Source organism: Triticum aestivum, chromosome 5D (genome assembly GCF_018294505.1).
Source record: "Triticum aestivum cultivar Chinese Spring chromosome 5D, IWGSC CS RefSeq v2.1, whole genome shotgun sequence".
In the NCBI taxonomy this organism is placed as follows: domain Eukaryota; kingdom Viridiplantae; phylum Streptophyta; class Magnoliopsida; order Poales; family Poaceae; genus Triticum; species Triticum aestivum.
This window is the reverse complement of record NC_057808.1, coordinates 107,038,793-107,110,881: the sequence shown is the minus strand read 5'-3', so window position 1 is coordinate 107,110,881 and position 72,089 is coordinate 107,038,793. Positions and strand designations below refer to the sequence as shown.

Sequence of the window (72,089 nt, the reverse complement as noted above, 5' to 3'; positions counted from 1 at the left end):
TAGGCCTACCCCCCAGGGGTACAATGGTAATCCGGCTGGGCGGCGGTGCCAGCCATCAGTGTCTATGCTTGCCGGCTTCTCCGCCGGTCATTGGGGCCCGCCGACTGGTGGGTCCCGCCGGCTGCCGGCATCTTGGCCGGCACGCCGGCCCCACCGCATGGGGGCTTTGCCGGCGGCTGGTTACTGTTGCCTCGCCTCTGATGACGAGGGCTTTGTCGAGGTAAGCATGGCTACAGTGTCGCTGCCTTGCGAGCTCTCACTGTAGCCTTACCTCGTCTTGTCTCCTTAATAGGGCGCATGCTACGAGGGAGGGAGGTAGCCGGCTGTTGGGAGCCGGCCACATCCCTGGCCGACTAGAGGAGGCCGGGCCGTCTCCAGATGTCTCCCTGGCAAAGGGGCCCGCCGCCCGCGGGCCGTTCTGGCACCTGTCGTGGGTGACGTCGGGGCCAACATGGCTACAGTGCCGCGTCGGACGGGGGATGGGTGGCCCGTACGGCGCCCTGTGGCCATGCCTGTTCCGGGATTCGGGGGTAGTGGGCTGTACTGCGGCCACGCCCCATCCTATCACCATTATGTGGGTACAGTCTTAGTGGGTGCAGTCTTGGCCGGCTTCTGGGAGTTGGCTTTCTTCATGGCCGGCTTCTGGGAGTCGGTCCTCTTGGGGCCGGCTTCCTGGAGTCGGCTATCTGGTATCTTTCTTGGGGGAGGTTTTCTGAGACTGGGTCGCCTTCTGGGAGTCGGCCCTGGGGATAGCCGGCCGGGGAAGGCGGCCCTATGCTTTGTATGCTTGAAGGCTCGAATGGCCTGATAATTTTCCGAAGAGCCAGGGGGAGTCGGTTAGGCTACCCGTGGCCATTTACTCCGACAGCGCGGATGCCGCTCTCATCGAGGCCCTCCTGCAGGCGGAACCAGACATCCTGGACTTGAACCGGGCGGCGGAGGCTCGACTCGACGCGGAGCGCGCGGATGCCGCTGCCATCGAGGCCCTCCTCCAGGTGGAACCGGACGTCCTCGACTTGAACCGGGCGGTGCTCTCGTCCATGCAGAGCGCCCGCACGCTCCGCATGAACGAGTAGCTGGAGGCCGAGGACAACCACGGTGCAGAGACACACGTCGACAGCTACGGTTGGTTCGCGCCGGCAGCCAAAGACGACGAGGCCGTCTCGTTCCGCGAGCAGTGATAGTTTTTCTTTATGTTGTTTTTATGGATCTTTTGCTATGTAAAAACATATATTGTTATGCAAGTCGCCTGACTTGGGTCAGTCTACCATTTCAGGCGGTTGGATGAATATCCTACGTCTCCTAACCCTTCTTCCTCACCTCTTCTTCTTCCTCAACAGACCACCGCACGGGCCGTACGGATACTCCCCAACATGCGGTTGGATAAACATACTCTATGAACGAAAATTATGTGTCAGCGGTAGGATGGCTGAGTTTGGTTTGTTCACATGTGACAGCACGTGTCAGTGAGGGTGCGTTCCCTTGGTTGGGTTTGTGGCGTGCAGGAGCGACTGTGCATGTGAGGGTGCGGTGCGTCCGCGGCATGCAGGAGCGACCGTGTGAGGGTGCGGTGCGACCGTGACAGCCGTGCGCAAGTGTACCTCCTTTTCATTTTGAAAACTTTAGGCAAGATTGGCAAAAATGTGTGGCGAAGTATGGCAATGCAAGGACTAGACCCAAACAGGATAAGTACGTAGTACTACGTACTAGGAGTAGTAGTGTTAAAAAAGAAAGGCAGGGTTTTCCTTCGTGGGATTAATCGATACAAATCCTCGTTTCACGTGTCAATTAATGCGTATTTTTTTCTCCAAAGCCCAAAGAGCTAACCATCTCACTCCTCATCGCTTGATTAATGCAGCGCCATGCAAACCAACCTTCTCACTTCCGCATGCATGCAGGGGATATTAATGTCCTTGGTTGCTAGTACGAGGCAAACCCCATCAATTTTGTCTCGATTAGTGTTAGTGGCCTTTTGCAAATTGTAATTTTGATATACTGGCCTTGTGTACAAAAAAATGGAGGTAGTAACTATATTTGACTTCCTTCCCCATTGCACTGACGTCGACGATATCTCAAACGTTGTGGTTTGGCGAAGTGCGTTCGACGGAGAACACCATTGAGGGAGACCACGGTAAGTCGTTCGCAAGTGCCGCCTGCAAGCCGAGACAACCGCCTTATTTGCATCCAGGAAGTCTGTTGAACCAAAGGACGCGTAAATGTACTAGTACTACTCGTACACAATAGCGTCGTCCGTCCAGCTTAGTGCGGTGAGATGGTTTCTCGAAGAAGACGATGGAGAAGCGGAGTCGGCGAAGAGTGAAATGATGGTTGCTTCGTCCGTGCTTTGTGATTTGACGCCTCACTGCTTTGTGATTGGTGATAGAAGGGACAGGGGAGTAGACTCTGTCCTCTATACTGTACATGCGTCCAAGCACGGGAGAAAGAGGAGAGACGTTGCATTTTTCTATTCCTTCAATCAATCAATCAGGGAGCTTCGTTTCCATCCTTTTGGCTTTGGCAACACCGTCCACAATGGTTCCCACGATGCCAAAAGCTATTTTCACATTTGGCTACACACTGTGGATGCCCTTAACCGTACCACTTGGTCTTGCTCCTGTGTGCTATCTATACAAATCTCAATTATATTAATCTAAAAAATTATAGAATCAAGATTAGTAAAAAGGAGGTGATTTTGCCGCACGGATGGCGGGGGAGGTTTCTTATTTTTAGAGGACGTTGTCCTGGCGGTTTGCTAACATGCGGTCCCATGTGTCAGTGCTTTACCAAGCGGATCCGCTTCCCACATGAGGAAGAACAACGGCAGAAGCAACACGTGGTTAACTTGAAGAAGATGAGGGAGAAGCGGATTCAGCAATGAGTGAAATGATGCCCGGTCAAAAAAAATGAGTGAAATGATGGTTGCTTCGTCCCTCCAACTTCTTTTTTTAGCATCATTACTTCGTCCCTCCAACTTAACTGCGGGAAGCTTTGTGATTTGACGCCTCATTGCTCATTACTACGCCGGCGCCATGACTGGGCGCTTCACCCCGGCTGCTTTGCACTGTATTCCGGTATGGCACGTGGACCGGTAGCTTGATGCCCCACATGTCGGCGAAAGGGACTAGAAGATTTATGAAAGCGAGCGCTCCACTCTTACGACGGAGGAGTACACAACACGACGGCCCAATGAACTGTCACTTGTACTGTATATAGTACTATAGTTTTGCTGTTTCGTATGATCCATCGATACAAACCCGATTAAACAGGAAAGGGCGGGATTTTTCCCGTGCGGTATATGATACTGCCATACATTTCAAAGGCAATTTTAATGTATGCAAACTGAAAAATTAAGTAACAATATGATATCTAGTAAAACTAAAAACACATATGATTTATTGTGTTAGAGTGTAGTAGTAGTGCTGTATTGCATAGTTGTTAGATGTAACATGCGAGAACGTGTAGAGATGTGGTTTTGGAGGGCCTACAGAGAAAAAAGCGTAATACATTCACCGAACTTCAGAGTAAGCTGATTACGGTCACTATATACGTTTTGCGGTGATTATACGGTCACTTGCTCACGGTTCAGCATCGGATTGCACTCTGTTGACCGGTCAAATAGTCTGCGTGGCACCATGTTGACTAGTTAAATTGACCACGTTCCTTGTGGGTCCCACCTGTCAGTTCGCATAGGGAAAGGGTCAGATAAACACAAATTTACGCAGGTGCGACAAGACTCCACCCCGTGCGCGGGAATCACCTGGTTGTGTATGTGTCTGTCAGGGCCTGATGTGTGCGCATGCACGTGTAGGTTGAGCACTTGAGCGTGAGAGTGTGTGTTGGTCGTGTGGTGTACTGGTGTGTGCATGCATGCGTGCGTGTGTGCGTGTGAGTGTTGCGTGCGTGCGTGGCTGCGTGTGTACGTGTGAGTGTTGCGTGCGTGCGTGGGTGCATGTGTTCGTGTGAGTGTTGCGCGCATGCAGTTTGTGTGCATGTGTATAATCACCACACCAGCTCCTGTGTGTTAAAACAAATGACTCAGCATACCAATACAAGGCCACCTTGTCCGCTGTGCCCGCGGTCATGACTTCGAACCACCGTCCAATATTTTTTTGTCGTTTGTTTTTGTTCTTACTAGCAAGATGCCCGTGCGTTGCACGTAACATCAAGATGCATTTGTATGACTAGTTTATCTTGTGAGAGAAAAGGATGAACGAGGGAAGGCCTTATTTGCAAATGTGGAGAGGTGTGTGGGTACATCTTAGGCAAAATTGTCATAGTTTCTTTCCTATCCGTCAGATATAAATCGGACGACCTATATTGCAGGATGGCAGGCACACCATCATCACCAACTCTATTTTTTATAAGAGTGTATTTTATCCCTACTCTTATAAAAATCATAGTCGGTGATGATCGTGTGCCTGTCATCCTACAATATAGGTCGTCCGATCTATATCTGACGGATAGGAAGGAAACTATGGCAATTTTGCAAAAAGATACCCACACCCCTCTCCACACTTGCAAATAAGGCCTTCCCTTGTTCATCCTTTTCTCCCACAAGATAAAGTACTCATACAAATGCATCTTGATGTTCCGTGCAAAGCATGGGCATCTTGCTAGTAGTTTATAAGAGTGTAGATGTAGAGTAGATACAAGCCGACAGGTGGGCCTGATGGTAGTGAGATAATGTGATGCAACACTAGAGGTGCCACGTGGAGCGTTTAACTGGTCAACTAGTCGTGTCTTGAGCAAATACAGAGTTGTACAGTGAGCCCGTGACTGTATAATAACCACAAAACATAAATGGTGACCGTAATGAGTGGATTTTGAAGTCCAATGTACGTATCGTGCTTTCGCTTCAAATACAATGATCGTCACTATATATATCGCGAGAGAAAGATGAAACATGAGTGAATGTGCTGGGGGCTTACTTTTAGAGGACCTGGAGATAGTTTGTGTGCGTACGTGAAAGGGGCGTAGAGGGGGGTATGCGATGGAGAGAGAGATGCTCTTCGTTTCTCTTTATTATGACTAACTTTATATATAGTATAAAAATATACAAATTCACAGTGCGGAATAAATATCATTGTGGGCACCATGCAATGCAAACATTCATACTCCTCCATATAACTTTGTAATGTTGTATATATGTAGAAATTCTAAAATATTTTTTTGGCCACACTTTATTCAAAAGGAATTTTGTATGCGAAATAAACGTGAAGAGAGGGCTTTTTAGATCTGTGTGAATGTGTAGTTGATGCATTTGGCAGGGCCTAGAGAGGTATGTGTGTGTATTACGTATTCGAGAGAGGCATGGATAGAGGGGCCGACAGGGGGCGTGGGAGAGATATCACGAGAAATGAGAGTGGTCTAGAGAGAGAGACGAATATGACGTCACGGCGAGAGATTCCCTTGAGTGTGTATATGCAATGGGGGAGTGGATAGAAGCACAAGGAGAATATATTTTTTGTGTGTGGTGTCTGTGTTGGTATGTGTGGGTGTGAGAAGATAACGAGACATGGGGGTAGAGGGTGTGTCACCGCGTGAGGTCCGGTGGGTCGAGGTGAGGCCCTTCGTTCGGTTCCGTCCTGCGCCACATTGATCGGCCCATGACGCATTTAGGGAGACCCATGGATGACTAGTCGTACAAGACAAGGATAGCATAATTGTGAAGGACTCTATGTCCACTGACAAAGTCGGCTAGGATTTGTAACCCTAGGTTCTCGGACTAAGGTAGCCCCTTTATCTCTGATATTACTATTCATCCAACCTAACTTTAAGGGGCATCCTATAGAATGCTCTGCTAGAATCATACTTGTTGATTAGGAAGAGAGGTGTGAGACAATGCGTGAGAGACATGCCTAAAGATAATGTGCGTACAGGAGACACGTAGGTAGGTCTATGTATATAGAAAGGGTCGATGGGGACTGTGCGTGTGTATGCTTGCGAGAGGAAGAGTGCTTGTGATAAAGGTTAGTGAAAACAGTCGTAAATGGTTACGAGAGGGAGGGAGGGTTATATCGAGAGCATGTGTGCGAGAAAGACACCTCAGGAGAGAGTGTGTGAGCATGTGTGAGAGACCACCGATGAAGACTGAAACTACACGTACAAGAATGTTGTACACATTGATTAAAGATATAAATTGTATCCAAATATTAGGATGGGATCATGATATTTGCAATTCGCGTAAGGAACGGTCATTGATCCATCAGACATCTAGATTCTATCGAATTTGAGCATGTCTATGTTATTATTCGACACAATTGATCCACATAGTTAGTATTTTGAACTCCAGACAATGCATCGCTTTAGCAATCGAATATAAACGTGAGTATAGTTCATGTTGTGTGTGTAAAGCACATTATACATACGAAAGTTACACAATGAACATTATAAATAGCTACCTATGAACTAGCATACATTTGAATTCAACTTAAGGTGGTTTTAAAAAATTGAATTCAACATGAAGTCCATTCAATTATTTGAATTTGATATCATGGCATTTGTAAATCATACCTAAATTATGGGGGCACCAATCTTTGCTCTGATTTTGTACATAATAGCATATGTAGTCATGTACAAAATAGATTCTAATTTAGCTCCTCCATTCCAAAATAGTCGTAGTTATAGGATTTTCAAGTGTCAAAATTTCAAAAAGAAGCGGATAATTTAATGAGGTTTTCAAACATACAAGGTCAAATTTAACGTTGTCTATTTAGGTCAATCCTCAAAGTTCAAGAGTACTCTAAACGTGAATGCTTGTGTTTCAAAATTTCGAATGAAGCGCCAAAAGAGCCTCTAATCACCCGAAACCGCGTGAGACCAATGTTTGGTAGTACAAGAAAATTACTTTTCTAATAACTCTGACCCGTGAAACCTACCGGCCCGACGTCCAAAGGTCTAAACCGGGGTAGGTTTGTAGCTTCATCTAGACGCCACGCAACCGCCTCCGGAAAACATTCATACACAATGGCCGCCTAAGCACACATGCGCGCGGCCGAAATCGCTCCCGCCCACTATTTGGGACACCTGGGATTACCATCCTACCCCCGACCCGCAGTAGGTCCGAAATTTAAGAGGGAGCAAAGTTTGTACTTTCCCCAAATTTCAAACAAGCGCGTCCCATCTTTTGTTCAAAAAAGCCAAAAACAAGCGCGTCCCAGACCGAAACATGGTTCTCCCCTCCCCCCCCCCCCCGCCAACCCGTCCGATTCCCCATTCGAACTCCGTGGGCGCAAAAACTACCTCGCCACCAGCCGCGAAACCCCGGCGTCCTCCGTCCGCCACCCCATTCCACCCATCGACCACCGCCCTCCTCCATCACGCCGGAGCCGATACCCCGACGTCATCGTCCACCGCAACCTCAACCGCAACGCCCTCCACGGCTAGTAGTTGAAGCCGAGGCCGAGCCGTCCGTACCCGAGCCAGTTCAACCACGCCATCCTGCGCCTCACCGCTGCCGCTCCAACTTCGCCACCCTCCACCGCACCGGAGCTGTTCCTGCTACGCCGTCCTTCGCCGCCTCGGATCTGCTTCCCCTCCACCGACATACGGCCACGGCAACACAGTCAACAATTTGGCCATGGGTTCGTCCAAGCCTGCACCCTCCAGAACATCGGTTTCCCCGGGAAAAAGAAGAAGATCGGCGCAACATGTGAAGGTGACCACACCGGTAACCGAAAATGGTACTCCTCTTCCCTTATTCGTGCAAATCTTACGTGTCTGCTTGCACGGTATTCATCCCACAGAACACACTAGTTGACCGCTTCTTCTTGATACTAGATGTTCCTAGTAACTCGCGATGCACAATGTTTCTCCTCATATACTATTTCACCTTAGCTAGAGGTCCGTCGCCCCCCTAAATTTCAATTCCTGGTTAGTTGATTCCCAATTAATGGAAGCATTCCCCGGCGTAACAGGCGCTAGTCCGCCTATTACGCCGGGGAAGCAGCGCCTCGGTGTTTATCTTAGGGGCGTGTGGGGCCTAGAGCTACTGGCGCCCGATCTGGAGGTTGGCCGGGATTAAAGGGATGGCCTGGGGGCGCTGCCAAGCACGGCGATGGTGTGAGGTCGAAGGGAGGGCAGGGCAGCGGAGGCAGGGGTCTGGGCCAGTGGTCGCTGGCGATTCAAGAAAGATCGTCAACAGTGACTGGCGGGAGGTAGACGAAGGCCATCTGCCCGTTCCTTATAGATCGGACGGTTCATTAAAAAAATCGACTGACCTATTTATTTTCAGTCGACTGTTATCTTGACACGACCACGTGTGGTGGTGTGCTGGAGGAGTACCTGCATTTCCTGTGCTCATATATTAGAAAATCATACGGAGTAGAATCTAATTTTGTTTGCCATGCAATGTTGTAGAGCTATCATATGTCTCCTGTCATTTATTTTTCAGCCACCTGCTATCTGCTACTTTTACAGTGCACTAGTTCTGCACACACTTCACCCATACTCTCACTATTGTGTTTTTATGCAAGGGTATTTCAGACCCTGCCTTGACAGAAGCAGAAAAGATAATAGAGAAGTCGCTCCATCGTGGTACGCGGCTAAGCCAGACACGTTTCAAGACTTTAAAGGGTGTAGTGTTAGCTGATGGAGACGGGGAACGTAGCTCTGGAGTTGATGATCTCGCTCGCCATGAACCACCATCCCATGTGCTTTTTTTAACTTCACGGTGTCATATGTGGTTGCATGTTCCATATGGTGTCTAGCTTGTATTCGAAAGGCCGAAGTCGGTCTTTATTAAGATAAGGAAAGATATTTTTTACATGAACCACCATCCCATGAGCACCAGAAGACAAATAGCTAGTCAGGGCACTGGCCGAGCCAGTGACAAGCCCAGCAAAGAGAGGCATCACCTGGAAGCCAACTAAAAAGCTGCGATGGTGGCGAAGCAGCCCGCCTCCCACTAGGCTCTCAGGTCCTAGATGTTCATGCTCACCACTCCAGCCGGATGTCTAGTTTGTATTGCTTCTAATTTGGTTAAATTGCATCTGCTTAGCTTACACATTATACCTTTGAATATGACATGCCTTTCTGTTTTTGGTACATACTAGTACATCTATGTATTAACCATGTTCCTACATCAAACTAATGTTCTTGTGTATCCCTCATCAATCACTTATGATGAGGCAGTCAGGCAAGCGGAATACTCCTCATTTAAAGAATGCAGCGTCAGCCTCCCGACATGATTCTCAAGAAACAGCAAGGCTAGATGAAGATAGTGAACGTAGCTCTGTAGTTGATTACCGCATTTCCCCTACACTAGCATCGCAGGTGCTTGCTCTAACTTGGCAGCGTGATATATGGTTGCATGTTGCATATGGTGTCTAGATTGTAATTCTTCCAATCTGGTTAAACTGCATGTGCTATTCTGCTTAGCTTATACATTATACCTATTAATGTGACATGCCTTCTTGTATTTAGTACATAGTACATCTGTCTATTAAGCATGTCCTCACATAAAACTATTGTTTTTTGTATCCCGCATAAATCAATATGACGAGACACCTTCAGTATATGCAGTGTGATATTAGTTGCATCTTTGATATGATTTATAGCATGCGCTGCTTCTAATTTGTTGAAATGCCATTTATGATGGGACACTTTTAACTTGGCAGAGTCATATTGGTTGCATCTTTCACGTGGTGTCTAGCTTGCATTGCTTCTTATTTTGGTTTCTGCTTAGTTTACACAAACAGTTGTGAATATGCCATGCCGTCCTGTTTTTCGTATTATTCCATCCTGGAATCATGTGTTTGCCTTACATCAAAGTAGTGATTGTCAGTATCATGCACGAATGAGTTCTGAAGAGTGAATTTTATTGCTTTTTCTTATCGGTTTTACTTGACAATTCAAAATCAATAAAGCGGAAGGAAGTTAGCAAGGCAGCGGATGAAGGTGCTCCTTCCAAATGGAGGGCCTCTACAGATTCTACTCCTCCATCCCCCCAAGATGATTTCCAAGACAACACATGCATAGACACTCAACGTAGCTGTGTTGGTGATGAGCACGTCTCCCCTAGTGCACCATCACAGGTGCTCCCTCTAACTTGGCACTGTTATATGTGGTTGCATGCTATGTATGATGTCTAGCTTGTATTGCTTCTAATTTTGTTGAATTGCATCTGCTTAATTTACACATTATACTTGTGACAGACACGTGTTCCTGTTTCTAGAACATACAATATCTGTCTATCACACCATGTTCTTACATCAAAGTACATTTGTTCTGAAGAACTAAATTGTTATTCGTTTTTCTTGTCGGCTTGACATAACATGGCACAGAGAAAGAGGAAGCAAGACAGAATGACAGGGAAAGGGAAGCGGAACAATCCTGCAGGTTCTGCTGGTACTGATGGTGCAATAAAAGGTCAAAGTTCAGCGGAAAATTGTACCGACAGGGTATCCCATGCTACACGAGCTGCAGAACAAGCCAAACAGAAACAAATAGCTGCCACCAAACAAGCAGAGACAACCCTAGTTGTTGCAACACCTTCCACAGTACCACCAGCTACACGCTTTACTCGTTGGTCAACTCAGCTAGCAGCACGTTCCCAAGCTCCCTTGCCACCTGACACTACTTCTGAAGCACTCTTGACACAAGATGAGTTGGCAAGATCAGATGAACTTTGTGAGCTTCAACAGCAAGAAGGTAGTTGCTGGAGTCAAGTTACAGTTGCATGCTTCTTTATATGTAGTCTCACAGTTTGATGTACACTAACACTTCCTATGTTTGTTGTTGGACTAGCACCTAGGCGCAAGAGGAAACAAACATCAGGGATAATGCTCGATAGGTTAACTAAATCTAGAGGAGGGAGAATGGAGATCCGTTTTGAGGCGGGTTTAAAAAGGCCACGTGATGCTACAGAGTCACCTGGGAACGCGAGGACCATCTCCGTTCCGAATATCCGGAGTTCTTTCGGTCCTAGATCTCGGGACGAGATCCTCTCGTAGTGGTGGAGTGTTGTAACACCCCGCATGTAACTTGCCATAATTGTAACTCCGACTCTTGCCATTTCCGGCTATGTGATATGTTTTTCCCTCCGTTGTCGGGTTTTGTTTTGCGTTTTGTATTTTGTCATGTCATGCATTTTCATATCATGTCATCATGTGCATTGCATTCGCATACGTGTCCGTCTCATGCATCCGAGCATTTTCCCCGTTGTCCGTTTTCGATTCCGGCGCTCGTATCTCCTCCGGTGCACCCCTCTAGTTTTCTTTCGTGTGCGTGTGTCAAACTTTCTCGGAATGGACCGAGGCTTGTCAAGTGGTCTTATTATACCACCCGGAGACTACCGGTCAAGTTTCGTTCCATTCGGAGGTCGTTTGGTACTCCAACGGTTAACCGGGCCTCCGCGATGTCCATTTGAGTGTCCAGCAAAAACCCCCTCCAAAACCAGCCCAAAACCCACCAAACTCTCTTCCATGCTCTAGGTCGTTCGATCACGATCGTGTGGGCGAAAACCGCACCTCATTTGGAGTCTCCTAGCTCCCTCTACCTATTTATAAGTGGGCATCCCAAAAACGGATTCGCAGACGAACCCTAGCGTTTTTCCCACCGCGCCGCCGGACGACGTCCAACCGCCGCCGCCGGCCCGTTCCCGGCCCCCGCGGCCCGAGCTGCGCCGCCGCCCGAGCCCGCGCCCGCACCGCGCCTCCGCCGCCTCTCCTGCCGCCAGCCGGCCCGCCGCCGCCGCCATCACCGCCGACCGCCGCCGCGGCGCCCGTCCCCGCCGCCGCGCGCCCGCCGCCGGCCATCGCCGCCTCCGGCCCCCTCCGCCTCCGTCGCCCCGCCGGTCCCCTCTCCTCCTCCGGCCCGAGCCGGCGAGCTCGAGCTCCTGTGCGATCCGATCTGGTAACTCCTCCCCGTTGACTTCCCTCGCTCCGTTTTTTTTCCAAGTCTGAGAATTCTATCCGCAAGTGCTCCTGTTCCCGATGTCGTAACTTTGTGCATGTAGCTCCGATTCGCGCGTGTAATATGTCAAATTGTTCGTCTCGTGATGCTCTTCATTTTGTTCAATTGCACCATGTTCATTAGAGGTCATCTTGATGCTCAAATCTTCGTTGGAAGAGGGCTAGTTGCTGTTAATCTCTGGTTCTTATCAGAACTTGGAGATTTGTCATTTTTGTATCATTTATTCTGTGCATCTTTTGAGCATGAGCTCTACATGTGTTTTGAAGTATGCCATGCCATCTTTCCAGTGGTGTAGTCCATGTATTTTTTGTGATCTTTGTGGTGACTAGCACAAGCATGCAAAGTAGGCCCCGTAATATTTCTGATTTCAGGGACTTAGTGATTTCTCAGTCCTCGTCTGCTGTAACTTTGTTGCCATGTAAACTTGATGCTACAGAGAGATCCATGCATATTTTGGAGATGTTCAGTAAGGATGTTTTGTAGCTATAGCTGTAATTGATTCATTCCTGCAATTGTTTGCAATTTTAGAGTACCATAGCATTACCCAATCTTGCTCTACTTTTGCTATAAAATATTTCTGGCAGATTCTTAACATGACATGCATTTTTGCCAAGCTTATTGTAGTTGGTCCATACATGCTATGCAATTGTTATTGCCATGGATAGCTTCATAAACATACCATCTTGCTGTAGGTATGCTTGGATTGTCATGCATTGCTCTGTAGTGAGTGCATCAAGCTCACAAAGAGGCCTACATATTAATATTTCTGCCATGCTCTGTTTTCTGCTAAGTCTGAAACCTGATAACGGAACTTGCTATGTTTACTTGCTTGCCATCATATCTTCTGGTCCTTTTTGGCTTATGGTCAGTAAGGGACTTTTGTTATGTGCATTTAGTAGAACACTGCCATGCCTTGTTTTGCTATGTTAAGTTCCTGTAGCATGTTGATTTCGTGCTCTGAACATGGCTACCTGATGCTGATTTCTGCCATGTCCAGTTTTTCACCAAGTCTGTGAACCTGTAATCTTTTGTACTTTTGCCATGCTTGTTTGAGCTTGATATGTTGTGAACTAGCTGTAGCTCAGTGTTCATCTTTTGTCAAGCATCTCCTGTAGATTACTGCCATGTGCTTTGTTGCTATGTTGGGGTGCTGTAGCACTGTTGCTTGTTGCATTTTAAGTGCTATCTTGCTGTTTATCGCAGATTAGTGTCATTCTTGTTTTGCTTGCCATTTGCAAACCGTGCATCCGATTCCGATGATCTTTATATCGATTTCGACCGAAATCATCTCATCTTTCCAGTGGCATGCTTGGTTTGCCAAGTTACTGCCATGTTCATCATTTTCCTTCCGGAGCACGCATATGCATCGCATATCATATCTTGCATATCATACATGTTTTGCATCATGTTGCTTGTGCATTTCTCGTTGTTGATTGTGGTTCCGTTTGTTTGTGTTCTTGTCTTGGGTAGAGCCGGGAGACGAGTTCGTGAACGAGGAACCTGTCGAGTACGCTTACGAGGATCAAGCTTTCGACAACTTTGAGAATCTTGCAGGCAAGATGACCACCCCTCGAAATCACTTCTATCTTTGCTATGCTAGTTGTTCGCTCTATTGCCATGCTCGCTACCTATCACCTGCTATATCATGTCTCCTAATTTTAGCCATGTCAGCCTCTAACCATCCTTTCCTAGCAAACCCTTGTTTGGCTAAGTTACCGCTGTTGCTCAGCCCCTCTTATAGCGTTGCTAGTTGCAGGTGAAGTTGAAGTTGTTCCATGTCGGAACATGGACATGTTGGGATATCACAATATCTCTGATTTAATTAATGCATCTATATATTTTGGTAAAGGGTGGAAGGCTCGGCCTTATGCCTGGTGTTTTGTTCCACTCTTGCCGCCCTAGTTACTGTTATACCGGGATTATGTTCCTTGAGTTTGCGTTCCTTACACGGTCGGGTGATTTATGGGACCCCCTTGACAGTTCGCCTTGAATAAAACTCCTCCAGCAAGGCCCAACCTTGGTTTTACCATTTGCGACCTATACCTTTTTTCCCCCGGGTTTTCTAGAGCCCGAGGGTCATCTTTATTTTAAACCCCCGGGCCAGTGCTCCTCTGAGTATTGGTCCAAACTGTCAGTCGCCGGTGACCACCAGGGGCAACTCTGGACTGGCCTATCGGAAGCTTGGACAATCCGGTGTGCCCTGAGAACGAGATATGTGCAGCTCCTATCGGGATTTGTCGGCACATCCGGGCGGCTTTGCTGGTCTTGTTTTACCATTGTCGAGATGTCTTGTAAACCGGGATTCCGAGACTGATCGGGTCTTTTCGGGAGAAGGTTTATCCTTCGTTGACCGTGAGAGCTTATGATGGGCTAAGTTGGGACACCCCTGCAGGGTATTATCTTTCGAAAGTCGTGCCCGCGGTTATGAGGCAGATGGGAATTTGTTAATGTCCGGTTGTAGATAACTTGTCACCTGACCCAATTAAAATACACCAAGTGCGTGTGTAGCGGTGATGGTCTCTTCTCGGCGGAGTCCGGGAAGTGAACACGGTCTGTGTTATGTTTGACGTAAGTAGGTGTTCAGGACCTCTTCTTGGTCATTGCTAGATGACGTCCGTTCCTTTGCTTCTCTTCTCGCTCTCATTTGCGCAAGTTAGCCACCATATATGTTTTGCCGCTGCAGCTCCACCTCACTACTCCTCTTTGTCCTACAAGCTTAAATAGTCTTGATCTCGCGGGTGTGAGATTGCTGAGTCCCCGTGACTCACATATACTTCCAAAACCAGTTGCAGGTGCCGACGATGCCAGTGCAGATGATGGCGTCGATCTCAAGTGGGAGTTCGACGAGGAACGTGGTCGTTACTATGTGTCTTTTCCTGATGATCAGTAGTGGAGCCCAGTTGGGACGATCGGGGATCTAGCATTTGGGGTTGTCTTATTTTCATCTAGATTTTGACCGTAGTCGGTCTATATGATTGTATTTTGGATGATGTATGAATGATATTCATGTATTGTGTGAAGTGGCGATTGTAAGCCAACTCTTTATCCCATTCTTGTTCATTACATGGGATTGTGTGAAGATGACCCTTCTTGCCACAAAACCACTATGCGGTTATGCCTCTAAGTCGTGCCTCGACACATGGGAGATATAGCCGCATCGTGGGCGTTACACTGGAGAGGCCTCGTTAAACACTGGTCCGATCCGAAGTATCAGGTACATTATATATATGTCATCAGATCACATGTTGAAGTCCTATTTACGCATGTGCCACACAAATATATCTTCTTGTAGGTGAACTGTTCAAAGAACAAGGCCAACCGTACGAAAGTGAAATTCCAACAGACGACAGGATCTCGTAGCTATATTGCACACTGTGAGGCTCTTGTAATTAGCTGTTGTTTCACTCTTTTCGTTACCATATTATCAGATTTATATTGACTTGTTCCAAATGCAGAGGAAAGCCCGCAAGGACCAAAAAGTATCTGAACCAAATGCTGTGGAAATCTTCAAGGACTGTCACACCAGCAAGAAGAAGGGCATGACTACACCAGTCAAAGCCGCTGTTGTAAGTCCTTAATCCTCATGCCTTTTAACTACTACTTACTCTGACGTGTGCCTTGAACTGCATGGTTTGCAGCCAATGTCTATTACTCTTTTCAATTTTATACACAATTTTCTTAGTGTATCATTGCACCTTACAAGGTTTAAAAGAGAGGAGTGATGTTCCTTTGATCTTGACCTGTAATCTAGTTCCGTGCTGGACTTGCCCACACAACGTTACAATTGCCTGTTTGTCTGTTCTCAGTTGTTTTGTGATATGAATGATGTAATACTATGCTTACCGTATTATAAACTTCGTCTCTTTATCCTTAGCCCTCAATACAATGTGAAGAAATAGACAATACATTAGCGATGGTACATGGTCATATGTTTGGAACCTGGTTTTATTATGTACTTTGCAATGAAATACAACTATTATTTTACATGGGTTCACCAGAATAAGTTATGTATATAGACCAAAGCTATTTTGTTTGGTTTTGTTGCCTCCTTAATATCTTCTGTTCGGGTACTACTAATGTAAAACCACAACTTTTCAGCGAGCTATGGAAAAAATGGTGGAACTGCCACCTTCTGAAGGTGGCGAGACAACTATAACCGCAATGTCAGCTCTTGCTGCAGTGGGTCAGTACCTGTCCACTAACAGTGCCAAAAGCACGTTCCTTCGTAATACTGGGTTGGTTGTTAAGGCAATCTCGTCCAAACTGCCTCATGATCAAGATATGCAAGCTCAAAACAATGTTGTATCTGCGCTCCAGACACAAGTCCATTCCCTAACAGGGACCCTTTGTGAAAGGAGAGACATTGTTCGATGTTGTCAAGATATGCATGGTTTTGAAACCAGACTATCAGACATTTGCAATGTTGTTCAGGAGCCTAGGAGAACTGAAGGCGAAGGTTATGGTGCTCCATCGGACAATACATCATGAAAATGTAACAGTCAGGTCAAATGAACTGAGCTTCTGAACTTCTGGTGGTGCATTTATCTGCTAGACTGTTAACTTTTATGCCAACCTTCCTTTTGTTTTATAGTTGTAATTTGTTTTGGTGCGATACAAAATTTGTTCTTAACGTGCAGCCACCGGCTGAAGAAAACAGCAAGCCATTTTTGTATGGTGTAGGGTGTTCCCTATATTTACACTGGTGGCGAACTTTGATGCCCACCGACTGTAGTTTACATGGGCCTCCTACGGGCTGTAGAAACAATGGGCCTTCTAAGGGCCGTAGGGCATTCTACGTGGCGTAGAAACAATGGGCCTTATACGGGCCATAGACACAATGGGCCTTCTATGGGCCATATCATCAATGGGCCTTCTACGGGCTTCTGATCGGTTGGCCAAACATGGGCCAATAACAGACCACATTATGGCCGTAAATGGGCTAGAGTTGAAATCGTCCGTTCATGGGCCGACCATAACGGGCCATCATTAATCGGCCGTATTTTGATGACGCTATGAAAACGGCCCAACGTATTAACGGACCACAAACGGGCCGACTGTAACCACGGGCTGAATTTGGCCCACAAGCAGAAAATGACAGTAACTGGCCGTAAGTAAATGAATATGGAAATGAGCCCAAGAATAAATGGGCCCCGAGAAGGACGAAAGATAACATGGGCTGGAAACGGCCCAGCGGAATAATGGGCCGTTAATGGGTATAAAGTGATACACTGTTCATTACGGGCCAGTTTCACCACGGGCCGTTAATGGGTATAAAGTGATACACTGTTCATTACGGGCCAGTTTTACCACGGGCCGTTAGTGGGCCGAGAGTAATAAGGGCCTCATATGGGCCGAAAGACGTCATGGGCCATACATGGGGCGGAAGTTAAAACGGGCTGGGATTATATTGGACGGCCCAGATGACGCTACTGGCCCTAATTGGGTTAGGCCGTAAACAGGCCCTGGGTTAGCGGGCTGTAAATGGGCTATATGCGAATAGGTCGTTAACAGGCTTGCCGTGGGCTGGCCCGCCACCTTTTGACCAAGTCAAACGGGCCGGCCTTTTCACAGGAATGGGCCTCTGTTGGGTCGTGCCACGTGTCGACGTATCATAGGCGCTTTGTGTCCAATGAGTGGATGACATCTGCCCCAACGGTGAGCCGACATGTGTTTCCTCCAGCCAATGATGATTTTACACGTGGAAAATCCCCATTGGTCGGGGCTGTTAACGGGTTATCGGATCCAAAACCGGACCCGATAGCTTAACGGCGTTCCGTTACGATGGATGCCACGTGTCGGTCACCCTTGACGAAAGCACTTTTGTGACGCGCGATTTATCGTCATGGAAGTGGACACTTCCGTGATGATAATTTTGGTAATGTCATGGAACACTTCTACAACAGCACAGGTATGACTATCTTGATTCTGTAATAAATTTGTCATGGATGTACATGCATGACAGAAAACGTGACCTACTGTGACAAATACGTATCATCACGGAAGTGTATTTTTTTGTAGTGCCGAGGACCCCTTAGTCTGGGACACCCTTAGTGGGTGGTGGTGCAACGATGACGACATGGTTGTCTAGTGGTTGGAGAGGGTGGTGGCGTGATGGTTGGCAGTGGTGGCGGCACGGGAACAGTGTGCGTGCGGCCGCGCCATGGAAGTGGTCGGTTGTGGCAAAAGAGGCATCACGTGAGAGTGTAGGTGGTTGACATATGAGCGAGAGAAATTGCTTTTCCTGTACGTCGAGTCCACCTACAATTGCTCCTAAGATCATCAAAAATCCCTATGTCTCCTTTTGCAAGGCTGCTGCTAAGGACTGCAGTAAGGACATGTTGCACTAGCCCAAGAAAAAGAAGGAAAGCAAGGCTACTGGAAAGGGAAACCTGAAGAAATCTAGAGGGACAGATGCCTAAGAGCTGCATCTCCAGTAGCTGCTTTACTACGTGTAGTTTGACACATATAGCTTCCTTTTGCATGGATCTTTTTAGGAATGGGTTTTTGTCAGTATGTCCTATGGAACTTGCAACTCTTCTAATGGGTTGATGTCAATTGGCCTGTACTTTTGCTTGTATGGCTCCTATCAGAACCTCTCAATATATCCGCTATTTCTGGGATCTTGGAGATGCTTGGCTTATGTGATGATGTTTTGTTGTCACTTTGATCATGATCTTGTTGTTCACTCTGTCGTGCTTGACTTGAATTGTAACTTAAGGCCCAACACGCCTTGCCAGTTACCCACAGTACACAGTTTCAAACCTTTGCCTTATAAATGAACAGGAACGGGAACGTTTTAAATTGGAACATTAGGGGAATCAATGACAGTACCAAATGGCTGGCTTTAGGAAATAAGATTGTTGAGATAAATGCTGACATTATTTGCTTACAGGAAACCAAAAAAGATTCCTTGGACTACAGATATCTCAAGAACTTTTGTCCCAGTAAAATTAACAAAATTGATTTTCTCCCTTCTATTGGTGCATCTGGTGGTCTACTTGTTGCCTAGAATGACTCTCTGTTTAAGGGGAAACTTTATTTCACAATGTTTTTTCACTATCCATCAAATTCACTTCTAAACTCTTAGGTGACTCCTGGATTCTTTCAAATATATATGGTCCTTGTCATGGAGAGGCCAAAAATAGATTCCTCAATTGGTTTAAAGATATTCAGATGCCTGAAGACACTAAATGGATAATAATGGGATACTTTAACTACATCAGATATCCACATAACAGAAGCAGGCCCAGAGGAAATTTCTCTGACATGATCAAATATAGTAATGCTATAAACTCCCTGGCATTAGTGCAAATTTCATTTAAAGGCAGGAGTTTCACTTGGAATAATATGCAACGTGCCCCCTTGCTTGAGAAGTTGGATTGGGTGTTCACATCAGAAGCTTGGGCTGCTCACTTCCCCAACACATTGGTTCTTCCCCTTGCTAAACCAGTTTCTGATCATGTTCCTTGCTTAATCCAGATAGGAACTCATATCCCAAAAGCAAAAATCTTCAGATTTGAGAATTACTGGCTGCAAATTCAGGGCTCCAAAGATATTGTCAAGTCCAATTGGGAACAGGATATTAATATCACAGATAGTGCTAAGAGAATCACTGCCAAGTTCAAAAGACTAAGGAAATGCTTAAAGTACTAGGCAAAATCAATCTCACAAATAAGAAACACAATCAAGGCCACCAATGAAGTGATCTTCTTCTTGGATACTATTGAGGAATTCAGGCCCTTGCAAGATGTTGAATGGAATGGCAGAGAATTTCTAAAACAACACATGTTGAACCTTCTGGAATTGCAGCAAAATTACTCGCAACAGAGGGCCACCATTAGGTGGGTAAAGTTTGGAGAGGCCAATTCTCAGTTTTTTCAGGCCAAAGCTACTCTCAAATACAGAGTTTATCACATTCACAGTTTGCAAGATGAAAATGATAACACGGTCAGAGGTCATTACTCCAAAGCAAACATTCTGCTGAAAGCCTTCAAGGATAGGCTTAACACATGAGTGCCCACTTTTAATTTGCTAAACCTAGAAGGGCTCATCAACAGACACCCAACCTCTCCAGATTAGAAATCCCTTTCTCCATAGAAGAAATTGATGTTGTTATTGAAGAGCTTCCCACTGAGAAGGCACCGGGGCCTAATGGTTTTAGCGCTAATTTTGTCAAGGCCCGCTGGGACATTATTGCACTTGATTCCTATGCATTGATTGATGATTTTTATCATCGGAAGATTAGCTTACAAAGTATTAATTCCTCCTTCATCACACTAATTCCCAAGATTGATGGCCCAGCTACTCCAAATGACTACAAGCCTATTTCTCTGCTCAATTGATCAATCAAAGTCATCACTAAGCTGCTCGCTAATAGGCTGCAGAAGTTTATTCTCAAACTGGTGCACACCAATCAATATGGCTTCATTAAGAACAGATCATCCAGGATTTCCTAGCTTGGGCTTATGAATACATTAATCAATGCAACTCCTCAGATAGAGAGATCTTGGTGTTAAAGCTTGATTTCCAAAAGGCTTTTGACCTCATAGAACATCAAACCATTAAATAGATTCTAATTGCTAGAGGATTTGGAGAAAGGTAGATTATGTGGATGGCTATGATTTTCAGCTCTGGATACTCATTTGTGCTCTTAAATGGGGTCCCTGGTAGACAATTCCTATGTAGAAGAGGGGTTAGACAAGGAGATCCCCTCTCCCCTTAGTTGTTTGTCTTAGCTGCTGATCTGCTGCAGTCAGTTATGAATGAAGCCATGAATAATAATCTTATTAGCAAACCCCAGGAATGGCATCCTTACCCTGACTTCCCAGTAATACAGTATGCATATGATACTATTCTCGTGATGCCAGCTTGCACCACTCAATTGGAACAACTCAAGAATTTGCTCATGCACTTCTTAGTCTATGCTGGCATAAGGATCAACTTTGAAAAATGTGCTATGATCCCAATCAACACTAGTCAGGCAAAAATGGAACTTCTGGCTCACAACTCGGGTTGCACCATTGGTGCCTTCCCTTTCACATACTTGGGATTGCCCCTCAGCTTGACCAAACCAAAATTAGAGGATTTGGTGCCCATAATTAAAAGGATTGACAGAAGACTCTCTAGCTATTCAACTTTTGTCATACAGAGACAAGCTCACTCTTATCAAATAAGTCTTCACAAGTCGCCCCACCTTTTTCATGATTACTTTGGAATAGGGCCGGACGAAAAGCTCGAAGCTCATGAGTATAATGAGCGCTCGATAGTTTGACTCGTTTCGGCTCATGCTCGTTAGTTAATGAACCAAGCCGAACAGTGTTTTTTCCCGTTAAGATTAACAAGCTTAATGAGCAAGCAAACGAGTTTCACGAGCTAACTCGTTTAGCTCGCTAATTTTCAAAAGTTTGACATGAGACCCCTAGTTCAAATCAGCCCACTAACAAAAGAGTTGCTAGTTAGCCCAGCCTAGGGGCCTAGCACCCCAGCCCACATCGGCACTTCTCCTGGACCTAGGAGCTCGTCGCCAAAAAACCCTAGAGTCAACTAGGAGACAGCCGCTAGGAACCAAACGTCCTTATTTAATTTATGCCATGGTGAATTTTTGATGGGATCATGGCATTCTTCTGTGTTGTTTCTTACCTTGACGTCCTTGTTTAATTTATTCTATTGTGAATTTTTTATGGGATCATGGGATTCTTCTGTGTTCTTTATTACCTTAACGAGCACTCATGAAGATTCGCGAGCATAATGAGCCAATAACGAACCGAGCTAAACAGAGGTTTTAGCTCGTTAATATGAACAAGCTTAATGATAATTCCTTAAAGATAATGAGCTTAATGATAACGAGCCACACGAACCAAGCAACTCGTTAATCCAGCCCTACTTTGGAACTCCTTGCTGGCATTGTTGAACAGATTAACAAGTACCTCAAGCACTGCTTTTGGAGAAAGTATGGTATGGAGGATAAAGGCACAACTCTTATCTCCTAGGACAAAATTTACACTCCCAAGGACCAGGGTGGATTGGGAGTTCTCCACATTGCAACTCATAACAAATGCCTTCTAGTGAAACATCTCCACAAATTCCTAAACCATCATGATCTGCCCTGGGTCCATCTGATTTGGGATTGTTAATATCCTCAAGGGGTACTCTCTGCAAGGCCTATGGGCTCTTTTTGGTGGAGGAATATTCCCAAGCTTCTTCCTCAATTCAAGCTTGTCACAAGAGGGGTGATTGGTCAGGGTTGCACCATTTCTTTCTGGGATGATTTGGGGATCTGGAACAATCAAACAGAAATTCCAAGAGTTTTTTTCTTATTATTCCAAGGACAAATTGACAATTCAGGAATATCTCCAAGCTGATAAGACGCTAGACAACTTTCATACTCCCCTTTCAACAGAGGCACACCAGCAATTTCTATAGCTAAAAGATATTACCCAAGCAATTCAAATTGGGAGCAGTTATGACAAGTGGATTTACCCATGGGGAGCTGATTTCTCCATCAAGAACTCAAGATGTACAAACTGCTCAAACATGGAGATTAGGCCCCGCCAATCTTTGCCAAATTTTGGAAGAATGCCACCATGCTCCGATATAAGATCTTCTTTTGGCTTCTGCTGCATGACAGAGTCAATACAAGGAACCTCCTCCATACAAAATCGTTCCACCTTGCATCTTATAATTGTGAACTTTGTCACTCCAATACTGAAGAAACCTCCCTAGTCTTGTTTTGCGACCGTGATTTTGCCTTTAGTTGATGGGAATCTCTACTTGGTCATCGACACAGAGGAATTTCTCTCTATGAGGAGGTTACACTTCTAGCCCAAGCTCTCCCCACACCAATTGCTATGGAAATCTTAATCATGTGGTGTTGAAACATTTGGATACAGAGGAACGGGAAAATCTTCAGATCACAGCCCTATTCTATTCAATCTTGGAGAGGATTATTGAAAAATGACCTCCAGCTTCTACGGCACAAAATCAAGTTCAAGTTTGAGGCCCAAGTTTCCAGCTGGATTGATCAGTTTTTAAGTTAATCTTTTGAAAATGATGGGTTTTGATAGAGCATGGATTTGTTAATTTTTGCTTTCTTTTGCTTGTAACAGTATGTAAATATTTTCTTTAACGGGTTTCGGTTCAAAAGAGATATGAGGGAGAGTATTGAGAGAGGATAAACTTCTCCTTTATATTGCGTAAGTTGAGCAGTTTTGTTGGGGGTCTTAGTAAGCTATTGGGTTACGACTCTGCTGGAGCTCGGTTTTTTGACCAACTCTTCCATTATCTGGATTTTCTTGGAAATTTGGGATCTATGTAACGGGCAGGTTCAATGAAAACCAATAAATTCCTTTTTTGCCAATACACGAGATTGCATGTCATTTCATTGATAAAAAAGGTAGAAGTATACAAGGACGCGAGTCGTACACAGCGTACGCTACTAGGCGCAGTTACAGCCGCATGTGAGCAGAAGAGAAAAGGGTTGCCCAGCCCCAGAAAAGGGGTTGCCCAGCCCCACTAAGGCGAGATGCCTAAGAGCTGCATCTCAAGTAGCTGCTTTACTACCTGTAGTTGGACACAGATAGCTTCCTTTTGCATGGATCTTTTTGGGATTGGGTTCTTGTTAGTATGTCCTATGGAACTTGCAACTCTTCTAATGGGTTTGTTGTCAATTGGCCTGTACTTTTGCTTGTATGGGTCCTATCAGAACCTCTCAGTATATCTTCTATTTTTGGGATCTTGGAGATGCTTGGCTTATATGATGATGTTTTGTTGTCACTTTGATCATGATCTTGTTGTTCACTCTGTCATGCTTGACTTGAGTTGTAATTTAAGGCCCAACACACCTTGTCAGTTACCCACAGTACACAGTTTCAAACCTTTTCCTTATAAATGAACAGGAACTGGAACATTCTAAATTGAAACATCAGGGGAATCAATGACACTACCAAATGGCTGGCTTTAAGAAATAAGATTACTGAGATAAATGCTGACATTATTTGCTTACAGGAAACCAAAAAAGAGTCCTTTGACTACATATATCTCAAGAACTTTTGTCCTAGTAGAATTAACAAATTTGATTTTCTCCCTTCTGTTGGTGCATCTAGTGGTCTACTTGTTGCCTAGAATGACTCTCTATTTGAGGGGGAAATTTTATTTCACAATGATTTTTCACTCTCCATCAGATTCACTTCTAAACTCCTCCTACCCTGCCCTAGAGCGCTTGCTACTTATTTTTGGAAAAGAAATCCGTATCCATTGTCTCCAAATAAAGTCGCCTCACCTTGTAAGCATTGGAATCTTCTTTAAAGGAGAGGAGCTCATCATCAAAGACGCCCCTTCACTCCAAAGGTTGCTTCTTCATTATCGTTATGCACCTTCGCAAATAACAGTGGTCTCTGCGCCTAAACTGGAGACCTTGGGTGTAATTCCTGACCTGTTTGAAGGTTACAAGATGGTAGTTGGCTCCACACTTATTCAGGTATTGTATATTATCATCAACACTTTTGTAATCATAAGCTGCATTTTTCATTTGTGTGCGTAAGTTTTATATCATCAACACTTTTGTAATCATAAGCTGCATTTTTCATTTGTGCGCATAATCTCTATATAATCTTGGAGTATGCTTTTGGTACTAATATTATGTTCTATGCTCAATGAAGAGTTTGTCCATGGGTACCCTATCAATGGTGCTGGATTCTGTCAAGACCTTACATATCAGTACGTGGTGTTTTGATCTGAACATGGTTATCGGCTTGCTGCGATGCTTTCCATGTCTAGAGAATTTTTATATACAGGTGATGATATCAAGCACATTGATATACTTTACTAGAACTAACTGTTCAACTGTACTATTTTTTTAGACATTAACTGTTTTCAGTCTTCATGTCTATTTAGGCTAAAGGACATGGACAAAAAGGTATAACCAATCGGTGGCATAAGAAGCACCGGAATTTTCTCAGTTCTCATGACATTCGTTTGAGGACAATAACGCTGCAAGGATATGCATCCAACCATGCAAACACTAGCTTTGTCACATTCTTCCTGTTGAATGTGAGAGTACTATTATCCATGAGGATTAAGTTTTTTGACAGACACTTTCTCACGGACGGACACGTTGAACAGCATAAAAAGAAGTTTCAGGTGGACAAAAGGGCTTCTGAACGTGCTCGGCTTCTATTTACAACAACTTGTTATCCTGTACCAGTAGATTTTCTGGTCCAGGATCTTGATTTTATAGGTCAGATCGATCCATTTCACTCTGACTGCTCAAAACTTTGGTTGAGTTAGTTGTTATTGTTCTGTTCAAACTGGATTTTGTGTAAACCTGATGAACAATTAATCATCGTGCTTTTGTACCTTCTGTAAGCTGGGGTTAGATATTGCTGCCCTTTTCAACTCGGCTTTGACCCATATTTTCTTTCATACAAACCGAAGCTTCTATCAAGAAGCGTCATGGTTCCGAGAGCGAACTTGGTCACAGAAACGACACACGCTGTATCTTCCCGCCTTGCATTATTTTATAGAGGCAACATGCAACTGTGCTAAACATATGAAATTATTCAGGGTTCGTTTCGCCTTTTTATACATTGATTTTCCTAGTCATTTTTAACAAATAGCCACCACGTTATTATCGCAAACGGTCGTATTAGTCAAATGTGGGCGTTCACCTAACCATTTACTACCGCGGGCAGCTGTTTGATTAGACGGGACGACTGTGAGCAGTCCTCCGTTCTCATCTACAAGCACCGCCGCCGAGGATCCCCGCCTGCTGTGAGATGGAGGACGAGCCGGCCCACAAGCGGGGGCGAGTCAAGCCAGAACCGCAAGAGCCTCCGGCGAACGTGGACTTCATCAGCAGCCTCCCCAATGAGACGTTGGTAACCATCATATCCCTCCTCCCCATCAAATATGGCGTGTGGACCACAGTCCTCTCGCGGCGGTGGCGCCCCCTCTGGCGCTGCACCCCCTTGGACCTCATCGTCGACCACGAGTTCTGCAGTGGGGAGCAGCAATGCCTGGACGCATTGTCCCACGTCCTCGACACGCACCCTGGGCCGGTCAGATGCCTTGCTATCGGCAGGCTCAATCCCCACAACAAGACTGAACCCAGGTTTCACTACTGGTTCCTATCCCCAGCCCTGGATTGGCTTGAGGAGCTCAACCTTCATGCTAGACGTCCTTGCTCGCTGCCGCCGCCCGTGTTCCGCCTCGCGCTCATGCTGCGCCACGCTACATTCAGGCAGTGCATTTTCCCCCGGATCGATGTCACGCGCGCTCTTCATCTCCCTAAATTTAAGCACCTCGAGCTCATTGTCATCTACATCTTGAAGGAGGATTTGGAGCGCCTGCTCGTCGGCTGTACATCGCTCGAGTACCTTTGTCTTCATGTGATGGATGGGTTCAGTAGCCTCCACATCACCTCGGCGAATGTTCGTGCGATTTATGTGCATTGCTGGTGCCGCCCAAGGCTGTCAGTTGAGGCGTTTCACGATATTGTCATTGAGAATGCGTCTTTCCTCGAGAGATTGTATGTACATCATAAATTAGGTCCAGCAAGAATTAGGGTCATTCACACACCGAAATTGACAGTATTGGGCTATTCGTGTGTTGAATTCAACGAACGTGTTACTGGATCATTGTCCGTTCAGGTACAACAGTCTTCTTCTTCTTCTTCTCCTTCTTATATATTATCGGACATCACATTTTATCTAATTGTTGTTGATCTATATGTTCGCCTGTCATCCAGAAAATGATTCCCACAAGCTTGACCCGGCCTCTGCGCACAGTGAAGATCTTGGCACTACAATTTGTCGGCCCTGATCTGGATGAAGTTGTTAGATTCCTTATATGCTTTCCTTGCACGGAGAAGCTATACATCGAGGTGATGCTCCTTTCCTGTTAATTGTTAACCACAACGGAGCTCAATTTTTTGTTACTTTTACCCATGATTACAATGAAAAATGTAGAATGATTTCTAAAGGAAATTTGGCGGATTTCAATACATATTGTTTTTTGGAGATGCTAGTGTTGTACGCATGTTATTCCTTCGCCCGACATGCTTTCATGATAAAACTTTATCATGAAAAATTGAAGGTGGCATTTCACTCTTTTCGTGTATTTTAGAAATCCTGCAAATCAAAGAGGCCCGAAGTGTTCAAATCTGCAGCTATGCACTAATATGTTGTCTTCGTTTGCAAATACTAGCAGGCCTGAAAGTAGAAAATGCTGGGGAATATACCAATCCCATTGAATGCCTTGATCTTCATCTCATAGAAATTACTTTTAACGAGTACCGAGGCACCACACCAAAAATTAAATTCGCCAGGTTCTTTGTTGAGAAAGCAAGGTTGCTCAAGGTAATGAGGTTTGCCCTATATTTACTGCGCAGAAGTGAATGGATTGCTAAAGAGCGCAGGCATCTACAGCTGAATGGAAAAGGCTCTGCACAAGCTGAATTTCAGTTTGTAACTTCATATGACAGATTATTTGGAAGTCACTGTATCGAGCCGTTATATGACTTCTCGGTTGCTGATCCTTTCGCACAAATAATGCATGAAAAAGATTCTGAAGAAGATGAATTTTATGTGTCTGAATAGTTTGAACCTTATAATCTTTGAATTTGAACCTTGCAATATTTATGGTATTTGTTATATAACGTAATTGGATGTTTAATTTGGTATTGCAATCATGTCCTGTTACAAGTATATATATGTTGTTCTTCTGTACACAGAGCATAGATGTTCTGCAAACAGAGCATATCACATCGCACATGGACCATACTAGGAAACCCATCGGCGATGAATTCATCAATCGCAAACGGTTATATACCAACATGCGTTTGCCCACAACACACATGGCTTATTCCATCACAAACAGCTCGGATGGTGTCCGCGTTCTAGGAACGGGGTTCCTCAGACTTGCCTGCCCGCGGCCCGCGGCGTGGCTCTGCCAGCGGCCTGGTACGGCCCATCTTCATCGACAACCACTCAAGACCCTCGCGAGGGGCCGAGCCTCGCGAGGCAACGACACAAGACCTCCTCAGGGGCAGCCTCACTAGGCTGGCTCGCGAGGAACGGGGATATCAAAGCAGGGTGCACCTCATGAGGTTTCCGTGACGTGAGCCGTGACGACCAAGGCCAGGCGGGCGCCAGCGGGCGCAGAGTACCGGGTGCCTCTTTGGTGCTAAAGGGCCAGGCACAGGCGAAGAGTCCCGAGGCATCAGACAAAGGTTTCCATATCGGTGCAACGAGACCAAGACCAGCAGGACGACAGGACAGAGGTCACCACAGAGCCCACGACGGCGTCACCACCAGAGCCTTTGGCAGGCGGAGACCACCTTTTGTCAGGATAGCTTGTACTAGTTGTCCCCCTTCGAATTGGCCGTTGTGGGATCCCTTCCCGCCTAAACATTTGGGAAGAGGACCAGGGCCTCTATAAATAGGACTAGCCACCACCATAGGAAGGGGACGGATCATTCAGATCATCGAAACCCTTACCAGCTCATCGAGCCCAAGAACACCTCTCCTCCTGAGGCTGTTCTTACCTTGTACTTGTTCATCCTCAGCCGGCAAGGCAATCCACCACACCACACTGGAGTAGGGTATTACACCACATCGGTGGCCCGAACCAATATAAACTCTTGTGTCTCTTGTTCCTTGGGTTTGTCAAGTTAGGCCTTGGGATCGTGGTGAGAGTGGGCTTGGGGGAGAGAGATCTTCGTGCGCACCCCAGAGTTCAAACCTCAAGGGTTTTGCCGGAACCCGAAATCCGACATTTGGCGCGCCAGGTAGGGGTGCGCTGAATCCTCTCTTCCGTCGATCGGCTCGTCACCGCTCCACTGTCCAGATGGCCGACGATCAGGGGGCTCGTGCCGACCGCTGGGCGACCTGGCCCACGCGAGCGGTGCCGTCCGCTCAAGAAGACCTCAACTCCGCGCTCCAGGCGGCCCGCACACCGCTTGACGCTACCGGCTGCGGGCGGCGTGGACCCGCAACTTCCGCCCTCGCGCCGCGCCGCACGCGCGCCGCCACGCGATCCTCAAGCTACGCCGCGGCAACCACACCGCACACCCGACGGGAGCAGGCGAACATGCGGACCGCGCTCATAGTGGCACGGGAGCTGTTACAGTGCAGGCTGGCCGACAGCAGCCGCGACGTGCTGCTGGAACGCGTCGCTGAACTGTTGGACTGTGCCTGTAGGGGCGCACCGCCCTTCTGCTCCTTGTCCACGCCTCAGGTCGTGGCTAAGGCGCGCGCGAGGCCCCGGCGAGCTCGCGCACCCCCAGGGGCAATGGAGGAACCTGGTGGCACCAACATGGGCACTGGCGCCACCCGTCCTACCGCTGCAACTTCGTCACAGGCAGGAGCAAGCACTGGCGGCCTACCACGAGGGCGCGCTGGAGTGCAGCCCAGCAGCCGCCAGGGCCCGGTGCCGCGGCTGGAAGCTCAAGACGCGGGGCACTCAGGTGGTGGCCCCGGTGGGGCAACCGTCAATGCATATGTGCCTCGCATGGTGAATCTGGGGTACACGCTCGGGGAGGGCCCCAACGCGTTCCTCGGGCCAGCATGGGACGGCGGAATGCTGGAAGCAGGAGCTTTCCACGAGTCGCCCGAAGGCTCCGCCGACCCCTTCAGCGACGACGACGGGGTACAGCAGGTATCGCAGGAGCAGGCGTGCACTAACCATGTGCTGCAGGTGGACCAAACCACGACGGAGGTCGGAGACCCAAGAGCGGCGGTTCCGCCCCCGACCGGAGCAGAACGCTGGGAGCTGCGTGTGGGGGGCTTGGAGACGCGGCCTACCCCACGCCTCGTGGAGCAAGGCGCCGTACGGAGGTAGGTCCTCTGCCGGGGGGAGAGCTGGAGAGCCCTTCCCCCCCCCCCCCGACAGAGGGTCCGTGGTTGCTGGGGGCACTGCTAGCGTCCCCCTTGCCCCTTGGCCTCGTCTTGGTTTCCGGACGCCCCAACGGTGGTCGGGGGTGGCGCAAGGCGGGGCCCTCGTCTGGCGATATGAAGTAAGGCTCACGCCTGTGAAGGTCTCCGCTCATGACACTCTCACGTAATAATGAGTGGGGTGGTACACGCCCCGGAGTCTCCGGAGTGCCGCCCTCGCGCCTCGGGGGCTCCCGCCCACATCCTAGTGGAAGCACCATGCTCCACGCTGGCCGTCGACACTGTCCCCCAATGACTATGCTCACGACCAGTGATAGCACTTAGCTCCGCGCTGGTGGAAGACAAGAAGACTAGCTAGGTGCCGGACGCGGCTATTTGCTTTCCTCTCCTTTTTCTTTGTAACTTGGTTCACCGCCCTTTCGGATTGAATTTGAAGTCTTTCTCGTTGCCAAAAAGTGGGGGAGTTTTCCTTTGATTTCTGCTGGTTCTATCGCTTTCTGGTCGTGTACCACGTTTTTAAGGCTCGCGCCTTGGGCCCTCCGGCTCGGGGGTTGGACGGCCGATCCCACCAGCCGGGTCTATATAACCTCGGCAGGACCCCCTCGGGGCAAGAGCGTATGCGCCACAAAATTGCCGTGTACGCATCCTGCCGCTCTCGTGCACGCTGCCAGCATAGTCGTTGGCGTCGTCTTCACCATCGTCAACCGCGCCGCCTTCGTCCACCACGACCGCGGCCTCGTCGTCCTCGGTGGCGAAAGCCCTGACCAGAGCGTCCACGTTGTCGTCCACCCAGCGCGCCAGGTTGTCTCGGATAACTCCGGGCACTGGGGCGATGGCGGCGTCGAAGTCGAAGTTAGGGTCGGCATTCTGAAGATGGCTGAAGACGCGGGAAAACGCGCGCCCAAGGAGGCCCCAGCTCTTTTCCTCGAAAAGCTCGCGAGCCCTCTTGGCCCGATCCTCCAGGCGCGTCAAGGCGTCGGTGAAGAAGCGAAGATGGCTGGCATAGTCCTCGGCGTGGGGGTGATGGGCGTGCTCGTCGCAGATGGCGCCAAGAGCCAGGTTGGCCCTCGCCCTGAGGTCCCAGAGCATGGGAGTGTGCTCGCGCAGTAACGTCTGCCGGCGGAGCGCCTCTTCCCTGCTCTACTGCGCGAAGGACTCGGCGTCGGCAACTCGCCGCTGAAGCGGGAGCAGCTCAGAACGGGCAGAGGCCAACTCGGCCTGAACGGAGATCAGGGCCGCAGCGGCGGCCTTCTCACGCTGCTCCGCTTCATTCAACCTTGATCTGAGGGCGGTGGTTCTGCCCTTAGCTTTGGCTTCCAAGAGCTTTAGCTTCAGCTCGTGCCTATTGGCAAGGTCAGCACGAGCCACCGCCACCCTGCAGTCAACTTCTTCCTGGATTCTGGCCTCGCGCGCGCTGGCAGCATCTTCCGCCTGAGCGACCTGGCGCTCCCTCGTCTCCAACCGCTCAAGCTCCAGGCTGCGTTCCAAGGCCTCCAACATCAGCGCTTCCTCGCACTTCAAGATCTCTTCCTCTTCGGAAGGCGCCCCCTTCATCGACGCCAAGGCAGCCCTGCACGCCTCAACTTGCTGCTCCAGGGAGGCGTTCAAGGCTTGGAGCTCCTGCCTATGATCCTCCGCGATCTCACGGCGATGGTCATCCTCCCTGGCCTCTTCCAAGGCTCGGGCGCTGGCCTCACGGGAGGTTGCAAGGGAGGCCTCGGCCTTCGCGTTGGCGCGCTCGCGCTGGAGACGCCTGAGGTTGATGGCCACCTTCAGTTCATGCCATTTGTCCACCAGTCGGAGGCCCTCGGTTTCAAGGCGGGCGTCCACGTCCACAAGCTCTTTCCCAAGCCGGCTCAGCGCACTCATCGCATCCCGGAAAAGCTCATGACGGACGGCGCCCCGCTGGCGCACAAGCTCGAGCGAACGACCGGGTCCGTCCTCCACGCCGGAGGTCGTTGAAGAAGTTCGAAGGGGCTCGCCTCCTCCCAGCAGGGGGCTGGAGGCCAGCCCCTTTCCTGTCGTCCTTCGAGCTTCAGCAGGGGCCTGGAGAGGCGAAGGCTCGTCGCTCGAAGAAGACGCCAGGGCCGAGGTCACCCAGCCGCGGTCGATAACCAGAGGAGGAGCCCTTGGCACACCTTCCGCACCCCAGGCAAGACCGCGAAGGAGGAACGGCAAGAACGCGGGGTCAGGATGCCAGGCCGCTACACCCGCCTCCCCGGCCAATCTCGCGCCGAGCGCGGCAGGCTGGCTAGGGGCACTCTAGATTAGCGGAGGACTCGGGGCAGGAGGAGGTTGCTTCTTGGGAGAGTTCGTCGCCTTGGCAGAAGGGGCCCTGAGGAACCACGGTCAGGAGGGGAAGCAGCACTCAAGAAATTACAAAGATAAGGTACTCACTCATCTATTGCAATGTACTTCCTCTGCTTCAATGGCCGGAAGGCACCGCCGCTGCAGCTTGGAGATCCCTTCCTCTTGCGGAGCGCGTCGAAGTTCGGTTGAAGCCGGCCGAAGCCCTGGGTGCGGTCACTAGCGCCGGACGCGACTGGTGTGGCTCCTGAGGAGGCGACCTCGGGAGCGCTGGGCCGTGCGGGGACCCCAGCCTCCGCCTCGTGGCAACTCGTTGGGGCCTTGGGGGCTTCGGCCTTGGGAGCATCAGGCTGCACCGACCCCTTGGCCGTTCCCTGCACGGAGCCCCCATTCGTTGAAAGGGGGCATCTGCTTCGCAAACTCCACCTTGTTCGAGCAGCAGTACAAAAGACAACCTTCCTCCGGCAAGTTGGCTGGCGCTGGGTCACCCGTCAGGAGCTCGAGCACCGCGCCGCGCCTCAAGGGGAAGAGCGGGCACCTGAAGACTCATGCGATCCCCGTAGCCGGAGAAGGTCCACATCGGCCAAGAGTGGCGCTGAAGTGGAGCGATGCGGCACTGGATGTACTCCTTCACCACCATAGGCGCCGTCACCCCAAGCTCCTTCAACCTGGCCAGCCGGTGCCAGACGTGGGCCAGCCGCCGGTCGACAAGCTTCTCGTGTTCCCAGCCGGAGCTCGGGGCAGCTGGAATCCGCGGGAGCAGCAGAGGGCTGCGCACACCAACATCCACAAACACCCACCGCTTCCTGAAACCTCCGACGACCGGCGAGAGTTCGAAGTCGATCCCAGAGCCGGCCGTCGCCGCGACGGTCTGAAAGGATACACACCCTGAGCGCTGAAGGGCATCTGTCAGGTGCAGCGAGAAGAAGTGGCGAAGCAGGCCCACGGAGGGGGCAATGCCCACCATGGCTTCGCAGACGAAGGCGGAGACAGCAAGGAGGATGATGGATTGGGGATCGAGGTGCAGCGCGTTGATCTAGTAATGCGAGAGCATCGCATTGAAGAAGTCGGAGAAGGGAGGAATCAGGCCTGCCCAGAGAGCGTGAAGATGGAGGGGAACCTCGGTAGCCGTCCTGTCAATTTCGGCGCGGGAAGCGGGCCAAGCCACTGTTGCCCCCCACTCATTGGAATCGGCGGCGAGCGCCGGCGCACCTTGTCCACTGCCTCTCGGTTGAGCACCACCGACCGCTCGACGGCGGGCTTGAAGACCGGCGGCGTGGGGGCCGAGGTACGGGACTCCTTCCCCTTATTCTTTCGGCTGGGCACCATGGCGGCGGAGAGAGTTGGAGTCAGGTCGGGCTAGGAGAAGGGATCCGCTGCTTTCTAGAAGACGAAGGAGCTGCGGGGCGCACTGCTGATAATGGAAGCGGAGTTGTGTAGACAACGGTGGCCGCCTAGCCAGGTGGAGATCAAGGCTGCGTGGGGAAGTGGAGACGCCCACGTCCTGTCAATCGCCACGCGTCAATCAAGGCCGCAGGCTATTGGGGCCCGCGGCGCTCCGCCCTTGCCCTTTGGCTTCGCCTTGAAGCCAAGTCCGAGCACGCCTTGGGCCTGAGGGCTACTGTCGGCGTTCTGGGAACGGGGGTCCCCAGACTTGCCTGCCCGCGGCCCGCGGCGTGGCTCTGCCAGCGGCCTGGTACGGCCCATCTTCGTCGACAACCACTCAAGACCCTTGCGAGGGGCCGAGCCTTGTGAGGCGGACGACACAAGACCTCCTCAGAGGTAGCCTCACTAGGCTAGCTCGCGAGGAACGGAGATATCAAAGCGGGGTGCACCTCGTGAGGTTTCCGTGACGTGAGCCGTGACGACCAGGGCCAGGCGGGCGTCAGCGGGCGCAGAGTACCGGGTGTCTCTTTTGTGCTAAAGGGGCAGGCGCAGGCGAGGAGTCCCGAGGCATCAGGCAAAGGTTTCCATATCGGTACAACGAGACCAAGACCAGACGGAGGTCACCGCGGAGCCCACGACGGCGTCACCACCAGAGCCTTTGGCAGGCGAAGACCCCCTTTTGTCAGGATAGCTTGTACTAGTTGTCTCCCTTCGAATTGGCCGTTGTGGGATCCCTTCCCGCCTAAACATTTGGGAAGAGGACCAGGGCCTCTATAAATAGGACTAGCCACCACCATAGGAAGGGGACGGATCATTCAGATCATCGAAACTCTCACCAGCTCATCGAGCCAAAGAACACCTCTCCTCCTGAGGCTGTTCTTACCTTGTACTTGTTCATCCTCAGCCTGCAAGGCAATCCACCACACCACACTGGAGTAGGGTATCACACCACATCGGTGGCCCGAACCAATATAAACTCTTGTGCCTCTTATTCCTTGGGTTTGGCGAGCTAGGCCTTGAGATCGCGGTGAGAGTGGGCTTGGGGGAGAGAGATCTTCGTGCGCACCCCAGATTTCGAATCTCAAGGGTTTTGCCGGAACCCGAAATCCGACAGATGGATCAACCGTATGCCACGTATCGCACACGCAACTCTAATCTAATTCGTGCTTGATGTCTCCGACATCGCTCGCACAGTTCATCTTAATTGCCACGTATCACTGTGTCGGCCTCTGCTCGCGTCCCTCAGCAAGCTCTGCTCGTCGTTAGGCGCCACGGCGCGCTCTGCTCGCGTCCGTCGGCGCGCTCGGCTTGTGAATAACTTTTCCTTGCGTGTTCAACTGCTATATGCATATATATGGTTGCTCGCCGTTGAGGTGACCGCAGAGCACTCTGCTCGCGTCCCTCCGCGCGCGATCTGCCAGCGGTTGGGCCTGGGCACGATCACGTCGGGGGCCCCATACGCATGCGGTTGCGCCGCGCGCGTCGCCACGCGATGCAGTTACGTGCGGCATGATGGAGTTACGCGCTGCAAATTAGAACTGCCATCCAGGCGTGCCGATATTCCAGGCCGTCCGGCTTCCCCTTTAATTCCCGTGGCCATTATAACCTTAGTCTCTTCAACCTTTCGATCGCGCCCCACAACACAACAAGCACACCCACGACGACACATAAAGAGGGGATGTCTAGCGGCGCTCCAATGGAGTTCGGCGAGCATAAAGTGGAGACCCACACGAGGGAGACGGATCTCTCAGTGGTGTACACCATCGACCCGGCCGTTGTGGACGACTACATCAACACCGTTGAGCAGTTGCTTGCTCGAGACAAGTACAAGGTGGTCGGCATCGACCTCCAGTACACCGGCGGTCATCCCAACATAGATCAGAAGGTTGTCGTCGCCCAGTTGTGCGTGCGCCATCATGTCCTGATCTACCACTACTGCATGGCCATAGAGCCTTGCGACCGTTTCCCCAGGTTTGTCAACAGCACCGACTACAAGTTTGCTACGGTGGAAACCACCGACGATGTAAAAGCGCTCAGGGTTACAAGCTTGGCCTGCAAGAACCTTCTCGAAATCCGTGAGCACTACAGGGTCTGGGGCAGCACGAAGAAGGACTCCCTGGTTGAACTCGCCTCGGCCATCATAGACCCATACTACGAAAAGATGAAGCAGGGCCAACAGAACATGTCTCGTATCCTGGCATGGGGCCTGGATGCGGCAACTGGATGAACCTCACCTCATGTTCACAGCCAAGAGCATATACACATGCTATGAGATGCACAGGCGGATCGTTGACATGAGGAAGTACCTCGTTACCGAGATCGACGAGGCCGGATCGAGCCACAAGCAGAGCAGTAGTGGCAAGCGTCCCAAGAAGTAGATGATGATCAGATGATCGTTTATCCTAGTTAATCATGCATGTAATATATAGTTGACTTTGGTGTATGGAAATGTCATGCGTGTAGTAGCCACCTATGTAATTATGCATGTAATAGTTTACTTTGGTGTGTGCAAATGTCATGTGTGTAGTAGCCACCTATGTAATTGGATGTTTAATTTGGTTATGCAACCATGTCCTTATAAGTGTGTGTGTGTGTGTGTGTGTATGTTGTTGTTATGTATGCAATCCCAACGCACAACACACACGTCTTATTAGCAACAATCGTCTGTGTTATTATCGGTTTTCGCACACATTTCTGATTACAGACCTGTTTGCCGCGTATCACACACATCTTATTAAATTGAAACATTTCTATTCTCTTGGCTCAACGAAAACAGTTCATCGAGTGAACCGTATGCCGTATAACGCACACACCTTGATCTGGCTGACCGTTTCTTTTGTGTTGCCTAATCACAAACAGTTCATCCGAGTGAACCGTATGTTGTATAACACACACACCTTCATCTAGCTGCCCGTTTCTGTTCTTCTGCCTCATCACAAACAATTCATTGAACTAAACCGTATGCCCCTCATCGTACACGCAACTAAATTTTGAACCGTGTTTGATGCATCCATCATCGCAAACGTTTTGCATCTTTTTGACGGTTTTTTACATCATCGTTTGCGACTATTGCATTACACACAGTTTCGTCGAAGGGTCTCTGATCGTAGTGTTACGTTAGCAGCATCCTGCAGTAGTGGGAGACTTTAACTACATGAGATATCCACATAACAGAAGCAGGCCCAGAGAAAATTTCTCTCACATGATGAAATATAATGATGCTATAAACTCTCTGGCCTTAGTGAAAATTCCATTGAAAGGCAGGAGTTTCACTTGGAGTAATATGCAAGGTGCCCCCTTGCTTGAGAAGTTGGATTGGGTGTTCACATCAGAAGCTTGGACTGCTCACTTCCCAAACACATTGGTTCTTCCCCTTGCTAAACCAGTTTCTAATCATGTTCCTTACTAAATCCAGATAGGAACTCATATCCCAAAAGCAAAAATCTTCAGATTTGAGAATTACTGGCTACAAATTCAGGGCTTCAAAGATATTGTCAAGTCCAATTGGGAACAGGATATTAATATCACAGATAGTGCTAAGAGAATCACTGCCAAGTTTAAAAGACTAAGGAAATGCTTAAAGTACTGGGCAAAATCAATCTCACAAATAAGCAACACAATCAAGGCCACCAATGAAGTGATCTTCTTCTTGGATACTATTGAGGATTTTAGGCCCTTGCAAGATGTTGAATGGAATGGCAGAGAATTTCATAAAACAACACATGTTGAACCTTCTGGAATTGCAGAAAATTTACTAGCACCAGAGGGCCACCATCAGGTGGGTAAAGTTTGGAGAGGCCAATTCTCAGTTTTTTCAGGCCAAAGCTACTCTCAAATACAGAGTTTATCACATTCACAGTTTGCAAGATGAAAATGATAACACGGTCAGAGGTCATTACTCCAAAGCAAACATTCTGCTAAAAGCCTTCAAGGATAGGCTTAACACATGAGTGCCCACTTTTAATTTGCTAAACCTAGAAGGGCTCATCAACAGACACTCATCCTCTACATATTAGAAATCCCTTTCTCCAAAGAAGAAATTAATGTTGTTATTAAAGACCTTCCCGCTGAGAAGGCACCAGGACCTAATGGTTTTAACACTAATTTTGTCAAGGCCTGCTGGGACATTATTGCACTTGATTCCTATGCATTGATTGATGATTTTTATCATGAGAAGACCAGATTACAAAATATTAATTCCTCTTTCATCACACTGATTCCAAGATTGATGGCCCAGCTACTCCAAATGACTACATGCCTACTTCTCTGCTCAATTGATCAATCAAAGTCATCACTAAGCTGCTCGCTAATAGGCTGCAGAAGTTTATTCTCAAACTGGTGCACACCAATCAATATGGCTTCATTAAGAACAGATCATCCAGGATTTCCTAGCTTGGGCTTATGAATACATTAATCAATGCAACTCCTCAGATAGAGAGATCTTGGTGTTAAAGCTTGATTTCCAAAAGGCTTTTGACCTCATAGAACATCAAACCATTAAAGAGATTCTAATTGCTAGAGGATTTGGAGAAAGGTAGATTATGTGGATGGCTATTATTTTCATCTCTGGATACTCATTTGTGCTCTTAAATGGGGTCCCTGGTAAACAATTCCTATGTAGAAGAGGGGTTACACAAGGAGGTCCCCTCTCCCCTCAGTTGTTTGTCTTATCTGTTGATCTGCTGCAGTCAGTTTTGGATGAAGCCATGAATAATAATATCATTAGCAAACCCATGGAATGGCATCCTTACCCTGACTTCCCAGTATTACAATATGCAGATGATACTATTCTCTTGATGCCAGCTTGCACCACTCAATTGGAACAACTCAAGAATTTGCTCATGCACTTCTCAGTCTATGATGGCCTGAGGATCAACTTTGAAAAATCTCTATGATCCCAATCAACACTAGTCAAGAAAAAATGGAACTTCTGGCTCATAACTAGGGTTGCACCATTGGTGCCTTCCCTTTCACATACTTGGGATTGCCCCTCAGCTTGACCAACCAAAATTAGAGGATTGTGTGCCCATAATTAAAAGGATTGACAGAAGGCTCTCTAGCTATTCAACTTTTTTGTCATATAGAGACAAGCTCATTCTTATCAAATTAGTCTTCACAAGTGTCCCCACCTTTTTCATGAGTACTTTGGAACTCCTTACTGGCATTGTTGAACAGATTAACAAGTACCTCAAGCACTGCTTTTGGAGAAAGTATGGTATGGAGGATAAAGGCACAACTCTTATCTCCTAGGACAAAATTTACACTCCCAAGGACCAGGGTGGATTGGGAGTTCTCCACATTGCAACTCATAACAAATGCCTTCTAGTGAAACATCTCCACAAATTCCTAAACCATCATGATCTGCCCTGGGTCCATCTGATTTGGGATTGTTATTATCCTCAAGGGGTACTCTCTGCAAGGCCTATGGGCTCTTTCTACTGGAGGAATATCATCATGCTTCTTCCTCAATTCAAGCTTGTCACAAGAGGGGTGATTGGTCAGGGCAGCACCATTTCTTTCTGGGATGATTTGTGAATCTGGAACAATCAAAGAGAAATTTCCAGAGTTGTTTTCTTATTCTTCCAAGGACAAATTGACAATTCGGGAATATCTCCAAACTGATAACACTCTAGACAACTTTCATACTCCCCTTTCAACAGAGGCACACCAGCAATTTCTATAGCTACAAGATATTACCCAAGCAATTCAGATTGGGAGCAGTTATGACAAGTGGATTTACCCATGCGGAGTTGATTTATCCTCCATCAAGAATTTAAGATGTACAAACTGCTCAAACATGGAGATCGGGCCCCACCAATCTTTGCCAAAATTTGGAAGAATGCCACCATGCTCCGATATAAGATCTTCTTTTGGCTGCTGCTGCATGACAGAGTTAATACAAGGAACCTCCTCCACAGAAAATCGTTCCACCTTCCATCTTATAATTGTGAACTTTGTCACTCCAATACTGAAGAAACCTCCCTACACTTGTTTTGCGACTGTGATTTCGCCTTTAGTTGCGGGGAATATCTACTTGGTCATCGACACAAAGGAGTTTCTCTTTATGAGGAGGTTACACTTCTAGCCCAAGCTCTCCCCACACCAATTGCTATGGAAATCTTAATCATGGGGTGTTGAAACATTTGGATACAGATGAATGGGAAAATCTTCAGATCACAGCCCTATTCTATTCAATCTTGGATAGGATTATTGAAAAATGACCTCCAACTTCTACGGCACAAAATCAAGTTCAAGTTTGAGGCCCAAGTTTCCAGCTGGATTGATCAGTTTTTAAGTCAATCTTTTGAAAATGATGGGTGTTGATAGAGCATGGTTGGTTAATTTTTGCTTTCTTTTGCTTCTAATTGTATGTAAATATTTTGTTTAATTTAATATATACCGTAGAATGATTGGTTTCGGTTCAAAAGACATATGAGGGAAAGAGTATTTATAGAAGATAAACTTCTCCTTTATATTGCGAAAATCAAGCAGTTTTGTTGGGCGTCTTAGTAAGCTATTGGGTTACGATTCTGCTGGAGTTCGGTTTTCTGACCAACTCTTCCATTATCTGGATTTTCTTGGAAATTTGGGATCTATGTAACGGGCAAGTTCATTGAAAACCAGTAAATTCATTTTTTTGCCAATACACGAAATTGCATGTCTTTTTTTCTCCAATACGCACGAGTGTGCGTACTATATATATTAAAGAAGGAATTGGGTGAAAGTGCCCCTCCACAACATTGTTACACGATTTTACATGCACAACATCACCACCTCTACCCCTACTCTCTACTCCCTCCTCATAAGCTAACTTGCCACACTAGCCCGCCGTTCCACCTGGTTAAAGAAGCCGGCAAGGTCACCTTTAAGTAGACCCGCTTGTTTCCAATTCCGTCCTTCCTCCATGAAGCGACGGAGCACATGATTTATCCATGGTGTAGCTCCCTCAAACACAATTGCATTGCGATGTTTTCAGATCTCCCACATGGCTAGAATACGTAGAGCAATGAGCATCCTCTTGTGTGCCTCATTGGTGTTTTGGGTCGCGCACCATCCCACAAGCGTGTCATTCATCGTGGGCACCCAACACGAGATTGCATGTCATTTCATTGATAAAAAAGGTAGAAGTATACAAGGACGCGGGCCGTACACAGCGTACGCTACTAGGCGCAGTTACAGCCGCATGTGAGGAGAAGAGAAAAGGGGTTGCCCATCCCCAGATAACAGGGTCAGGTTACACAGATTAAAAAAAGGTCAGGTTACAGAGATAATCATGCATCATGTTTACTCCGTCAAAGGTCCCATCTTAGCCTTAATCTCCCAAAATCACCATGCTACTTTGGAGTACCACTTATGCAATCAGTAGCCAAATGTACTGAAGGCAAGTTCAGATCAGAAGCGAGAGAAAGTCCTTGGCCGAGTGCCATCGTCTTCAGATCACAAGTGTCAGAGTCTAGTTCACTGGGCTTGGCTGCCTCAATCAGTAGCCGGGTCGAGTCTCCGTCGCTTGGCTGCCTCCGGCCCATCACCACATGTCGCCGCTGCCTCGGCTTTTGCCTGGTCAAGGGCACGTTGCTCCTCGACGGAGGTCATCGCAAAGCGGCACACTGGGCAGCGACGGTTAAAGCGAAGCCAGTCGAAGATGCAGCGCTGATGGAAGGAGTGGTAGCAGGGCATCCTCCTCAGCTTCTTTCCGCCTTCCACGAAATCCTCAAGGCACACCGCGCAGGTTTGTTCCCTTGTCTCGCCGACTGCCGGAACAAACAGATCCAACATGGCTGGCCCGGAGGCCCGGTCCCTATGTCTTCTTTCATATTCCATGCTTTCCCTCTCACGCAATTCTGCAGCCAGTTCCTGGCGCAGTGCTTCTCGATCTCTTGCCCTTTCCCTCTGAAACTCGTCAATTTGTTCCTGGCTCCACCCCCACCTTCTTCTCGTTTCAATCATAGCCTCGTCTAGGAGACGATCTTGATCTACAGAATCCATGGCTAGACTTGTCTAGTTTACTTCTCGACTTCAGGAGAGGGAGCAAATTCCACCAAGATGCTAGAAAAGCCGATATATATAGGTGTCTCCTGCCCAACTGTGATAGGATTCGAATATATCAAAAGCTTGAGGCGGGGCCTGTGTCCGTCTTCCAGTGCAAATCGGATTGGATTACTAACACGCACGCGTGTTGGGAGGCTATTTGCATTTCCGCGTGCGATACAATTCGATCGGCCTGCAGGCTAATTCCAATCCGACTCTTTAACAGAGGGGATTGAAGTATGTGCATGAAGATCCACTTGATATCCTGAAATTTCCTGTCGCTGAAAGAGAGATGTAGATCCAATCGTGTAACGACCTGGAGGAGAGGGGAATCTAGATCGTACGAAGGGAGAAGCTGATCCGCACACAGAAGCAGATCTTTCGTTTTTGGACCCTAACTAATAATACTCCGAAGGGAATATATTATTAGAGCTGACGTTCGATCTGGGCATAACCCCCAGCGAACGAATCGTTTTGATCTGGAAGGTTTGATTTTTATTTTTTTTAGGATTTTGGAAGGTCTGATCGATCGAACGTTTCCGTTCGGTGGGGCAATCCTCCAAGCGCGACCGGCCCGATAAGGCGCTAGCCTTTGCTGGGCCTCCCCCATCGTATTACCTTGTGCCAAAAATTTAAAAGGAATCCAAAAACAGACAGTCAGTAAAAAAACAGAAACGCTTGCTATAAAAAAATAAAGAACGAAGAACAAAGATTGGTGGCATGGCAAAAGTAATGACATTTTTGCCATGGAAAAATTTGTGTTGGTTACATGGCAAAAAATTGGATTCGATACATTGCAAAAGAGTTTAATAAGATTTTTGCCATGACAAAAAGCTTTAACTAATTATGAATTGCAATGAATTTGCCATGTGCAAACATCTTTAAAATTTGCCATGGGGTGAAAACCTAAAGTAGCGAACAATTTGCCTTGACAAATATCATCATGGATTGGTTGTATGTCAATACGGAGAATTGCTTAATAATTCTGATGAACTCTTGTAGACCATGGCAATACAAACATGTTTTGGATTTAACAAAAAAAAACCTTAAAGAACATGGCATATTTATTTGCCGTGGGAACAAAAACATGACAAGTTGCAATCACAAAAAACCGATTTGCCATGGCAGAAATGCCGAGACATGAGATTTTGCCATTGGAAAAAATTGGAGACATGGCAAAGTTGATGGCATGGCAAAATTTAGGGATCCTTAGCAATTTTGACAAAATTGCTGCTAAATGTACGGGAGCAGAGAAGGTACTGGAGGTTCTTGGCGGGTTCCGGCGCGAGTTGGTGGGGATTAATTTTTTACCGAATTTAGTTGTCCAAATTATTAAAAAAAACTTCTCTTGATTAAATTTGTACCAAATTTAGTTGCCTTGCCAGAAACCACAAGCATGATTTCTCGAAAATGAATTTGCCATATGAAAAAATGACTACAAGTAGTATATAGCATTGGAAAAAAAAACTCATCAATAAGACTGTAACCTGGTGCACTTGCAGTCAGTCACCAGCATTCTGAAACGAAAATGCTCCAGTGCAGCTGTGGTTCCGATTGAGGTGTGTCCTATAGTCTTACATATGCCAAACAAACTAACAAGGGTTCAGCAGCAAGCAGCTGCACAACTGCATCACCCCCTATGTCACTCCCTCAGATACAGCAGCAATTGAAACGCAGAAAGGTAATCAACCGGACAAGCCAATGAGACACTCTGAACCCGAGAACAGCATACGAAGTATACAAATTGCGGGGCACGGCAGGGGGAGTGAACAGGGGCGTACCTGCCCACGACATGAGGACGGAGGCGATGGAGGTGCCGACCGTGAAGACCATGCGGCACTGCAAAGGCGGCGGCGGCCTAGGGGGACGCGGCGCGGGCAGCGAGCCGCAGGGGGGTCGGCGTGGCTCGTGGTCGCCTTCGCCGTCGCCTGGGCACTCGCCTTCCGCCTCTGGTCCTGCGCCTCCCCCCAGTATTTCCTCTTGCTTCACCGTCCATTTTCTGCCCCTCTCAGTGCGGGAGATCGCGCCGCCCCGGAGGAGGAGGTCGCCCCGGCGGCGTCGGATGCACGGTCGCGACCTTCGGAGGAGCGTCCGCAAGGTCGAGGAGGAGCGGAGTGCGGAGCTGCGGGAGCAGAGTACGTCGGAGGGCGGGACGATACCGAAAGCAGGAGGAATGGCGGAGCTCGCGCGAGCCGGGGCAGGGTGCCTCACCGCAGGAAGAGGAAAAGTGAGGGGAAAGGAAGAGGAGTGGGGTGAATGCTGTGAGGAGGAAAACGTTTCCAAATGATGGCTTGGCACCAGGCTCCTGTCCAGACTCGTGCAATTTGATTAGATAGGGGTAAGAGCATTCCTGGAGCCAAGCCAATAACAATTACTCCCTCTGTTCCTAAATATGTCTTTCTAAAGATTTCAAATGGACTACCACATACACTGGCGGAGGGCTCCGGTGAACAGGGTATGTCACCCGTCATATCTTGATTTTTGGCCAAGAAAATAATTATATATGTATCTATCGCTTTTGTACCTGGACATCGGCTTGAGAGCCTCGACATACCCCACAAAAAAAACGAACGCTCACACACAGAACGATGCGACAACTCCACCCACCCAGACCTAGCGCGGTGGCGGCGGCTGGCCAGGTCGCGAGGACCAGGCGGGCGCGACGACGGGCAGTCGACGGCGGCAACGGGCTGGGGGCTTGGAGGGCTGCTGCACAGCGGCGGCTCCAGGCCTCCAGCGGCGTAGCAAGCGGCGGCTCCAGCGGCGGCTCCGTCGACGGCTTCACCGGCGGCTCCAGGGGGCGACGGCCACAACCGGGGTCAGGGATTTTTCTGGTAATCCCTAGGGTCCGAACTCTGAAGTCTGAACTTTGTCGGGTATTGGCGTTTTTTCTTCTGTCAATTCTCCATTATCTGAACCGGCGTTGTTCTGTCTAGATTGCCAGAAGATGGAAGGAAGGGGGAAGGGACTAGCAAATTCAAAGAAAAGAGGAAGAGGTAATTTCTCATTTTTCTGAAATTTTGTAGCAATTTTGAACAGCATCTTGAAGCCTTACATTCCAGCAGATTTTAGTGATATATTAATCTTGTCATTGCAGATTTGAAAAGGTATTTTGAAGTGATTGGTAGTGGCAGCAGCTCAAAAACGAATCCAAGCACCCGCGAAAATGTCAATATTTCAGCAAATGTCAATCATCAAGATCAAGTGACTTCCATGAAAGTAGATCATGAAAATTTGATGCCAACCGAACAAGTGGAAGAACAAACTATAGATTCCGTCGAAGCTATAGTGGAAGAGAATGTTGAATTTCACGGGGTTGAAGGTATAACTGTTTTTAGTGAAGATTACATAAAGGGTGATCCAGGACTTCTGAAAGAACATGTGGTGTCCCCATGTTTGGTTTTGGTAATTGACGACAATCTCTATGGACTAATGGTTGTCTTGAGTTATATTTGAAGGTTTGTCCATAGGCTTTTCTTGGAGTACATATGTTGGTTTCAAGGAGAGTTTGTGTTGACCAAGGTGCTATTGAGGAATTATCCAAAGATTGGTCATGTGAGAGTTGATCTTATTGCAAGCATGTCTTGAAGAAGAAAATTGTGTGATCATTCATGTTTACCTTCAAGACATCATCCAAATGAAGAGAGTTGGAAAAATTCTAGGTTGATCAAGACTAAGTCAAGAGTGAATCAAGTTGATCAACTCACAAAGCGTCGAAGATGTACCGAGAGGGATCAAGTGATCCCAAGGTAATGGTATGGTAAGCATTGTCCATTGTGCTTTGTGTACTAACCCATGGTCTATGTGGGAGTTCTATGTGGGGTTAGGTACGTGTTCATGGACTTGCGTCAAGAGGAAGATATCACTCAACCATTGGAGAGGATGACATCAAGTGGTGATCGTCATCAAGATTGTCGTGTGCAAGTTCAAGTGGAGCATCATGAAGAGATCAAGTGCTTGAAGCTTGCCGTCCATGTTGGGAATCGTAGCATAATTTTAAAATTTTCCTACGCTCACCAAGATGCATCTATGGAGTATACTAGCAACGAGGGGAAAGGAATGCATCTACATACCCTTGTAGATCGCGAGCGGAAGCGTTCCAATGAACGTGGATGACGGAGTCGTACTCGCCGTGATTCAAATCACCGATGACCGAGTGCCGAACGGACGGCACCTCCGCGTTCAACACACGTACGGTGCAGCGACGTCTCCTCCTTCTTGATCCAGCAAGGGGGAAGGAGACGTTGATGGAGATCCAGCAGCACGACGGCGTGGTGGTGGATGCAGCGGGATGCCGGCAGGGCTTCGCCGAGCTTCTACGAGAGAGAGAGGTGTAGCAGGGGAGGAGGGAGGCGCCCAAGGCTGTGTTGTTGCTGCCCTCCCCCTTTATATAGGCCCCCTTGGGAGGGGGGGCGCTGGCCAAAACCATCTAGGGTGGGGGGCGGCGGCCAGGGGGGTGCCTTCCCCCCCAAGGCAAGTGGGAACCCCCCCCCCCCACCCTAGGGTTCCCAACCCTAGGCGCATGGGGGGAGGCCCATGGGGGGGCGCCCAGCCCACTAGGGGCTGGTTCCCTTCCCACTTCAGCCCACGGGGCCCTCTGGGATAGGTGGCCCCACCCGGTGGACCCCCGGGACCCTTCCGGTGGTCCCGGTACAATACCGGTAACCCCCGAAACTTTCCCGGTGGCCGAAACTTGACTTCCTATATATAATTCTTCACCTCCGGACCATTCCGGAACTCCTCGTGACGTCCGGGATCTCATCCGGGACTCCGAACAACTTTCGGGTTTCCGCATACACATATCTCTACAACCCTAGCGTCACCGAACCTTAAGTGTGTAGACCCTACGGGTTCGGGAGACATGCAGACATGACCGAGACGCCTCTCTGGTCAATAACCAACAGCGGGATCTGGATACCCATGTTGGCTCCCACATGTTCCACGATGATCTCATCGGATGAACCACGATGTCGAGGATTCAATCAATCCCGTATACAATTCCCTTTGTCAATCGATATGTTACTTGCCCGAGATTCGATCGTCGGTATCCCAATACCTTGTTCAATCTCGTTACCGGCAAGTCTCTTTACTTGTACCGCAATGCATGATCCCGTGACTAACGCCTTAGTCACATAGAGCTCATTATGATGATGCATTACCGAGTGGGCCCAGAGATACCTCTCCGTCATACAGAGTGACAAATCCCAGTCTCGATCCGTGCCAACCCAACAGACACTTTCGGAGATACCCGTAGTGCATCTTTATAGTCACCCAGTTACGTTGTGACGTTTGGCACACCCAAAGCACTCCTACGGTATCCGGGAGTTGCACGATCTCATGGTCTAAGGAAAAGATGCTTGACATTGGAAAAGCTCTAGCAAACGAAACTACACGATCTTTTATGCTATGCTTAGGATTGGGTCTTGTCCATCACATCATTCTCCTAGTGATGTGATCCCGTTATCAACGACATCCAATGTCCATAGTCAGGAAACCATGACTATCTGTTGATCAACGAGCTAGTCAACTAGAGGCTTACTAGGGGCACGTTGTGGTCTATGTATTCACACATGTATTACGATTTCCGGACAATACAATTATAGCATGAACAATAGACAATTACCATGAACAAAGAAATATAATAATAACCATTTATTATTGCCTCTAAGGCATATTTCCAACAGTCTCCCACTTGCACTAGAGTCAATAATCTAGTTACATTGTGATGAATCGAACACCCATTGCGTCCTGGTGTTGATCATGTTTTGCTCTAGGGAGAGGTTTAGTTAACGGATCTGCTACATTCAGGTCCATATGTACTTTACAAATATCTATGTCTCCATTTTGAACACTTTCACGAATGGAGTTGAAGCGACGCTTGATATGCCTGGTCTTCCTGTGAAACCTGGGCTCCTTCGCAAGGGCAATAGCTCCAGTGTTGTCACAGAATAGAGTCATCGGGCCCGACGCATTGGGAATCACCCCTAGGTCGGTAATGAACTCCTTCATCCAGACTGCTTCTTGTGCTGCCTCCGAGGCTGCCATGTACTCCGCTTCACATGTAGATCCCGCCACGATGCTTTGCTTGCAACTGCACCAGCTTACTGCTCCTCCATTCAAAATATACACGTATCCGGTTTGTGACTTCGAGTCATCTAGATCTGTGTCAAAGCTAGCGTCGACGTAACCCTTTACGACGAGCTCTTCGTCACCTCCATAAACGAGAAACATATCCTTAGTTCTCTTCAGGTACTTCAGGATATTCTTGACCGCTGTCCAGTGTTCCATGCCGGGATTACTTTGGTACCTTCCTACCAAACTTACAGCAAGGTTTACATCAGGTCTGGTACACAGCATGGCATACATAATAGACCCTATGACCGAGGCATAGGGGATGACACTCATCTTTTCTCTATCTTCTGCCGTGGTCGGGCATTGAGCCGTGCTCAATTGCACACCTTGCAATACAGGCAAGAACCCCTTCTTGGACTGATCCATATTGAACTTCTTCAATATCTTGTCAAGGTATGTACTCTGTGAAAGACCAATGAGGCGTCTCGATCTATCTCTATAGATCTTGATGCCTAATATATAAGCAGCTTCTCCAAGGTCCTTCATTGAAAAACACTTATTCAAATAGGCCTTTATACTTTCCAAGAATTCTATATCATTTCCCATCAATAATATGTCATCCACATATAATAAGAGAAATGCTACAGAGCTCCCACTCACTTTCTTGTAAACACAGGCTTCTCCATAAGTCTGTGTAAACCCAAACGCTTTGATCATCTCATCAAAGCGAATGTTCCAACTCCGAGATGCTTGCACCAGCCCATAGATTGAGCGTTGGAGCTTGCATACTTTGTTAGCATTCTTAGGATCGACAAAACCTTCCGGCTGCATCATATACAACTCTTCTTTAAGGAAGCCGTTAAGGAATGCCGTTTTGACGTCCATCTGCCATATCTCATAATCATAGTATGCGGCAATTGCTAACATGATTCGGACGGACTTCAGCTTCGCTACGGGTGAGAAAGTCTCATCGTAGTCAACCCCTTGAACTTGTCGATAACCCTTAGCGACAAGTTGAGCTTTATAGATGGTCACATTACTATCCGCGTCCGTCTTCTTCTTAAAGATCCATTTGTTTTCTATGGCTCGCCGATCATCGGGCAAGTCAGTCAAAGTCCATACTTCGTTTTCATACATGGATCCTATCTCGGATTTCATGGCTTCTAGCCATTTGTCGGAATCCGGGCCCGCCATCGCTTCTTCATAGTCGAAGGTTCACCGTTGTCTAACAACATGATTTCCAGGACAGGGTTGCCGTACCACTCTGGTGCGGAACGTGTCCTTGTGGACCTACGAAGTTCAGTAGTAACTTGATCCGAAGCTTCATGATCATCATCATTAACTTCCTCCCCAGTCGGTGTAGGCACCACAGGAACATCTTCCCGCGCTGTGCTACTTTCCGGTTCGGAAGGGGTGACTATCACCTCATCAAGTTCCACTTTCCTCCCACTCAATTCTTTCGAGAGAAACTCCTTCTCTAGAAAGGACCCGTTCTTGGCAACGAAGATCTTGCCTTCGGATCTGAGGTAGAAGGTATACCCAATAGTTTCCTTGGGGTATCCTATGAAGACGCATTTTTCCGACTTGGGTTCGAGCTTTTCAGGTTGAAGTTTCTTGACATAAGCATCGCATCCCCAAACTTTTAGAAACGACAGCTTAGGTTTCTTCCCAAACCATAATTCATACGGTGTTGTCTCAACGGATTTCGACGGAGCCCTATTTAAAGTGAATGCGCAGTCTCTAAAGCATAGCCCCAAAATGAGAGCGGTAAATCGGTAAGAGACATCATAGATCGCACCATATCCTATAGAGTGCGATTACGACGTTCGGACACACCGTTTCTCTGAGGTGTTCCAGGCGGCGTGAGTTGTGAAACTATTCCACATTTCCTTAAGTGTGCACCAAACTCGTGAATTAAATATTCTCCACCACGATCTGATCGTAAGAATTTTATTTTTCTGTCACGTTGATTCTCAACCTCACTCTGAAATTCCTTGAACTTTTCAAAAGTTTCAGACTTGTGTTTCATTAGGTAGACATACCCATATCTACTTAAGTCATCAGTAAGAGTGAGAACATAACGATATCCTCCGCGAGCCTCAACACTCATTGGACCGCACACATCGGTATGTATGATTTCCAATAAGTTGGTTGCTCGCTCCATTGTTCCGGAGAACGGAGTCTTGGTCATCTTACCCATGAGGCATGGTTCGCACATGTCAAATGATTCGTAATCAAGAGACTCCAAAAGTCCATCTGCATGGAGCTTCTTCATGCGCTTGACACCAATGTGACCAAGGCGGCAGTGCCACAAGTATGTGGGACTATCGTTATCAACTTTACATCTTTTGGTATTCACACTATGAATATGTGTATCATCACGTTCGAGATTCATCAAAAATAAACCATTGACCAGCGGGGCATGACCATAAAACATATCTCTCAAATAAATAGAACAACCATTATTCTCGGATTTAAATGAGTAGCCATCTCGAATTAAACGAGATCCAGATACAATGTTCATGCTCAAAGCTGGCACTAAATAACAATTATTGAGGTTTAAAACTAATCCCGTGGGTAGATGCAGAGGTAGCGTGCCGACGGCGATCACATCGACCTTGGAACCATTCCCGACGCGCATCGTCACCTCGTCCTTCGCCAGTCTCCGTTTATTCCGTAGTTCCTGTTTTGAGTTACAAATATGAGCAACCGCACCGGTATCAAATACCCAGGAGCTACTACGAGTACTGGTAAGGTACACATCAATTACATGTATATCACATATACCTTTAGTGTTGCCGGCCTTCTTGTCCACTAAGTACTTGGGGCAGTTCCGCTTCCAGTGACCACTTCCCTTGCAATAAAAGCACTCAGTTTCAGGCTTGGGTCCATTCTTTGACTTCTTCCCAGTAACTGGCTTACCGGGCGCAGCAACTCCCTTGCCGTCCTTCTTGAAGTTCTTCTTACCCTTGCCCTTCTTGAACTTAGTGGTTTTATTCACCATCAACACTTGATGTTCTTTTCTGATCTCCCCTTCCGCTAATTTCAGCATTGAATATACCTCAGGAATGGTCTTTTCCATCCCCTGCATATTGTAGTTCATCACAAAGCTCTTGTAGCTTGGTGGAAGCGACTGGAGGATTCTGTCAATGACCGCGTCATCCGGGAGATTAACTCCCAGCTGGGATAAGCGGTTGTGCAACCCAGACATTCTGAGTATGTGCTCACTTACAGAACTATTCTCCTCCATTTTACAACTGAAGAACTTGTCGGAGACTTCATATCTCTCGACCCGGGCATGAGCTTGGAAAACCAATTTCAGCTCCTCGAACATCTCATATGCTCCATGTTTCTCAAAACGCTTTTGGAGACCCGGTTCTAGGCTGTAAAGCATGCCGCACTGAACGAGGGAGTAATCATCAGCACGTGATTGCCAAGCGTTCATAACGTCTTGGTTTTCTGGGATTGGTGCTTCACCTAGCGGTGCTTCTAAGACATAATCTTTCTTGGCTACTATGAGGATGATCCTCAGGTTCCGGACCTAGTCCGTATAGTTGCTGCCATCATCTTTCAGCTTGGTTTTCTCTAGGAACGCGTTGAAATTGAGGACAACGTTGGCCATTAGATCTACAAGACATAGTGTAAAGATTTTAGACTAAGTTCATGATAATTAAGTTCATATAATCAAATTATTCAATGAACTCCCACTCAGATAGACATCCCTCTAGTCATCTAAGTGAAACATGATCCGAGTCAACTAGGCCGTGTCCGATCATCACGTGAGACGGACTAGTCAAGATCGGTGAACATCTCCATGTTGATCGTATCTTCTATACGACTCATGCTCGACCTTTCGGTCCTCCGTGTTCCGAGGCCATGTCTGTACATGCTAGGCTCGTCAAGTCAACCTAAGTGTATTGCGTGTGTTCCGAGGCCATGTCTGTACATGCTAGGCTCGTCAACAACCGTTGTATGCGAACGTTAGAATCTATCACACCCGATCATCACGTGGTGCTTCGAAACAACGAACCTTCGCAACGGTGCACAGTTAGGGTGAACACTTTCTTGAAATTATTATAAGGGATCATCTTACTTACTACCGTCGTTCTAAGCAAATAAGATGCAAAAACATGATAAACATCACATGCAATCAAATAGTGACATGATATGGCCAATATCATCATGCTCCTTTGATCTCCATCTTCGGGGCACCATGATCATCTTCGTCACCGGCATGACACCATGATCTCCATCATCATGATCTCCATCATCGTGTCTTCATGAAGTCGTCACGCCAACGATTACTTCTACTTCTATGGCTAACGCGTTTAGCAACAAAGTAAAGTAATTTACATGGCGTTATTCAATGACACGCAGGTCATGCAAAATAATAAAGACAACTCCTATGGCTCCTGCCGGTTGTCATACTCATCGACATGCAAGTCGTGATTCCTATTACAAGAATATGATCAATCTCATACATCACATATATCATTCATCACATCTTCTGGCCATATCACATCACATAACACATGCTGCAAAAACAAGTTAGACGTCCTCTAATTGTTGTTGCAAGTTTTTACGTGGTTTGTAGGTTTCTAGCAAGAACGTTTTCTTACCTACGTATGACCACAACGTGATTTGCCAATTACTATTTACCCTTCATAAGGACCCTTTTCATCGAATCCGTTCCGACTAAAGTAGGAGAGACAGACACCCGCTAGCCACCTTATGCAACTAGTGCATGTCAGTCGGTGGAACCTGTCTCACGTAAGCGTACGTGTAAGGTCGGTCCGGGCCGCTTCATCCTACAATGCCGCCGAAACAAGAAACGACTAGTAGCGGCAAGAAGAATTGGCAACATCAACGCCCACAACTTGTTTGTGTTCTACTCGTGCATAGTAACTACGCATAAACCTGGCTCTGATACCACTGTTGGGAATCGTAGCATAATTTTAAAATTTTCCTACGCTCACCAAGATGCATCTATGGAGTATACTAGCAACGAGGGGAAAGGAGTGCATCTACATACCCTTGTAGATCGCGAGCGGAAGCGTTCCAATGAACGTGGATGACGGAGTCGCACTCGCCGTGATTCAAATCACCGATGACCGAGTGCCGAACGGACGGCACCTCCGCGTTCAACACACGTACGGTGCAGCGACGTCTCCTCCTTCTTGATCCAGCAAGGGGGAAGGAGAGGTTGATGGAGATCTAGCAGCACAACGGCGTGGTGGTGGATGCAGCGGGTGCCGGCAGGGCTTCGCCGAGCTTCTACGAGAGAGAGAGAGGTGTAGCAGGGGAGGAGGGAGGCGCCCAAGGCTGTGTTGTTGCTGCCCTCCCTCCTCCCTTTATATAGGCCCCCTTGGGAGGGGGGGGCGCCGGCCAAAACCATCTAGGGTGGGGGGCGGCGGCCAGGGGGGTGCCTTCCCCCCCAAGGCAAGTGGGAACCCCCCCACCCTAGGGTTCCCAACCCTAGGCGCATGGGGGGAGGCCCATGGGGGGCGCCCAGCCCACTAGGGGCTGGTTCCCTTCCCACTTCAGCCCACGGGGCCCTCTGGGATAGGTGGCCCCACCCGGTGGACCCCCGGGACCCTTCCGGTGGTCCCGGTACAATACCGGTAACCCCCGAAACTTTTCCGGTGGCCGAAACTTGACTTCCTATATATAATTCTTCACCTCCGGACCATTCCGGAACTCCTCATGACGTCCGGGATCTCATCCGGGACTCCGAACAACTTTCGGGTTTCCGCATACACATATCTCTACAACCCTAGCGTCACCGAACCTTAAGTGTGTAGACCCTACGGGTTCGGGAGACATGCAGACATGACCGAGACGCCTCTCTGGTCAATAACAAACAGCGGGATCTGGATACCCATGTTGGCTCCCACATGTTCCACGATGATCTCATCGGATGAACCACGATGTCGAGGATTCAATCAATCCCGTATACAATTCCCTTTGTCAATTGATATGTTACTTGCCCGAGATTCGATCGTCGGTATCCCAATACCTTGTTCAATCTTGTTACCGGCAAGTCTCTTTACTCGTACCGCAATGCATGATCCCGTGACTAACGCCTTAGTCACATAGAGCTCATTATGATGATGCATTACCGAGTGGGCCCAGAGATACCTCTCCGTCATACGGAGTGACAAATCCCAGTCTCGATCCGTGCCAACCCAACAGACACTTTCGGAGATACCTGTAGTGCACCTTTATAGTCACCCAGTTACGTTGTGACGTTTGGCACACCCAAAGCACTCCTACGGTATCTGGGAGTTGCACGATCTCATGGTCTAAGGAAAAGATGCTTGACATTGGAAAAGCTCTAGCAAACGAAACTACACGATCTTTTATGCTATGCTTAGGATTGGGTCTTGTCCATCACATCATTCTCCTAATGATGTGATCCCGTTATCAACGACATCCAATGTCCATAGTCAGGAAACCATGACTATCTGTTGATCAACGAGCTAGTCAACTAGAGGCTTACTAGGGACACGTTGTGGTCTATGTATTCACACATGTATTACGATTTTCGGACAATACAATTATAGCATGAACAATAGACAATTACCATGAACAAAGAAATATAATAATAACCATTTATTATTGCCACTAGGGCATATTTCCAACAGTCCATTGTGGTGACAATGGACTTGTGAAGATGTGCCGAAGAGTGGCTCACCCATAGTGGACTATGGGGGAGTAATCATCTAGTCTTCATCGAGCCAACGCAATCAAGAAAGGTGGTCCAACTTGAGGGAGTCAAGATCGTCATCATCTAGCTCAAGTGGACCATGTGCAAGGCAAAGGTTTGCCCTTGATAGGTTTTCTATTTTACCGGTCTCATGGTGGTAGTTGGGAGATCGGGTTATAGGATCGATAGCCGTACTATCAAGGGGGGCTCTCAAGTGAGTAGCTTGATCGTATCGTTCGTCGAGAGCTCAAACCATTGCATCCTTACATCATGTTTCTTGGTTCTTATTTGGTTCTCTTTGTGAGTCTTAGAGCTTATGGTCATCTTGATGACAAGTTTGAGTTCATCGAAAACGGAGTTTGCATGCGTCTTCTATGATGTTTTCGATGTTGGAGGTTTTACCGGTCTTATCCGAGGAAGGGTTCTCACCATTTTCTTTTGGGCCTTTTCTCATTTGCTTCTTATTGGTATTTCTATCAAGATTGTGTTAGCCCTTGTCGCTAGCTTTCCAACAAATTTGGTTTCGTCGAATTCGGAGTCCGTTTGCAGAAGTTGTGTCAGTTTTGGTGTTCTGAAAAGGCTGCAGCGGTACTACCGCGGATGTAATTTTTTACTACCGCTCTTGGGAGCGGTACTACCGCTTGGAGCAGTACTACCGCGGCTACTTCCATGGCTACTTCCGCTCGGGACCAAAAACTCGTCACAAGTCCAGCGGTGGTAGGCACGGATGTAATTTTTTAGTACCGCTCGCAAGCAGTAGTACCGCTACCCTTAGCAGTAGTACCGCTACCCCTAGCGTTAGTACCGTGAGGTCAAGCAGTACTACCGCTCCGATGGTTCTTCTGGCTTTTTTTCCTCCTCGCTGTTGTGTTTCAAAGGGCTACTACCGCCCTAGCGGTAGTACCGCTCGGTGCGGGCTGTGACCATAACGGTTGGATTTTTCCCCTCCTATAAAAGGGGGTCTTCTTCCCAATGAACCTTATCCTTTGAGCTCATGTTCTTCCCCCATTGTTGACCTTCTTCGAGCTTGCTAACTCTCAATCCCTCCATGGATTCTTGCTAGTTTTTGAGGGAAAAGAGAGAGGAGATCTGGATCCACATTTCCACCAATCACTTTCTCCTCTATGTGAGGGGAACCCCTTGGATCTAGATCTTGGAGTTCTTGGTGTTCTCCTTCATCTTCTTCCTCTCATTTTCCTCCCTAGCATTAGTTGCTTCGGTGGGATTTGAGAGAGAAGGACTTGGGCACTCCATGTGCCCTTGCCATTGCATTTGGTGCATCGGTTTGAGTTCTCCACGATGATACGTGGAAGTTACAAGTTGAGAAGCTTATTACTCTTGGGTGCTTGGTACCCTTGAGCTTGTTCCTCTTGGGTGCTTGGGCGCCCTAGACGGTTGGTGGTGTTCGGAGCTCAATCATTGTGGTGTAAAGCTCCGGGCAAGCGTCGGGGTCTCCAATTAGGTTGTGGAGATCGCCTCGAGCAATTTGACGGGTTCCAGTGACCGCCCCCAAGGGTTGCCAAAGTGTACGGGTTCGGTGACCGCCCCCAAGGGTTGCCATTTGTACGGGTTCGGTGACCGCCCTCAAGGGTCCCTTAGTGGAATCACGGCATCTTGCATTGTGCGAGGGCGTGAGGAGATTACGGTGGCCCTAGTGGCTTCTTGGGGAGCATTGTGCCTCCACACCGCTCCAAACGGAGATTAGCATCCGCAAGGGTGTGAACTTCGGGATACATCTTCGTCTCCGCGTGCCTCGGTTATCTCTTACCCGAGCCCTTTACTTATGCACTTTACTTTGAGATAGCCATATTGTTTCTTGTCATATATCTTGCTATCACCTAAGTAGTTTTTCTTGCTTAGCATAAGTTGTTGGTGCACATAGGTGAGCCTAGTTGTTGTAGGTTTTGTGCTTGACAAATTAACCGCTAGGTTTATTCCGCATTTTTTCAAGCCTCAACCGTAATTACTTTAAAGCGCCTATTCCCCCCCCTCCTCTAGGCGACATCCACGATCTTTCAATTGGTATCAGAGCCTCGTCTCCCTTTGTTAGGCTTAACCGCCTAGAGAGTAAAGATGTCGACTAGGGGATTAGGATTCTGTGACACACTTAGTTTCGATGGCACAAATTTTGATGTTTGGGTAATTCGCATGCTTAATCTCTTTAGGGTCATGGACCCAAATTTAGAGCGAATTGTAGATATGGGTTTTTCTCCTCCAAAAGATCCCCAAAGATTATCTTTAGAGGATGAGAAAAACTCTTATCTCAATTCTCAAGCTTCTAATATGCTTTTCGATGCTTTGAGCAATGTAGTTATATTTCAACTCATGCCGTTCCGGGATGCTCATGAGTTGTGGACAAAGCTTCAAGATAAATATGGTGTGTCCAAGATTTGTGGGGATGATTGTTCTCCCTCCACCTCCGGCCGTGTTTCCTTCTCAACTTCTTCTACTTCACCTACATGTGGATTCCCACAGGGTAATGTTATGGTGAGTAGTGTTGGTCATTGCAATGATGATAGTGGGCTTAGTTTTGATAATCCTTCATCACTTTCTTGTTGCGATGCTTCATCTTTGGACTCTAGCACTTCGAGCACTCCAAATGTTTCACATGCTTGTGTTGATAGTCCTTGCATATCATGTACAAATTGCTTGACTAAATCTCATGATGATATGCTTGCTATGTCTTGTTGGCATGATAAAAATGCATGTATTTCCTCGAGTTGTTGTGCTAACAATGTAGAGGAAACCCAACACTCCATGGAACAAGATGTGGTCTTGAATGGTGCTTCAAGGGATCCCACATCATCATCTATTGCTTTTTGCCTTATGGCCAAGGCTTCAAAGGTATCTCCCACTTTGAATCCCAATATATCTTGTGATAACATTGATGATGGCAAGAGTGATGATGATGTCAATTATGATGAAGAGAATGATGATGTTGCCTCCTTAAAAGTTAAGGGGGAAATAATTTTTAAAGCTCTTCTTAAGAATAAAATTGCTTGTTCCAACTTCATGGAAATCATGTCTATTGCTATTGAGGGCAAGAAATATATTGATGAGTTGGAATCTCGTCTTGAGGAGCATGAGGTCACCATTGATAAAATGGAAGGTCATGAGCGTGATTACGCTAATGAGATTGCAGACCTCTCTCAAGCTCTTGAACTTGAACAAACCACCAAGGAATCTCTTGAGGAGACTTTTGCTCTAGAGTTATCTAGAGTGAAGGAATCTCATGATAGAGCTCTTGAGGTGGCCAATGTTTTTGAAACAAAAAATGCTAAGCTTGAAGTTGCTCATGCTAGACTCCTTGAGGATTTTGAGCACCTCGAAAATGGCTCAAGGGTCATCAAGGGTGAGCTCATCAAACTCACCGAGTCTCATGCTCAACTTGAAGCTTCTTATTTAAAAGAGCTTGCCAAGTTGCCTTCTCCTGTTGTTGTTAATGATGATGCTTGTGCTACTAACTCTATTTCTTGTGAAGCATCCATTTTAAAGGAGAACGTTGAGCTACGGGCTCAACTTGAGTTGCTATCTAGCAATTATGGGAAATTGGAAGAAATCCATGAAAATCTCTCAAGCTCTCATGATGATATTCTAGTATCCCATAATGTGCTAAAGATAGCTCATGAGGCCATGATTGCTAAGGTAACATCTAGTGAGCCTCATGTGGACACCAGCACTACTTTTAGTCAAAATGCTATATTGCCTTGTGCTAGTCCTCGCGATTCATCCATGCATAACGTTGGTATATCTTGTGATGAATTGCTTTCCTTGCCTTGTTGCTCTAACGATGAAGCTTATACTTCCTCTAGTGCTTGTGTTGAGACTAACCATGTAGAGGAAATCAAAGAGCTCAAGGCCCAAGTCACTTCTTTGAAGAAAGACTTGGAAAAGAGTCATGAAGGGAAATTTACACTCAACAACATCTTGAGAGTGCAAAAATCCCCCAATGACAAAAGTGGACTTGGATTCAACTCCAACAAGAAGAAGAAGAAGTCCAAGATGAACAAAAAGAAGGGCCAAGAACAAGTCAAGAATTCGCCCAAGATTGTTTGCTTCAAGTGCAAAGTAGAAGGGCATCATGTTAGATCTTGCCCATTGAAGAAGAAGGCCATTAGTGACAAGCAACAAGGGAAGCGGCCACAAGTTCGATCTCATGCTCAACCACAAGTTGAAGAAAGTCCTCTTCCCAAGAATCCTCAAGCTAATGCTTCTCAAGTTGAGAAATCAAGTGAGAAGAAAGTGAAGAGTAGACGTTGCTACTTATGTCATGAGAAAGGTCACCTCGCCTCTTCATGCACTAGTGGTAACTTATCCAACCCAATTATCATTGATGATATCTATTCTCTTGGGAAGGATAATGTTGGCCATGTGTTTGCCAAATTTGTTGATGCTCAAAGTGGTGTCAAGAAAAGAACCATTTGGGTAGCCAAGCCTATTGTGACTAACCTCTTAGGACCCAACTTGGTTGGGGACCAACTAGCTCAAACTTGATCAATATGTGTTGTTGGAGGGCATTGGAGACTTGGCTACATTATGAAGATTTAAGGGGACTTCATCATTCTTATTGTCTCAAGCCAAGTCAATTGGGTTATCAAGTTTCTATTCTAGATCCAATGTGCCTCCTTCCGGTAACTTGTACTTAAATTGTTTACATCGAAAGTTACTTGCCCCTTTGCATGTTTTGGTTTTGTTCCTTGCATGTGGTTGTATATGTTGTGCCTCCAATTTGCTTATCTTTAGTAATCAAGTATGTGTGTGTTGGTTTGCACATCATGTACGTGTGTGTAGTGCGTTGAGCCTTTGCGCATCTTGTTTGTATGTTAGTTGGCTCTTGTGAGAGATTAATGGAACATCCCATTTTGGGGGAGTGATGTGTTTTGTGCACCTCATGGTCCCATAAATATGTTTACATGAGGAATACCACCTAGTATTGATATTGCAAGCTTATCTAGTCACTATGTGGTATGTCTTCTCATGAGAAATTCAAATTCTAAATAGTCCATTAATTATTTCTTGTTGGATCCTCTTTTTGCCTCTTGTATTTCTTTAATTGGTATCACATTGTGGGGGAGTAATATGCTATGTATATTACTAGCCTAGAAAATGTGTACATTTGAGATATTGTCACCTAGAATTGATATTGTAAATTATCTTGTTCCTACGTGGCATGTTAGCTCTACAAGTTGCAATTTGCTTGTGTTTGGTGTGAAGATGATGTCGGATATCCTTGCTATCTACCACCGGGAATTATTTCCAAATACTTCTTGTCTTTTGACAATTGGTACTCACTTATGTGTGGTAGAAATTATTGATCATCTTCACGTTGGCGTTTGCTTTTTATTTGCCTTATCTCTTGCCAAGTTTGTGTCAACTCCCATTGCCTTCCGTGCCACTTGAGGATCTTGTTGTTTTCTTGATCTTGTCTAGTGTTTTCCTTGATATAGTGAACGTGGTGATCCTACCTTGTGCATTTTGTATTTAAATGCAAATTCTCTATAATGCACAACTCGTGGGGGAGCTATCCTATTTTCTATAAAACACTAAACTTGTGATCCATTTTAAGTGTGTGTTGGTGGACGGCAAGACGTTTCTTTTGGTACTTGTGCCATCATGAAACTTTGTAGAGAGCTTGGTTTGTTTGGAACCATCCTCTCTTTTGGGAGTTTGATATCATTTTGTGGGTTTCAATGGATATCTCATTCCTTGATGTATCTTTTAATGATATCTTCCAAGTGATGATTTCTCCATTTGGTATTCTTTTCACTTGGTATTTCCTTGTATTTTGGTATCGTTCTTGAAAGTCTTGAGCATGCATATTAACTTCATGTAGTTTCCGTGGCATGCTTTCTCTCTTTGACCCAATATATAGGGGAAACTCTACCAAGTCTCAAATTGGATGAGATGTGCATGAATTTCATTTCCATATCTATATGCACATATTTATGTGGAGTTTGTCCTATGTATTGTTGGTGTTTCTAACTCTTTGGTCCCAATGAGTTTGGGTACCATTTTGTTTGTGTTTTTGTTCTAGAAACAATTGGAGATGCATTGGATGCTCGGCTCACTCACAAGGAAGGTGTTGTCACCATGTGCTTTTTGGAGTCAAGCTAGGATGATCAATGAACTACTTTGTACCTTCAATTGGTATCTACTACATCCTTCCAATGTTAACTCGGTAACAAGTATCTTCATATACTTCATGCACACATTTCTTGCATCAACCTTGTGTAGGTTGTATCATGGCATGTTATTCATTCTCTCTTGTGATACTTGTTTCCTTTCTCAAAGCATCCCAACAATGATCTCTTGTTGCTAGTTGTGATGTCTTTGATGGTTGTGTGGTAGGAATTCATTTATGTACAATAAGACCATATCTAGCCATGTGCTATGCTTCCAAGCAAATATCTTATTGGTATATATATGACTTCCTTTTGGAATCTTGTTCCTTCGTGTTGTAACTATTTCGGGTGTACATCCTTCTTTGTAGATATATATCATCATGATCTCGTCTACCTAGAACCTTATACACTTGAGAGAAATTACATCTCTAGATGATATCCTTTCTTTCACGTCCACCTTGTCTTTCTTGTTATTTCTTTGGTGGCTCCGTGAAAGCTTTTGCCTTGAGTGCATGTCTTATCTCGTTGCATCTTGATGCACTCCTGTGTGGTGAAGATTATTTTCCTCATGCTTATCTCTACGAGGCTTTTGCCATCTTAATTGGTATCCCTCGTCTTGATGAGGCTTTCATCTTCTATCTTCACCATGGGTTGTCACAAGTGTTGGTTATTCATTTTGCATTTTTAGTGTGCTTGTGAACCCTTTTGCTTGGTGTGTGTGGGGAGGACATGTCATGCACCTTGTATCTCCACTATCCAAGACTATGTTGATGCTTAATGCTCATTCGTACATTAGTCTTCTCCAGTGCTTTGCCATGACTCACACACATCATTTTGGTTGAGCGTACTCTTAAGTTGCCTCTTTTATATGTTGCTCAACCATTTGTTTGTTGCAAGTGCTAGGCTTTGTTTCCTATATGCTCACTTGCACTTGTTGTGAATTTCTATTGATTTTCGGGGAGTGATGATCCTATTTTGTGCACTCAGTATCCTAATGCAAATATTGTAAGAAGTGCACAAATCATGGAGAGCTTCACTAGTGTCTTTAGAACACTCTGTTGCTCTCTTGCACTTGTCGTGAGGTTCTATTGATCTTGGGGGAGTGACGATCATATTTTGTGCTCGTTGTATCCAGTTACAAAACAAAATTGTGCACAAATCATGGGGAGCTTCTCTAGTTTCTCTAGAACACTCCTTTGCTCATATCATAATTTATTTCATTCATGTGGCACGTAGGATCATTGGTCTAGTTGGCTCAATTGATATCCGTTGATTGCTTGCTTCAATTGGTATCTTTTGATTGCTTGTTTGCTTGTTTCTCTCTTTCTTATGTCTTTGTGGCATATCTTTCTTTTGTAAACTTTGGGCCTAAATATAGTTTGTTTTCCTCCTAGTATTTACCGTCAAACTTGTGTATTGCATTCCACTCTCTTGTTGAGAAATACACAAATTATGGAGGAACACAATTTATATTGGCCTTCTAAGCTTTTCTCCCATTTTGGCAATCGATGCCAATGGGGGAGAAGTTTCAGAGATTATTGTGGAGAAGTTTAGAGAATTCTCTCCTCTTGCTTTGGTTTTGTTCCTAAGCATTTGCATCTCTTACTCATGCATCATTGGTTGTTGCATTGCATGGTGATGCATAATTCCTTATATAAACTCTCTTGAAAGTGATTGTCATCAATTACCAAAATGGGGGAGATTGAAAGAACATGTGGTGCCCCCATGTTTGGTTTTGGTAATTGACGACAATATCTATGGACTAATGGTTGCCTTGAGTTATATTTGAAGGTTTTGTCCATAGGCTTTTCTTGGAGTACATGTGTTGGTTTCAAGGAGAGTTTGTGTTGACCAAGGTGCTATTAAGGAATTATCCAAAGATTGGTCATGTGAGAGTTGAGCTTATTGCAAGCATGTCTTGAAGAAGAAGATTGTATGGTCATTCATGTTTACCTTCAAGACATCATCCAAATGAAGAGAGTTGGAAAGATTCTAGGTTGATCAAGACTAAGTCAAGAGTGAATCAAGTTGATCAACTCACAAAGCGTAGAAGATGTACCGAGAGGGATCAAGTGATCCCATGGTATGGTAAGCATTGTCCATTATGCTTTGTGTACTAACCCATGGTCTATGTGAGAGTTCTATGTGGGGTTAGTACATGTTCATGGGCTTGCGTCAAGAGGAAGATATCACTCAACCCATGGGGAGGATGACATCAAGTGGTGATCGTCATCAAGATTGCCGTGTGCAAGTTCAAGTGGAGCATCACGAAGAAATCAAGTGCTTGAAGCTTGCCGTCCATTGTGGTGACAATGGACTTGTGAAGATGTGCCGAAGAGTGGCTCACCCATAGTGGACTATGGGGGAGTAATCATCTTGTCTTCATCGAGCCAACGCAATCAAGAAAGGTGGTCCAACTTGAGGGAGTCAAGATCGTCATCATCTAGCTCAAGTGGACCATGTGCAAGGCAAAGGTTTTCCCTTGATAGGTTTTGTATTTTACCGGTCTCATGGTGGTAGTTGGGAGACCGGGTTATAGGATCGATAGCCGTACTATCAAGGGGGGCTCTCAAGTGAGTAGCTTGATCGTATCGTTCATCGAGAGCTCAAACCATTGCATCCTTGCATCATGTTTCTTGGTTCTTGTTTGGTTCTCTTTGTGAGTCTTAGAGCTTATGGTCATCTTGATGACAAGCTTGAGTTCAGCGAAAACGGAGTTTGCATGCGCCTTCTATGATGTTTTCGATGTTGGAGGTTTTACCGGTCTTATCCGAGGAAGGGTTCTCACCATTTTATTTTGGGCCTTTTCTCATTTGCTTCTTATTGGTATTTCTATCAAGATTGTGTTAGCCCTTGTCGCTAGCTTTCCAACAAATTTGGTTTCGTCGAATTCAGAGTCCGTTTGCAGAAGTTGTGTCAGTTTTGGTGTTCTGAAAAGGCTGCAGCGGTACTACCGCGGACAGGAGCGGATGTAATTTTTTACTACCGCTCTTGGGAGCGGTACTACCGCTTGGAGCAGTACTACCGCGGCTACTTTCGTGGCTACTTCCGCTCGGGACCAAAAACTCGTCACAAGTCCAGCGGTGGTAGGCACGGATGTAATTTTTTAGTACCGCTGGCAAGCAGTAGTACCGCTACCCCTAGCGTTAGTACCGTGAGGTGAAGCGGTACTACTGCTCCGACGGTTCTTCTGGCTTTTTTGCCTCCTCGTTGTTGTGTTTCAAAGGGCTACTACCGCCCTAACGGTAGTACCGCTCCTTGGAGCGGTAGTACCGCTCGGTGCGGGCTGTGACCATAACGGTTGGATTTTTTCCATCCTATAAAAGGGGGTCTTCTTCCCCAATGAACCTTATCCTTTGAGCTCATGTTCTTCCCCCATTGTTGACCTTCTTCGAGCTTGCTAACTCTCAATCCCTCCACGGATTCTTGCTAGTTTTTGAGGGAAAAGAGAGAGGAGATCTAGATCCACATTTCCACCAATCACTTTCTCCTCTATGTGAGGGGAACCCCCTTGGATCTAGATCTTGGAGTTCTTGGTGTTCTCCTTCTTTTTCTTCCTCTCATTTTCCTCCCTAGCATTAGTTGCTTCGGTGGGATTTGAGAGAGAAGGACTTGGGCACTCCGTGTGCCCTTGCCATTGCATTTGGTGCATCGGTTTGAGTTCTCCACGGTGATACATGGAAGTTACAAGTTGAGAAGCTTATTACTCTTGGGTGCTTGGTACCCTTGAGCTTGTTCCTCTTGAGTGCTTGGGCGCCCTAGACGGTTGGTGGTGTTCGGAGCTCAATCATTGTGGTGTAAAGCTCCGGGCAAGCGTCGGGGTCTCTAATTAGGTTGTGGAGATCGCCCCGAGCAATTTGACGGGTTCCGATGACCGCCCCCAAGGGTTGCCAAAGTGTACGGGTTCGGTGACCACCCTCAAGGGTCCCTTAGTAGAATCACGGCATCTTGCATTGTGCGAGGGCGTGAGGAGATTACGATGGCCCTAGTGGCTTCTTCGGGAGCATTGTGCCTCCACACCGCTCCAAACGGAGATTAGCATCCGCAAGGGCGTGAACTTCGGGATACATCGTCGTCTCCGCGTGCCTCGGTTATCTCTTACCCGAGCCCTTTACTTATGCACTTTACTTTGTGATAGCCATATTGTTTCTTGTCATATATCTTGCTATCACCTAAGTAGTTTTTCTTGCTTAGCATAAGTTGTTGGTGCACATAGGTGAGCCTAGTTGTTGTAGGTTTTGTGCTTGACAAATTAACCGCTAGGTTTATTCCGCATTTGTTCAAGCCTCAACAATAATTATTTTAAAGCGCCTATTCACCCCCCCTCTAGGCGACATCCACGATCTTTCAACTTCGCATTCCACTTGATAGTTTTGCCCCCAACATTAGAGATGATGTTAGATTTGCTTATATACGAATGGGTGCAACTCAACCAACTAGTTGCACTTTCCCCCCAAATAGAGATGGAAGATGCTTTCGGCCACAATGGTATAAGGACTTTGATTGGTTGGAATATAGTGTAACAACACATAAGGCTTATTGCTTCTGTTGCTATCTTTTTAAGCATGACCGAATAGATGATAAATTTGGGCATGATGTCTTCTCCAAATTGGGTTTTGACTGTTGGAAAAATGCGGTCGCGGCATTTCGTAAACATGTTGGTGGGCCATGTAGCATCCACAATATATCAAAAACAGCATGTGATGATTTTAAAAATCAAGGGGCAAGTGTGAAAAGTAAAGTTACAACTTACGGCCAAGGTTCACTTGTCAAATATGAAACTCGTATGGATACATCTTTGGGCATTGTAAGTTATCTAGCATTGCAAGGTGAACCATTTCGTGGACATGATGAATCCAGTTCTTCTTTGAACAAGGGGAATTTTTTAGAGTTGCTTGATTGGGTCAAAGAAAGAATTCCAGAAGTGAAGGTTGCATTTGATGAGCTATGTCCTCAAAATGCCAAAATGACTTCCGGGACAATTCAAAAAGACCTTGTCAAACATTGTGCAACTGCAGCCACCAAAGTAATCAAAGAAGAGATGGGTGACTGTCCTTTCACTGTTCTTATTGATGAGTGTCGTGATATATCGGTGAAAGAACAAATGGTCGTGGTTGTCAGGTACGTATTGAAGCATGCTAAGTGTCTATGTGTTTTTCCTTTTGTTATATGTAGAGTGGGTTAACTAATTATATGTCTACTTCTATAGGTATTTGAGCAAAAAAGGAGAGACCGTTGAAAGATTTTTAGCTATTAAGCATGTCCCAGACACAACATCTGCCTCTTTGAAGAAGGCTTTGTTGGAGGTTTTTGCTAAACACGGTCTAGTTATTGCAAGACTATGAGGGCAAGGATATGATGGGGCATCTAATATGAGAGGAGAATTCAATGGACTTCAGAGGTTAATTCGAGATGAGAACCCATATGCTTTCTATATCCACTGCTTTGCCCACCAACTGAAGTTGGTAGTTGTTGCTATTTCGAGATGTTGCAAGGGTGTTGAGGATTTTTTTTGAATATGTGACCATGATTGCCAATCTCAGTACTTCATCTTGCAAGAGGAAGGATAAATTGCTTGACAAGCAAAAAGAAGATCTTTTGGATACGATTGAGAGAGGTGAGATGCCCACAGGAAGAGGGGAAAATCAAGAAACATCGTTGGTCAGACCTAGAGACACAAGATGGGGATCTCATTACACAACCTTATCTCGCATTGAATCAATGTGGGATGCAGTCATAGAAGTTTTGGGTATTGTTGAGGATGATGTGCGTGTTCCATGTAGGGCAGGAGGTTTGGTTCATCAAATGGAGACCTTTAGCTTTGTGTTCATCCTGAAGATGATGCTAAAAATCCTTCGTATCACAAATGATTTATCTCTTCTATTGCAAAAGAAGGATCAAAATGTTGTTCAGGTATGTGAATATGTGATGGATCATGTTAGATGTATCCAGTATGGTTGATGTATTTTGTTCATGTAAGCATACATGCATCTAAAATTGTAGTTATCTCATTTCAGGCAATGTCATTGGTTACGGATGTGAGAACACGTTTGGTCAACTGGAGAAATGATGGTTGGGAGCCACTCTTGGAAGATGTCAAAGCGTTTTGCACCAAAAACGACATTCCAATACCAAGTATGGATGAGATCTTTACAAAGTGGGGTAAATCAAGAAAAGGTGGACGAAACAATGTCACGGCTGATCATTTTTTTCGTGTGGACACCTTCTATGCTGCTATAGACTCCATCACCACGGAGTTTGATCATCGTTTTAATGAGGTATCTTCAGAGCTGCTCCAGAACTTCTCTTGTCTTGACCCAAGAAACTCATTTTCTAGGTTCAACCTGAATAAGCTTGCCAGGCTCACAGAGATTTATCATGATGATTTCTCTGACTATGAACGTGAACATATAGAAGGTAACCTTGATCTATTCATTATCCATATGAGAAGAATTGAAGACTTTAGAGCTTGTCATGATATTGCAAGCCTAGCTAAAATGACGGTTGAACTTGAAAGGCACGTCATGTTTCCTACTGTTTATCGCCTCGTTGAATTGGCATTGCTACTACCGGTAGCGACGGCAACTGTTGAAAGGGCCTTCTCATCAATGAAAATCATCAAGACTGAGTTGCGCAGCAAGATGACCGATGGTTGGCTTAATGACTTGATGGTTTGTTACATTGAGCGAGAGATCTTCAAAAGTATCGATCTTGGTAAAATTAAGCAAGATTTTCAGAATGAGGGTAGGGCATTGCCATTGCCCGGGTCTTCTAGACACCATTGAAAGCTTCATTATCGGTATGTTTTAGGTAGTTTTCCTATTGAAACATGCCTAGATTTTCAGTGTATTTGGTTTTTGGTTGTAATGTGTATTGACTCTTGCGATTTACATCAAAAGAATTCTTTCCTTAAGACTTCGCCACACCTTAATTTTTTTCCGTCCTCCGCCTCTGACCACATACAGATGTATATATATAGACATATTTTAGAGTGTAGATTCACTCATTTTGCTTCGTATGTAGTCACTTGTTAAAATCTCTAAAAAACAAATATTTAGGAACGAAGGGAGTACAATAGGCTTATGGGCTATAAGACTTAGCCATGTTTGTTTGGGTTTTTGCTATGCAGCCTCTTCATTTTAGAAAAAAAGCCACAAAAGCTCCTAAATAGATGTTTTTTTTTCTTATGAATCAAATATTGTTATCGGCAGAGTTACGAATCTCCCAGGATTATGAAGCTCCTGGTGAATCGGTGGTGTGTTAGTCGTGTGGGTCAACATTTGAGAGGGGCTGAACCGATGGGTCCACGTGGTCAGTGGCGGAGACAAGCTCCAGGCTGCCCGGGCGGCGGCCTTGGTCGTGAGGCTTGGCTCCTTTTGTTTATTGTAGCGGATTTTACACTGTTTAGTACTGTACCAAGTGATTGGCCTGGGCTTGCCTGGGTCGTGGCTTGATCCTAGCTCCGCCACTGCACGTGGTCTGTGTTGTGTGCATTGGTTGTGCGTGTGGACACATATCTTAGTCGGTTCGAGGTCTAGCATCAGGGGAGGGATTCTGGTGTTGGGCGGTCTGTTCTTATGGAAGGGTCTCCGTCTCCCCGCTAAACGAGGGACTCGGGCATCCGGCTCACCGGCAGGCGGCGGCTAAAGGAGCCAAGCGGCGGTGGCGGCTGAAGGAGGCGAGCTGACCAAGCCCTCGCCGCCAGTGCAGGATGCCGCGGAAGCCGACGTTGAGGCCCTGGCGACACAGATCGGCCTCGGCTTTGTGATCTTCTTCCCCTTGCTCTCCGACGACGTCTTCCGTGCGCGCCATGTGGTGTTGCTTTAGTCAATGGGGTGTGCCTCCTGACAGCGGATGATCAGCTTCGGCAGCAAGCCCGCGCTGCCGAGTTCTTCACGGGGCGGCGCACGTATTGGGCGGAGACCGACCATCTTGTCCCACTTGCTTGCTGCAGAACTCCTGCAGTCAGCCAAGCGCTGTGCCGGCTCGATGTCAACTGGAGGAGTTCTTCACGGGGCGGCGCACATATTGGGCGGAGACCGACCATCTTGCCCACTTGCTTGCTGCAGAACTCCTGCAGTCAGCCAAGCGCTGTGCCGGCTCGATGTCAACTGGAAGCCGTCTTCCGGCATGCGGGCACGACGGGCTCCATGAGAAGTGCATCGTCGAGTGGCTCAAGGCCGTGCATCTGACATGCCGCGATTGGAGATTGTCGTACTGCTGCTAGCCAAATGCGCCTGTTCGATGACTCGATTAGTCATAGGCGCGGACCTACATGAAGCTACCCTGAATCCCTGATACACATTGGGATTTTCTGGCGGTGATTAGCAAGTCTAGCGAGCATTGGTGTTAACACCCCAGTGTCATGCTATAGTGACCTCACACTAATGATGCCATGTCATCAAGTTTAACTAAGCCAAATTTTCACTTGATAAAAAATCAAAGCCAAATTCCAATTTAAAATAAAGTCAAAATATTAATTATCCAAGCAGCAAAACGAAAGTATTCATAATATTGCAAAAATTCCCAAAGCTATTATAAAAATAAAAGAAATATTTTTTTAACTCCAAAAATGCCCCTAGCTATTTTTGAAATGACCCAACAGCACCCATCCATCACATTTACATTCAAACCAAATTTCAAATGGATTAAAATAATCCTCAAACTTTTGTGGCAGTGCAGTTTACATAGTATCTATGTGTCTTAGTTCACAGTTAACAAAAATCAAGTGAGGCCAAATAAAATGCAAATCAGAGAGCAAATATAAAGTACAGAAAAGAATAAAAAGAAAAGAGGAAAAGGAAATTGCTACTGCTGCACTGGGCCCTAGTGGCCACAGTGCAGCCCGGCCCACTAACGTCGATCGCCTCCCTCCTCGCGTCGTGTCACCATCTGGCGCCCTCGCCGACGCCGCAGCCGCGCCATGGACGCCACGCCCGCCTGTTGCCGCACACGCACGACCATCAGGCGTCGCGGATAGATAAGACTCGCCCCCTGCTCCCTCTCTCTCCCTCCCCGAACCCTAGCGCCCCGGTCCCATTCTTCCCCTCCGATTTTCTTCCTTCCCTGCGCCCACCCGCAGTGGCTCCGGGGGCGAGCAGGGGCTAGGCCCCCAACCATCGAGCGAACATACAACAGGTATACGTGACCAGGGAAACAATAGTACGTATGCACTAGCGGCCAGATTGGCAAATTGGCCTCCGCTGTAGTCTCGTGAGTTGCGCTCTCCCTTCCGTGATTAGCGTTAAATTAAAGTCGTGCCGCCGCCGTCCTATGCCTTTGCTGCCATTGGCGCTGCCTGCCTCTGATCTCCTTCCTCCGCTGCTCATGATCTGATTCATCTAGCGAGTCCACGACGAAGCCTACTTCACTCAACAAACAGGCCAAGGTTAACACATCAGACTATATTAACCTCTCAATTCTTATATTGCATCAGTTTTATACATCAGATTTTAGTTGGTTTGTGTGATTTGAGATGGTATGAAGAGTTTATGTCTTGCACATGCCTTATAAATATTGTGATGCAAATTATCATGTCCGAGTTTCTATTTGTGATGCAAAATTTTCCAGTGCCGTACTAATACAATATAGCTAATACTATTGAAATTATTAATATTTTTTATCGTGTTGATGTGTAGAGGCCAATTTTAAAAAAATGCAATTGTAATAATGTTTGTGTGTCGTCAAAGGGGAACCTTGTTCTACTCCCTCGGTTCCAAAATATAAGGTGTATTAATTTTTTTAAATGTCAAACTTCTCTAACTTTGGCCGGGGTTGTATGGGAAAATATCAATGCCTATGAGACCAAATCATTATAATTAGATTTTTTTCATGAAATATATTTTCATATTTTCTTTATTTAATATATTGATATGTTGATATAATTTAATATAAACTCAAACATAGAAAAATGTTATATTTTGGAACTCAACGAGTACAAGATTATTTTTGCGATATTTTTTCGTCTACTTGGCTTGGCCCCCCCCTATACCCAAATCCTGGCTCCACCCCTGCCCACCCGAGCATGGCCGCCACCGTGCCGGCGTGAAGCACACGGCCACCGGCTGAAGGAAATATGCCCTAGAGGCAATAATAAAGTTATTATTTATTTCCTTATTTCATGGTAATGTTTATTATTCATCCTAGAATTGTATTAACCGGAAACATAATACATATGTGAATACATAGACAAACAGAGTGTCACTAGTATGCCTCTACTTGACTAGCTCGTTAATTAAAGATGGTTATGTTTCCTAACCATAGACATGAGTTGTCATTTGATTAACGGGATCACATCATTAGGAGAATGATGTGATTGACTTGACTCATTCCGTTAGCTTAGCACTTGATCGTTTAGTATGTTGCATTGCTTTCTTCATGACTTATACATGTTGCTATGACTATGAGATTATGCAACTCCCGTTTACCGGAGGAACACTTTGTGTCCTACCAAACGTCACAACGTAAATGGGTGATTATAAAGGTGCTCTACAGGTGTCTCCGAAGGTACTTGTTGAGTTAGCGTATATCGAGATTAGGACTTGTCACTCCGATTGTCGGAGAGGTATCTCTGGGTCCACTCAGTAATACGCATCACTATAAGCCTTGCAAGCATTGTAACTAATGAGTTAGTTGCAGGATGATGTATTACGGAACGAGTAAAGAGACTTGCCGGTAACGAGATTGAACTAGGTATTGAGATACCGACGATCGAATCTCGGGCAAGTAACATACCGATGACAAAGGGAACAACGTATGTTATGCGGTTTGACCGATAAAGATCTTCGTAGAATATGTGGAAGCCAATATGAGCATCCAGGTTCCGCTATTCGTTATTGACCGGAGACGTGTCTCGGTCATGTCTACATAGTTCTCGAACCCGTAGGGTCCGCACGCTTAAAGTTCGGTGACGATCGGTATTATGATTTTTTGTGTTTTGATGTACCGAAGGTAGTTCGGAGTCCCGGATATGATCACGGACATGACGAGGAGTCTCGAAATGGTCGAGACGTAAAGATCGATATATTGGACGACTATATTCGGACACCGGAAGTGTTCCGGGTGGTTTCGGAGAAAACTGGAGTGCTGGAGGGGTTACCAGAACCCCCCGGAGAAGTATTGGGCCTTAGTGGGCCTGAGGGGAGAGAGAGGGCAGCAGCCCAGGAGGTGGCGCGCCCCCTCCCATGAGGAGTCTGAATTGGACTAGGGGAGGGGGCGCGACCCCTCTTTCCCTCTCCCTCTCCCTCTCTTTCCTTCCCCCTTCCCTCTTCCTAGTTGGACTAGGAAAGGGGAGTCCTACTCCTACTAGGAGGAGGACTCCCCCCTCCTTGGCGCGCCCCAAGGGCCGGCCGGCCTCCCCCCTTGCTCCTTTATATACGGGGGCAGGGGGCACCTCGAGACACAAAAGTTGATCTGTTGATCTCTCCCAGCCGTGTGCGGTGCCCCCCTCCACCATAATCCACCTCGATCATATCGTAGCGGTGCTTAGGCGAAGCCCTACGTCGGTAGCAACATCATCACCGTCACCATGCGGTCGTGCTAACGAAACTCTCCGGCGAAGCTCTGCTGGATCGGAGCTCGCGGGACATCATCGAGTTGAACGTGTGCTGAACTCGGAGGTGCCGTGTGTTCGGTACTTGGATCGGTCGGATCGTGAAGACGTACGAC

The 72,089-nt window shown here is 46.9% G+C and overlaps 2 long non-coding RNA genes across 2 annotated transcripts; one reads left to right on the top strand and one right to left on the bottom strand.

Moving 5' to 3' along the window:
* Positions 1–40,693: 40,693 nt before the first annotated feature.
* Positions 40,694–43,480, bottom strand: LOC123119720 (uncharacterized). Its single transcript, XR_006458798.1, has 2 exons — positions 43,304–43,480; positions 40,694–42,140 (listed from the first exon to the last, which is right to left on the bottom strand). It is a non-coding gene; the product is annotated as an uncharacterized lncRNA (long non-coding RNA).
* A 320-nt stretch (positions 43,481–43,800) lies between these two features.
* LOC123119719 (uncharacterized) lies at positions 43,801–45,011 on the top strand. Its single transcript, XR_006458797.1, has 3 exons — positions 43,801–44,356; positions 44,459–44,518; positions 44,620–45,011. It is a non-coding gene; the product is annotated as an uncharacterized lncRNA (long non-coding RNA).
* The last annotated feature ends 27,078 nt before the right edge of the window (positions 45,012–72,089 follow it).